At 38.8% G+C, this 60,948-nt stretch overlaps 1 protein-coding gene across 1 annotated transcript; it reads left to right on the top strand.

The window, feature by feature from the left end:
• Positions 1-436: 436 nt before the first annotated feature.
• rai14 (retinoic acid induced 14) lies at positions 437-50,475 on the top strand. Its single transcript, XM_084745991.1, has 21 exons — positions 437-708; positions 3,377-3,454; positions 30,374-30,504; positions 33,040-33,128; positions 33,431-33,495; positions 35,016-35,073; positions 35,769-35,839; positions 40,479-40,585; positions 41,024-41,208; positions 42,322-42,347; positions 42,757-42,843; positions 43,328-43,417; positions 44,024-44,161; positions 44,740-44,841; positions 45,898-46,584; positions 47,375-47,868; positions 47,983-48,151; positions 48,275-48,442; positions 48,632-48,790; positions 48,894-48,959; positions 50,310-50,475. Exons 2-21 carry the CDS (start codon positions 3,419-3,421, stop codon positions 50,394-50,396), a joined length of 3,015 nt encoding a protein of 1,004 aa, XP_084602117.1. The 5' UTR covers positions 437-708; positions 3,377-3,418; the 3' UTR covers positions 50,397-50,475.
• The last annotated feature ends 10,473 nt before the right edge of the window (positions 50,476-60,948 follow it).

The following is a 60,948-nucleotide window of genomic DNA, read 5'->3' as shown; positions in this document are numbered from 1 at the left end:
TGGATATTCTGTATCAGAGCAGCTGAAATAACTCTGTGCCTCCACAACGCTCTCATTTTCAGAAGAGCGCCTGGTGTTTTCAGTGATGAGAAAAAAAAATGCTTTTTTGGACACAGGGCCCAAGTGTCATCACTGTAGCTTGTTTCTGATTGGTGGAACTGAATGAGTTACATTTCCCCCCTGTTACAATCGCCCCTAGTCTCCCCTGATTTGAAATATTGCAATAGTAATAATGGAGCCCCCTCCAAATATAAAACAAACACACTGCGGTGAATTAGCTAAGGTTGTGCGACTAGAAGAGCGAAAATGTTCAGTTATGTTCGCATGTATGCTACTGTAGCCGCGTGAGTGTGTTTTTATTTTACGGGAAATGCCCCTTTAACCAGAACATGAATGGGGCACAATGGAGAACAGAAGAGGGCTCGCTCGGCCGCGGTCACGAGAGCACAGGGGGAGTGACGTCACTTTCCTAAACCGGGCAACAGCCGTTGAGTTGAGTCCTGAGCGGAGACAGACAGTCCGCGAACAACTTCTAATGTATGCGGGCCGAGTCCTCCGCTACATGCATCCTCCTGCTCGACTGAGCTCAACAACGGCTCGTTGTTTCCTCTCCGGCTCGGTACATTATCGGTTTGTGGCTCGAAACGCGGCTGTGTGTCAGTTTGTTTTATGTGTCCAGCCCTCCCGCGACTCCCGACACAGAACCGGGTAAGTGTGTCCACTCATTTCATATCATGTAGCTAAGGTGCTGTTGGTCGAAATGATGCCTGGTCAAATTTTTTCTTTTTCCAAAAGCCTCATAACTAACAGTTTTTAAGTGAATTAAACAGCCTCTCGGTGCACAATGTGATATTCAGCTGTTTGTGTTCAATGATACACGACGCGCGCGTTTGATACTTTTTGTACTAACTAAACGAGTTGCAGCTTTTCTTTGCCATGTTTGTGCATGTATTCATGCTCAGCGTCCATTGTTTGAAGAGCAGTATGCAAATATGCACAGGTAACTGCTTGATAAACTGCTCTGAACTGTTTGTTGGTAGCACTCGACTTTATTTGCGCTCTATTAGAAAGTTTGACTGTGGGTTCACTAGTAAAATTTGATGTCCAACAATGATACAACACATTTGTGTGATATTTTTGTGTTTTTAAGTTAGACCCTCATACCCAAAGAGATGTGCCTCTTAATTGCTGTTTTGATCCTGTTTGACATTGATAGTGTGCTAATATTTTACAGTAAATCTCGTCAGAAGTCCACAGAAAGTTTGTCTTGTGAATGTGGGAGGCGAATATAGACTAATCTGAATGGCTTGAATTAGGGTTTCACAAGTATTCAAAATATTATGAAACTGCAGTATGGCCAAGTGCAATATCTCAATTGTAGCCACTGCAGTTTTTTGTTTTTTTTTTGGTAAGGGAAAATATGTGACAAAACAGCCTTGTAATAAAGCACTGTAGTGCTGCAGAGATGTCCTGGCATACAAATCTCCAGATGTAAGAAAACAAGGGCTGCAACAAATGACTATTTTTGTTGTTGATTAATATGTTGGTTATTTTCTTGATTTATCAATTAGCTGTTTGGTCATTTATGTCAGAAAATAGTGAAAAATATCAATTAGTATTTCCCAAAGCCCACAATGACGTCCTCGAAGATATTCAGCTTACTGCCTTAAAGGAGTCAAGAAACCAGAAAATATTCACACTTAAGAAGCTACTGACACTTTTTTCTTAAAAAAAAATACTCAAACTGATTAGTTGATTATCAAAATACTTGGTAATTGATTTAATAATCAATAAATAGTCAATTATTTGATTTGATTGTTGCAGCTCTACTCTAAACACAACACAAAATGAACCACTGCCACATGAATCCCAAGCATTTTTGAGAATCAATACATTATCACAAAAGATAACAGTACTAAATGTACTGATATTTTTTACACCCCTAGTTGAATGTGTGACAAATCTTGTTCTCCAGATTTAAGAAAACATGTCACATTATAATAAAAAGAACATTGCCATTAATCATGAATAATATTGCAATTGCCATATCTGTAAAAATAATCAAATTTGTTTATTTACCATTTCGTGCTGCCCTAGCTTGAATGTTGCCAGAAGAGCCAGACAGGGCTGTCCTTGATGCATTCACTTACAGTACACCTTCTCTAACACATCAGCATCTGCCCACATAAAACTCAAAACCTAAGTCTATCCAAATAATTTTTTGTGCCTGCAAAACCTTTATGACTGCATACATTTTGAAATATTATTCTCTCAGGACTGAACTGCTCTTAATAATTGCAGTGAGGCTCATATTGCTTATATGGTGCTCTCAGTTGAAATATAAGCAGACACAGAGGACTCTGGAAATAATAATAATGAAGAAATAAGTAGATCAAGTTTGACTGGAATGCTCAGAAGGATTGTGGGAGAAAATCTTTGACAAGGTCATTTAAGGCATGAAAAATTGGAAATTGCTCGAGGCAGTTTAGGCACAAAAATACAGTCACCATGAATCCCCAAGGGCTCTGTGGTGATTGAAAACATCCGTATAGGAAACAATACAAAGCTGGATAGTATTTCCAGCAAAGAGGTTTTAATTAGAATTGCATGTGGGACGAAATCCTTTCTACAAACTAGCCATTAATTGGAGATAAACAGTTAAAGTAAAAGTGATTCACATTTGTTACAGCTCGAGTGTAACTTTACAACCCTATAAAAATGGACCTGCCCCAGGCAACACCTCAACATCTTGTAGTTCGAGAAGTCATTCTTTTTGCTGCAGACAGTTCAGGCTTTTACTTCATCATATTGTGCATCATGCAGGCAAAACATGGCAATAACATGCAGTGACGCCAGCGGATTGTCCTGAGCTGGCCACGGTAGATTGCTTTTTGTATGATATTGCTTAAATCGATCTAAAATAAAAAACATACTAGCTATAAATGTGCTTTATAGCTATAAATGAAATATTTTGTGTGGTTTGCAAAATTTGATGAGAAAACATGACCGCTTTTTGTATTTTTTAATGATTTATTACAATTTAAATACTTTTATCAATTATTAAGGTTTATTGACTTACATAACTTTTTAGCTTAGGTTATACAGATTTTAGGGACAGAAAGCATATTAAGGGTTAATGTAGCGTATTTTAGTTTTTAGAAGGAAAATGTTGATATACTAATGCTTTAGACTTTGTCACCATAAATCCCTGCTGCTGCACTGCACATTTACACTTTATATTTACTGTAACTTGTGTGAATGCATCACAAAACATGATAAGCCATGTTTAGTCTTTTCAGAAACAATAAATCACATTTGAAATGGAAGCAAACTTTGCTGAAGCTGAGTTTAAACATCTGTGCTTTTCTCTTCACAGACCAGTCTGAGTGATTGAGTGACTGCATGGACCGGATTGAACATGAAGAGCCTTAAAGCCAAGTTCAGAAAAACTGATGTAAGTACTCTAACACATGTTCATGACTGCGTATAGTGTGTGTGTATACATGCTAGCATGTGTGCACATGTGTTTGTCTGCATGGTTGAGTCAGTGTCTGTGTATGTACGGCTGGAGCAGTTGATTTATGGCAGATTTACTCAACCTTCGGGTCAGCAGCACCCCACAGCTTATTGATATTTTGCTATTTAAGGGAACATAAATAAGTTTGGAAAATAAAATAAATAGGTTTGAATGATAATCTTAGTGCTCTTGTAAACAGAAAAAGTATGCCATCTGAATTTCACATGACAGCTTCTTTGCTCTAATTGAGGGTGTGATGAGAACTTTGGGACCTAAAAACAGGGTCATGAGGTTAAGAAACCACAATTTATGGTGTTGGCGATGTGACACAGACTTTTCTACAGACATGTTGAGTCACTTTGGAAGGTGACTGCACAATGTAATTTTAATGAATCCTACAAAGACCACAGATACTTAAGATACTCTGACCCTGCACTGATCCAGATGAGGATTTGCTCCTGCTGGCTATGATGTGAATCATTCTTTAGGGAGGAATTTCTTCATGTCGGTTCAGTCATTCATTCGGTCTGTGATACTCCACACTCACAGGAAGTGAGGCGTCTCCACAGCGTCTGACTCATCTGTTGTCACGGTGACCGTAATGACACATTGCCAAATGCCAGACAGGAAAAATCTGGAGGGTTACTGGATGAATGGGATAAGTTTTAGGGGAGTGGTGGGAGTGTCAGAAGTAGAGGCATTGGCCAATGGAGAGAAGAATGCCAACTAAATGAGACACTTGGTATGTTGACAGTTTCCATGAGATTAAGAGCGTGCGGCAGGGCAGGATGCTGTGCTCCGGTTAACTGGCATGCTCTGTTGAGAGAGACAGACTGTCCCGCAGAAGAAGAATTAGGCGGAGTACATCCCTGCTTCTACTCAATTATGGCCACAATATACTGTAAGGCATAAATAGACTGCTGCAGGAATGAGTCTTAAAACCCCCGAAATAAGTTAGCATATCAGCACTTCCACTTCCCTTGTCTCAAAGTTGACATTTTTTTGAATGGTTTCTGGTCAGGTGCCTGAAATAAAATTTGCAGTTAGCACTAGGGGTGGGAATCTTTGGGCACCTGCCGATTCGATTACGATTACGATTCAGGGGCTACGATTCGATTATAAAATGATTATTGATGCATCTTTATATATATTGATGCACTTTTTCACAAACACATTTCTTTTTGTCTCACTGAATAAGCATTCGTCACTTGCAATTTTTAAAAACAGCGCATTTGTAATAAGAATTCATTTCGATTATATTTTATTAAACTATTGGAAATATGTGCAAACTGGAAAGTACCAACAGTAGCCACTAGTAGCCGCAGCAACAGCAGCCTGCCGTCTCCCCGACTCCTCCGTCGGGTGGAATCGAGTTACGGCTTCTCATGTTTATTGTGTTGCCAAAGTATTTTATTTTAGCTCGACACAGCTTACATGTAACGTGGCTCTTGTCCAGTTCGCTTCCGCCGTCGACGTTGTAGAAGCCGAAGTGTTTCCACACGGCTGCTTTTAAATTAGAAGGAGCTGTTCGGACCTCATGGCGAGGTGGCTGCCGGTCGGCCATGTTTGTTTGCCGCTGTGCGCGTGTCGCTCCAGGTGCGCGTCCCAAAGTGTCCCGGCGATGACGCGTACCGCGCTTCTTAGTTCCACATTATTTAGAAGCTTCTGTATCACTTTAATTAACAGATTTAAATAATCGAAATTTGGACGTTTGTGAATCGATTCAGATTCGTCCACGTCCGAATCGCGATGCATCTAAGAATCGGAAATTTCCCCCACCCCTAGTTAGCACAAGCTTAATGTTTTGTTCTGTGACATAAAGTATGTGTCTTTAAAATGTAGAGCTGCTAACAAGTGGCTAAATGAGACTACCGACTTTTTCAGGGACATTAAACATCGAACATCATGTGACCATGGCATGGTTTGTTTATACCTTTACTTTAGCTTTTTACTTCTGATGATTATATTTACGCTTCAGAATTTTGTTTGTGAAGATTATCTCGCTAAGCAAAGCATGTAAGTATCATAAACTTTAGTGGGAAAATTCCCATTGGCTTTTTCTTGTGAGAAGTCAAATGATGCTAACTTCTGGGTTGGTTTACACAAATAAATATCCCTGTTGGTGTTGCCAAAATATTCATATAGCGATAGGTATTGATACTGAATATTTGGAATGCTTTCAATACTCATTATTCTCCGTATCTGCACTCAGGTATCAGCTGTACTTTCTCACTCTCTCTCACACTCACACACACTGCTGCAGTGCCCACATAGTCCCGTCTCTTCTCACTTACTCACAGTGCTGTCTTCTTCTTGTCACCCATGTAATTTGCTTCGGTTGAATATCCGTTGTAATGTTATAGCTTTGTTATACTCGATGTTGACTCAATTTTTCCCTGTGGTATAGAGAGAGACTGGTATTGAATATTGATGTTTTTCAAGGTATTGTGTCATGACAAGACTAATCCCTGCATCATGCTGTAGTGCATGGATGTGTAGAGAGCAGGACTTCTGCTAGTGGAGAACAAAGAGACCATTGCCAGAGAAACCTACCTGTATCATCTTAAACACTCACTTGTACTGTTAAAAACTGCTCATAAGGAATACAGAGGTGAACATCAGTAGAAATTTGGAAAAACAACCGATTATTCCTTGTGTCTGATTTAATCTGTAACAGCTTGCAATTTTACATGAGCCCACAGCCTAATATTAGTAAATTATTGCAAATTCAGTCAGCTATGTGAGGGAGTACAATAGTGTCCATTGTTCTAGAAAATGTGGAGTCCAGCTTTGGGCTGCACGGTCACAATAGTTCCTCCTTAGTGCATAACATGGACTGTGGCTGTCTCACCTTTTACTGGGTGTTTTCCAGTCCAAACCTGAATTGTAATAGTAAGAGTTGTAAATTGTTAGAGATGGATGCTTCTGGAGTGAAATGCTCTTCCTCGCTGAAATAGCCAGTCGTAGGCGGCATGAGAGAAGAAAGGGAAGAGCAGTGGATGTGAATGTTGCTTAGAAACACGACTGAAGCCATTTGCAGTCATGCATGCCTTTGCAGACCTCACACCCACATACACTGTCGCACTTTGATTGCTTGGATGTTAGATAATTTTTTCTATTTGTCTTTCAATTGTAATAAACCCCCTTTTTTCATTATCTGTGCATTGATATGATGCTGTTTGGAAAAAGAAACGACTGCACTGTTTTGCTGTACTAGTCAAAATTTGATAGCTGCAGTTTTGATTAATGTACCAATTCACACACCCATTATATCCTGAAATGACAGTGATGAGGCAGTCTTGTGTTGCTGTAGAGAATATCCTTGTTTAAAAATTGATCTGACAGCAAAGGCATGTTTATTTCAGTGCATTTCCTTTGTCATGCAAAGCCCTGCCCATCGCTCGATTCACTATTATACCCTTGATGTATGTATGTTACACTATGTTGATAATCCGATAACAGTGTATTTCTGTTCTGCTGCATTCTGGAAAAGCATTTCTAACCATCTATATTCTGAAATTAGATATTTAAAGGAGAAGTGTGTGATTTCCAGTGGCATCTAGTGTTCAAACCTTAGATTGCAACTAAGAGGATTTACCCCGACACCGCCCCGCTCTCACCAAGAGTACGGTGCCCGTCAGCGGACAAAATGGCAAGCGAAAGCTATCTCAAAACAAACTACAATTATGTGTGTAGGATGAATTACCTGTCCAGCAGAAAACAGGCAACCTCGGCGTCACTGTGAAAACGTTTGTCCTCCATCAGTGTGTAAACACTATGCTGATGTTGATTCGTGTTTGCCATTTCCTGTCATGCTTGCGTTTACTTTCTTCGCGTCTCCGCTTCTTGGATGACGGGGATTCACTGTCCGCTGCTTTTTGTTCTGGTACAGTGTATGTATGATCCTCCATTTGTCAAAACTGTGCCAGTCAAGGTTCACAACGCTAAATGGTCTGCCAGCAATCACCCGCGTCTATCCTCCCCGTCTACTTCCGTGTTTACGCTGTGGCGTCTACGTAAGGTCACCATGGGCTTCCCAAGACTCACTGTTAGTGCAGTTTGTCCGCTCTGCGCTGCCGTAGACGGCGCAGGATGACGATCTCGGTAAGTCGACCCGACAGTATGTAACTATAAATGGCTATTTCTAAAGTAACGGGAACATATAGATTATGAGTTTATGTTGATTGATAATAATAAATAACATACTTATATATAATAGATCTCATTTATGTACATAAATTCCTGTAATTATAACACACTGGTCCTTTAATTTTCTCTTAAAAGATTATGTGAAATACATTACAATGATGTGCTCTTTTAATTAAAAGAAGAAGAGCGACAGATACACTTTTAAAGGATCGGTGTGTAGGAATTACTGGCATCTAGCAGTAAACTTGCAGATTGCAAATACTTTACCTCACCCTCCCCTCCCAAACATGTAGGAGAACCTACAGTGGCTGTGAAACTCTCAAAAAAATGAAAGCCCCTATCTAGAGTCAGTGTTTAGTTTGTCTGTCCTGGGCTACTGTATAATCATGACTGTCCAACATGGCGGCATCCATGGAAGAAGACGCGCTCCCTCTGTAGATATAAATGACTCATTCTGAGGTAACACTAATGAAAATGTACTTCTGAATATTATGTTCCGTTTCTGCCATATTTTGCCAGTAAATGTGAGTAAATCTTACACCCTGGATCTTTAAACAGAAGTAACTTTCTTTCAGTGAAGTGCACGCCCATATTTTTATGTAGAGGAATCCTGGGTAAAACAGTGCCAGTACTGTAGTGCACACACGGTGATTAAAATTAATGATCATGATTAAGTTATCCACCAAAAAAGTTTCACAGGCCAGCATGTTTATCCTCTGAGCCAATAGTCATTCCACTGCTTTTTATAGAAACCCTGAACGACCGTAATAGAAAGCAAATATCTCCTTGGTCCTATTTTAGGCTGTGTGTCAGTGACAGATTACCCAGGAATGTTTCCCCCCAAAAACCAGCCCTTCATTTTTTAAAACAAAATAACAGAAACTTAATGCCTTCGTAAATAGCTTCTCTATGAAGTCAAGACATTTCCAGATAGCGTGTAATGGAATCTGTGTTTTAGTGTCAAATCTTTGCTGAGTGCTTCACTTTGAGGAATCCTCCTCCAGCCCAGTGAACTGAATGTATCAGTCAGCCAAACCTTTACTCAAACACCTCCTCAACATGAGGCCTAAATAAGGTAGAAATGTTACTGAAGGAGAGAAAAACACGTATTATTACTGTAATATGGTACATACAGTTTAAGAGCCAGTTAATATTGCCTGATAATAAAACTTTGATTTTATGTGTTCCAAATTTATGGATTGTTCACGATTTTAATTTCATTAACTATATAATATATAACAATATATAACAAATAGTCCACAACATAATTCAAACACAACTATGCAACAGACATTACCAACCAGACCTGCCACGTAATAAAAGCTATGCAAGAATAAGAAAACAACAGAATCCATGCACTGGTCTACATCATAATCTAAACCATCTTATGTAGAGTAAATGTCTGTTGTTGTTCATAAGACACTTTTCCACCATTTTGTCCAAAAATCTTCATTATATCAACCAGACACATAATTACTTGTGGGCACACCCACTGAGCTTACTTTGAAATTCTATTAACTGTCATCAGTTTTCAAAATATGAACATATTTTAAGGCTAAACTACAAGAAATGCGTGATTAATCTTGTAGAAGACATATACAACATATAATGTGATGCAGTGGTGCAGCCATAAATGAGATTTTGGGGTGTAAAGATTTAACGCAATAAAATGCACAGTCAGGATGATAGTTCCTAAGAAAGAGAAAAAGAATACAAAATCAGAAAATAATTATGAAATATTGATCAGTGTTTCCTGTAGCTGGAGATGATGTCCTCAAATGTCTTGTTTTACTCACAACCCAAAGATATTCACTGTCCACTGTTATAGAGGAGTAAAGAAACCAGGAAATATTCTCATTTAAAAAGCTGAAATTTGACTTTGGCTCTTTTTCTTGAAAAATTACTTGAACCAATTATTCGATTAATTGATGCACCTCTAAATGATAGATATGCACTATAGTTTGCACTTTGCATCATGTATGGGGCTTAATCCCTGATTTTGGTGATCTCTTTCTTCAGTTAATATATTGATATTTATAGGAATTTTACAGATTGCCATTTTATTTCTTCTTTGAGATTATGTCTATGCGTTTTATTCCCTGTGATGCCCTGGCTGCACACCACTTTCCTCCCGAATAAAAAGTTAAGAGTTTTGTCTAATGTGTTATCTAACTTTATAGCAACTTAAAGTTAGAGAATATTTAAGGGTAGGAGGTTAATATATCACCTTGCTTTATGCTGTACTCTGTGTTGTGAAGTACTCTATTATTGATTAGGCTGCAGAGATATTGTGCCAGCTACAGAACCGATAGGAAATATGTGAGGATCGAGTTGTGTGAAGTTTATCAGTTTGGTCCTCTGAGACCACACACACACTCTTATACAAAGAAAACTGCACACGACACATGCATGGATTTACATTTATATTGTGCAGTACTGGTAATTGTTGCACTGTAAGGGATGATTGATGTATCAGAATATATTGTATTGAAATTAAATGAGCCCTTAAAGCAGTGCTACATTAACACTATAACATTTACTATTCTAGATACTGAGTGCTCAAAATCCACTCCTTTTAAATATGACAAAAACAGATCTTTCTTACCACATTATGTTTGGGGTATGCTTGTAATTATCTTTTACAGCATAATGATTGTTATATGAAACTATGCTTGGCTGTAGAAATACCATGCAAAACAGTTTAAATCTGACTCAGCAGACTGTGTCACCAGGTTAAGTAGATTTACTTTCTCAAATGCTGCACTGTGAATGCACTGTAAGGCTACGTAGTGTGAAAACGCCGCCTACGCTTGAGGTGCACATGCATTTCCAATCTTAATATTAAAAACGCTTTATTGCTGCATAAAAGATTAACTAAGAAAACAACAATGTGTGATTTTTCTCTTAGTTTATGCATCAGTGGCAATAACAGTATTTTTTTTCTGCATTGGGGTCATTGTGGCTGTGTCGTGGTCTGACTTTTTCCTCATTAAAGTTGTCCACCAAAATTCTGTGCATGCGTGTATGTTAAAGGGAGTAACAGAAGTGCTGCTTTATCAGAGTCTGTGACCAGGTGTGTAGTTATGCAAGGTCAAAGTGAATCAGAGGAATTCTTAAGTGTGTGTGTTCTGAAATGTTTTCATGTGTCTCTGCTAGACTAGACTAGACTGCATCAGTGTCCGAATGTTGTTTCTGTTTGTCTGCGTCTGCCTGAATGTGTCTCTGGAATATAATCATTGGCATTTTGGGATTCGTTTGTAGATCATTTTGGCTAAGCCTATTTGGCCTAACAGTCAGTATAACGAGGGAGGTTCTCTCTGTGTGTGTGTGTGAGAGCGTGAGCAGTGTTTAAGACAAGCAGACGGTGTAATCTGGATTCTGGGAATGAGGCTGGAAAACAGCCACAGAGAGACTTACAGGCATTCTGCTTCAGCCATGTCTGAACAATCATCTGTCATAAATGGTTTTACTTCGACCGGCACTGATAATGTCAATAAAAATTGTTCTCTACAGTTTGTTCAGAGTAGACTTAAACTTTATTTTGATGCATAAGAAACTGAAGTGTGCACACAACAAAGTAGGATGATGCAAGAATGCAAATGACACTGTATTGTCTCTTTCGAATGATCAATCAGCAGTTTTTCACCTGTAATTATTCTAATAAACTTTTACTTAGTTAAAGTCCGAGTTAAATTGTACAGCAGCGTTTTGCTGCCACTTTTAAAAAGATGATTTTCATGTTATTATGACATATAAACATGTCACATTATTGTTATAACAAGAAACTGTTCCCATTTTACCCATACACTGTTTATCTTGTAGTGACATGAAAAGTTTCATTTCATAACATGAAAAAATATTGTTATATTCCATGTTCATGTTTTGATAGAATAACTATGATACTTTTTAAAACACCATGTTATCACATAAAACCTTTTATGATGTTTTAAACATTATAACAAGATAAATACTGTCATAACAAGAAAAGGTTTGGTATTTGTCAGTACTTACTTTGACAAAGAGTAAGAAATAATTAAGAAATATGTTCAGTTTACAGTCTCAAGTTGATGAAATTGTAGTTTAAATCTATCTGATCAAAGAATAAGTTACCAAGCAAATGAATTTGAGCAAATACTCAGTTCAAGCTTTTAGTTTATTGAGAACAAGAAGTTACTGAGGTTTTATAACCAGCTGTAAATAGGACTCTGTCTTTACATACAGTAAAACAATGCAAAAACCATTCTTTAATGTAGAAAATCATTCTAGTATAAAATACTTTTTTTAGGTTTTCTTGAAATAACCTTAATGTAGAAAGAACTAAGACATATAATAAGTCATGTGTAATTAGTCTGAGAATTCTTAATTAAATCTTGTAGTGTGTGTCGACCCTTTGAGACCACATTAATGACTCTGTCCCTGCTGTTTGAGCAGAGCTGCTCTAAATTAGTTAATTTGCTTAAACTGTTATCTCACTCTCAGCCCTTTACTACCACCCCCAAGCACATTACTTAGTGGCTTTTGTGCGCACACATGCAAACACATAAACACATACACAATGTCTGTTATTAAGTGCATGCTCTATTGTTGACAGTGGTTCCCATAAACTCTCACCCAGCCCTTCATACTGTCACACTACTTAAACCTGCTCCCCCAGCCGCTAGACTAAGCAGGATTACTCGAGGCTTTCACACAGACACACTCTCTCTGTTTCACACACACGCTTTCACATCCATGTGCGTAGACCAGTATCCACAGCATATGTGCAGACATACACACGCCCCCCCTAATCATCCAGTCTCTCTGTCTAATTGATGTGTGGATTATGTTGTCTCCTCTCACTCCACACAGCTGTTTCATGGCTTCAGTTTATCCAAACACTGGAGACTGAACTGTACATCTACTGTTTGGCACTTTTAATGTATAGAATCTGTTCCTCTCATTTATATAAATATGAGAGGGATGGAGTCCAGATATGAAATGTGGCCGTCTTCTGTGTTAACTGGAGCAGTACTGCAAAGAAAGTTGCATACTGATCATCTAAAAACATTTTTAAATAATGACCTGTATGGTTGAAAACATTAAATTGTAATATTCCCCCTCCTTCTTAGGATGATTTCTTCATTTGAGAAAAATGTTACATCCTACTTTTTTCCATGAGCGGTCAAATATATATGGCAGTAAAATAAAAATCATTATATAGTAACACAATGATGCAGCATTCCTTCAATTATAAGAGTTTTCTTTTATAACTGGAGCACAGCCTGAAGCATCTCCACTCAGCTCTGTTTGATTTGGACCGGTCTGACTTGGTTTGGCATGGAATGGTTTGTTCTGGCTGGGTGTAGTGAAAGGGTATTAGTACTAGGAGTGACAGTAAAACCTCCGGGACGGCCCAGCATTAATCTGGGAGAGGCGGGTGGAGGAAGGGAGCTCTTCTTTGTGTGTGTTGTTGTCGGTTGTCAGCAGGAGATAGAGCAGCAGTCCAAAGGATAACTGTGGCCCTGTTCACACTTACTATAGTGTTTTTATCTCTAGATATACAGAGTATTCCTAATCTATGTACATCCAGCAGAGCGAAATTGCAGAAAGTGTCAAAAAAATATGGAAAAATATTTATGCAGCCATTGCAGAGAGGGAAAAGTAAATGGATAGTTTGGATTATTTGACAAATTGTAGCCTACTTTAAGCAACCACCATTTTAACCAAAAAATGCCCACCCAGTAAAATCAATATCAGTTTAAGTGTATGTTATATTTAGATTATTTTCACCACCTTTCACCTTGCAGTCAGACAGCCTTTTCACAAGGGAATCTGCTGTTATATAAACCAAGTATCGCTCCCTCCAACACAACCTGACTCTTGAAGGAAAAATGGCAAATTTACTGAAAGGACACAGGAGTTACCATATTTCTGCTGTTTCAATCTGTTGTTTTTATTTTATTTTCAATAATCTTTTCTATTATTTTTACTAATATAAGGGTAACACAATGACATTCCCACGCCCCCAAAAAAGGCATTACAATCATTGTGTCCTTTATAATCCCTGCTTCCCCATCCCATCCTTCATTGTGTGACAGTACATAGTGTCCACAAAGGAAAAAAACAAAGGCTTGTAATGTAAGGAAAAAGTAGAAAAATTAATATTAGTGAATTCAACGATTTGTCAAGCGGGTTTTCAAGCAAACATGACAGACGTTCTCTCTGGATCCAGTTTCTCTCACTTGAAGAATTACAGTTTCTGTTTTATAGTATTTTTTAAACTGAACATCTTTTAGTTTTGGACTGTTGTTTGGAGAAGACCAATTTTTTTTCTTTGCTATTTTATGACATTCTATAGTCTGAGCAATTAATCAAGAAAACACCTGGAAAAATAATCAATAATGATAATTAGTTGTAGCTATAAACAGAAATAAACTTTTCTATTTTACATTTTCACTGAAAGAAAACAGGCAGAAGTAAAAAACCTCAGTTTTAAACAGTTCTGACAATTTAGTTTGCAAACTTCTTTTGTCTGTTTTTAAGATGATTTTTTTTTTTTTCCATTTTCCCCTTTATTGGACAGGAAAGCTGAAGATAGGCAGACAGGAAATGTGGGAGACAGACGGGGATGACATGTAACAAAGGGATGCATGTTGGAATTGAACATGTGTCCGCTGCAGTAAGAACATAGCCTTTGTACATGGGACGCATGCTCTACCAAGTGTGCTACCAGGGTGCCCCTTATTAATTTCTTTGAAATGGAAACTCCGATTGACAAGTTTGAAATTCAGCCTTTGGCAGTAACCTGTAATCATTTCAGTAGTGTATGTGACATTACATTATTACTGGTTGAACATACTGTACATTGAAAGGTAATGGAGCATTTCTTGTCATAAGTGCAGTTTGTCAATCTTGTCATTAGGGCGTAAGCAGAAAGTAAATGTCATCTAGCCAATGTTATTTTGCCTCCTTTGTGGGACTGGCTGAATAGTCTTATGATGATTAGTCTTCTATCTATTTATACTGTTCATACTAGTAGCTTATTTAGCACGTAGATTGCCAGCAACTTCAGTTGCTACTGTGCTGGTTACCCTGAAGGTTCACCACTGATTTTGATCCCAAGGGCTTCTGAAATAATGTCACATAATACAGACTTGAACCTGTTAATCCAAGGAAAGGCAGAGGAAAATGGCTTAGAGCATGTTTAAACATGGATCCAATTAAAACAGGAACTGCCCATGGGATCTCTTTATTCCTTATCGCCTGTGTACAACTATAGACAAACAGCCAGGAAACCTGCTCGTCAGCAAGCACATGAAGCTCTGAGCCTGGTAGAAGCGGGCGGGTGTGATCTTTATGCCTATGCATGTGTTTGCATGCTCATTTATGTGTGGGTGTGTGTTTGTGCATGGGCTTGTTTGTTGTCTGGTGTGGGTGTGAGGCCATCAGTGATGATGCAAGGTGCTTGTCTGCTGCTTTATGCATTTGTATGTGTGTGTTTGTGAGAATTTGTGTAAAGGTACATTTATTAGTGGAAGTTTGAAGTTCTATAGAAAACTGGGGTTGTACATCCAGTGGACAATGACTAACTAGGTTAACATGTCTATTGTAAGGCTGCAACCACACTCTTAGATGATGCATGATATAAAGTTAACAGCAGTGGTGCAGACATCATTTTTAACACATCATTTTAACATCTAGAAAACCTATCTCAAGTGATTTCCACTAACAAAAAACAATAATCTTAATATATTGTGTTTGGGTGCTGACAGAAAGTAAACAGGACAATGCTGTTGCTATAGTTGCAGGAGGAGGACAGGTCACTCAGTGCTTTGCTTCCAGCACTCGTGCAGAGCAGCTGTCAAGAGTGTTGCATCTCTGTCAAAAATACAACAACACTTTAGATGATCACGGCGAAGCTCGCTTTCTGCAGCTTGTTTTCCATTTGAATCCATGCTCTGACTGGGGACAGCAGTTCATAGCGACATATCAACGTATTTTGATCAGTGATGTTGATTATGTCGACACATCGCCCCGGCTCCAATTAATCATTGCTGCTCTAGACTGTTGACATGGCTTGGACTACGCGTAGACATGGCTGGGAAGTAATGAAGTACAAATACTTTGATTAAAAGGTCGAGGAAATGGTTGTAAAGAATAATTAGAGAAGAGAGACAAAGATGAAGGAATAAATGAGGAACAAGAGCAGGATACAGGAGGAGAGACTGGGGGGTGATGGGGGAAGACTATGAGCAGCAGAGAAACCCTATTTGGGCGAGAAGGGCAGTCAGGCTCCCCCACCCCCAGTTTTGTCCAGACGGGTTGTTTTGTTTGGCCTAGGCTGAACAACTGCAACAATATTCATGCTAGGAGATGGATGGAGGGAGGGTTAGACTCAGTTCACCTGAAAAAACTTTGAGAACTGGCCTTCATGAGAGACTTTTGGCATTGCTTGATTTGCAGTGCACTTCCGAGAACTGTTTTTACTTGCAAACGCTTGTGAGATTTGTTTTTAGTTTTAATGATTTCAAATGATGGAAGTCTAAGACAGTTTTATGGCTACAACTTTAAAGTAAAGTATCCAAGTAAAGTATCCAGACAAACACTGTTTCACGTTTCAGATTTGTTGCCCAAAATTTTGTCCTTGGAGTGCAACAGAATGGTCATGGAGGCTGTGTAACATTTTTATTTGACTCTACTTTGACTCTTTGACAATTCTGAGTCTGTGTGCATTTATGTATTAGTGTGTATGTACTACTTTCCTGACTGGACTGAAGGATATATTTTTGCCCTACTCCACTGACTTTATGAGCAGCCCTCAAGCATAATGAGGCTGGTTGCTATCCAAGTCCAGTAGTGTTTATTTATAGGGCAGGAAAGGCTATTTGTGTCAAGAGGAAGTGTTGCACGAGGGCTATTTTTTTACTGGAGGTCTTCTTGCACCCATAAATGTCCTATGCTGGACTTCTGCATCAAGCCCTCAGCTTTTAAGTAAGTGCATTCAGTGAGAACCGTGTAGTAACTTGTGTATCTGCATTTTCTTTTTCTTTCTGCATCTTCTAACAAGGTAGCAGCCTTTAATGCACTAAGCAAAAAACAATATGTACCGCATATTGCTTCAATTCCTTGGCTTGGCTGTAATTGTACACATCCTAACATGTGAATGAGCACATGGGTACAATGGTTTTCACATTGGAGGGTCTTGGTCGCCTCATAGTGTTCCTGTAACTACACGACTTGTTTATGAGAGGTGCACTAGAAAAGCAGTAAAATAAGAGGTAATTAGGAAGGTCAAAGGGAAATGTCAACTAATGTGAGTTTTTCAAGCTCTGATTCAGGGCAAAGTGGGGTTGATGGATGATGTGATGACAACTTTGTTTTTTTTTTGTATTACTCTCTGTAAAGTCTTAGTGCTGACACCCCGTCAACAATGGAAAAGCTGCAAGAGAGAGACTTTTAAAACAACAATAAAATCTCATGTCTTTACTTTATCTGTTAAAAAGTAGTTTTGCCTCCTTTAGGGTGGAAAAATCTTCAAGCCTTTATTTTCTGAAATACTGTAAGTGTGAAGCAAGTGCTTGTTTGGCACACATCTGAGAGGCATGTCTCTGCTACACTGCATGTAGTATTCCAAGAAAAATTCAAATAGATACTGAATGACTCTCTGTATTAATAAACACAAATCAAAGGAAGCTAAAAATAACTGAAATACAGACTTAGAGGCACTACAATAATCATAACATTTCCTTCTTTGCATATTGTTTGCAAACATATTCATGTCTGACAGATTTTGCCAATCATGTAAAAGCATTTCTAAGATAAATTAACATTGTGGCTACTTGATTTGTTTGAAAATGGGTTATCATCGATGAAACTCGGCCACAGACATTCTCCTTGGCATTCTCTGACACTGGCAAAATTGGTCCAAAGAAGCACTCTTGGCAGACATTGAGTGTTAACAGGGGTGCTGTTCAACTTGGCTTTCACTGGCGTTTGTAAAGGGAAACTCCATCGATTTTACATAAAGTATGTTTACAGGTCAGAGGGAGCAGCGTGAGGTCTGATACATTGCCTCCACTGATGTCACTTGTATCAGCTTTGGCTACAGCGGAAGACTGCAAGTTTGAAAATGAAAAAAAAAAAATTGTTTGTGTGGCGATAGAAAGAAATGAGCTTGCCATACTATCACTAAATAAACTTTTTTCACAATGTTAGAAAGGCTTTTTGGCAATCACAAGGATGCATCATTGAGGCAATGAGTACTAGCCAATCACAGCACAGTAGTAGTAGCCAATCACAGCCCAGTAGGGCGGGACTACGTGGGACAATCTCGGAGAAAAATATGAATGCATCTCTTGTGTTGGTTGAATTGTAATGTGAGTAATGTAGACACAGGATTGTGGGAGTGCAATCCTAAATCAATGGACTACTCTTTATCTACACCATTGGCTGAAGTTCACATATGGACAATATATTAACTGTATCAACAGTCACTTGTTTCAGAGGCGAAGCACATTTATTGGGGGCAATAAAATGCAGTTCCTCTGATACAAAGTTGCCAATGAGAAAAATGTTCATTCAAAATGTGCGGCTCAGATTGGGTAGGATTGTGAAATAGATGGCAGCATGTTTCTTTATGAGAGCAACCATCTGGTCTTTGTTTAACAGTTCTGTCTACTAACTCTCTTACTCTGGGTTTGAGTTTCAGAGTCTAGTAAACTATTGTGGTGTGTGTGTGTGTGCGTGCGTGTGTTGATGTGTGTTTGTAGTCAGAGGGCAGTAAGCGGTTTCAGCTGTGGCCTGAGAGAAAGGATGTATTGTTTGAGGACATTTGAGCATCTGCTTTGTTGCAGATAAGGGTTTTGATGTTAACAGCCTACTAGTGATCAAAGGGCAGCGATACTGCCGATGTGTCAATCTCTGTCTTTCCTTCACTGTTTCTTTTCCTTTTTGTTCTGCACATAGTTCACTTTTCCATCCTTTCCTCTACTTCCTGTCTGTCCTGCCCTCCTCTGTCTCTCAGCCACTCTCTCAGACAAAGAATATTCTTGTAACCTGTATAGAGGTTATTCCCCTCTGGAGCTGAGTCTGTGTTGCCTGTGTGTGTTACTGTACCTCCCATTTAACCTACTTTTCTTTCTGCGTTATGTAGATTTATCTTTCATCTCTGCATGTAATCCCACAGACAACATAACTCTCATTTACATAAAAGACAAAACTGGTTTAGTGGTTGAACTGCAACAGTGGATGGTGTTGTGTCTTCATGTTGTGTTCAGTCATTTTTCTGAAAACCTCTTGGGGGGGGGGGGCTTTAAACGGATAGTTTGGATTATTTGAAGTGGGATTGTATTTATATATATCTATATCAGTGTATTTGTATTAGTCAGTGTATTTCCCACAGTAGATACCAGTGCAGACAGTAAGCAATGTACTGCTGTGGACAGGGTTAGCAGCAAAAGATATCTAGCTATAAAATATCTTCTAAAAAAAAAACTCAGTATCAGTTTAAATGTACGCTTTATTTAGAATATCTTCACCACCTTCACCTTGTTGTTAGACAGTCAAATATTGCTCTCTCCAAACTAAACAAACTGCATGTCTACTGCTATATTGATCTCATAATTTTGTTTTTGTTATTCCTCGACTTTGCTGAATCAGTTCCAAGTTACATAATAACAAAAACAAACTAACCAATCAAGGCAGCAGTAGTCTAGCAATTCCCATGTTCTGCGACTGTGTTTGTTCATGGAGTTTGGTTGGTTTAGAAAGAGTGATACTTGGTTTTTATAAGGGCGAGGAGAAGGCTTTCGGATGGCAAAGGAAAGCAGTAAAAATATTCTAAATATAGTGTACACTTAAACTGATATAGATTTTTTTTTTCTTTATGGTTGGAGCTTTTTCTAGGTGGCTAAATACTTTTTGTGGTGACCCTGTCCACAGCAGTACATGGCTTAGCTTCCATGCTGGTACTCTCTCTCTTGACTGCCATCTACTGTAATACGCTGACTAATATAGATAAGTACTTCATACAGCCCTACTTCAAATAATCCAAAATACCCCTTTCTGTATTTTCATCCCTAATAATCCACTGCTTTGGTTGTTTTTTCCTTTTCTAGTTGATTGACATGACCTGATTGGCCTGTTTGATTTGTTTTTAATGTTTTAGCCTTCTTGTAAGTCACTCTACTGTGTTTTTCCCCATCTGTATTCCCGCTGTTCTGTCTTTATGTCAAAAGTTTTTGTTTTTCTTGCTCTAAGTAACTAGCAGGTTAATCTGTCAGTCTCTCTGTTCATCTCTTCAGTCCAGAGCAAGATTTCCTGACAATTACTGGCCAGATCACCATGAAATTTGCTGAGGATACTTTTCACCCCCAGAGTATGATTACCAGTGATTGAGGTGCCAGTGTTGGTCAGATTTCCCTTGAACAACACCTCACTCCATCACACGGCATCTGGAAAAGTAATTCTTATGTTTCTATGGAATTTGCTGTGGATATGACATAGTCCTGGTTTTGTCTTTAACAGATTGTTCTAATCTTTAGATTTCCTGGGAAAGGATTTACTTAACATTAGTTTCATTTTTCAGTGTCACAGAGTGCACAGATGCAGATCATTGACAAACAAACGAACCAAAGGCTTTTTGCTTATCAAACAAAGCTTAATGTAGTTTTAGATTAGTTTAATAAGCTTTTACCACTTTATATTTGGGGTTAAAACTTCTGCATGGAAATAAACACCTTTGTTTTTGTTTTGTTTTTATTTTCGGGGTTGTGGCATTTGCCTTTGCTACGCTCTAAATCACTACCAAACAAATCACCTTTTTATCTGTAGATCAACAAAAATGCCTGTTTTGTGGGGAAGTACTAAAGCTTTTTCTAAAGTAAACGTTTTTCTGTTAAACTTCACTCGCTCTTAGTGGCTGAACTCTATAAACATACAGAATGTGATGTAGGAATTACTTTCCCGATCCTGGCTTGTTTTTCCTTCAGAGAACTGAGGAAGTTCAGGGAAGCAAAAAGAACACTGTGAGCAGACGTGTTTATGCAAAAACTATTAGGTTAACAAACAGTCAGTCAGACTTGATGAGCATCTATTTTCTTTGCACTTTGTTCTAAAACTATAGTAATGACTGGATGTTTGATGTTTTGATGCAATAAATTGTTTCCTCCTTTCGAGGAGAGGAGGGAAGTAGGGATGCCATGGTGAGGAAATTTTCCTACCAGTTACAGATTACACTGGACCATTGACAAGAAAATATATTGGTTGATGATGCTCAGTAGCTGAACAATTTTGAAAAAATATCCAATTGCGATTATGTTGAATGATACTGCAACTACAATATGCTTTGCAATATTTGAGGGAATGATTATTTTTACATCATATTTGTCACATTCAAGTTATTATGGTGTGATTTTTGTGGAGATTTGTATCAAACAGTTGTTTTCTTAAGTCTGTAGAGGATGATGTGTAGGCCAGGAATCTCCGCAGCACAACAGTATGTGCAACCTCATATGTTGGGCTGTGATTACTCCCTTTTTTAATTTCTCTTTAATGTAACTGTAAAGAAACACGGTGAAACAGTGAAAGTTCTGGTTAATACAAATCAAATATCTTTTGTTTCTTTTTGTGTCTAACCATGTCTCTACCAGTTCTTCTCTTCTGTAGCTTTCTCTTTTTGTTACCCGTTACCTCTCTTGCTCTTTGGTCTCTTGCCCTTGTCCTTGCAGCCAGCCTCAGGCTTGGACAAACAGGAAACACTTAGTGTTATCAGCCCACTCTTTGTGTGTCTTAATGAGCGTCAGGCTAAAGACAGAGAGGGAACAAACACTACCGTCCGTCCACACCCTGATCCCACTGTAAACACACTTATCACAGCACAAGAACCAGAGAGAGAGGGAGAGCCTGAAGGAGAGGACGGGGGACAGCTGGGGAAACACAACTGAAAGCAAGAGAGGAAGTGAGATCCTTTTCACTTCCTGTCCTGGTGGGACACACATAACATAACGGCAGTAGTTTATAATCTCAGGATTAGTGACCCATGACTTATTGCCGGTGCAAACCTATGTGGGCTAAACCCATGCTGTCCAGTGCAAGCCAATGTAGGCTAAGCCTATAGTATAGTAGATATTATTGGGAGTCATTCAGAGTTCATGTGTCGTGCACTGGATTAGCTGTTTGGACAGTGTTTGATATGCTCCTTGATGTGCTGTGTCCACACTAATGAAAACATTCATTAGTTGCAGCCCTACTCCTCATGATGTTTAAAGCTGAAAAGGAAAATGATTGATTATCAAAATAGGTGCTGGTTCATTTTCTGTCAACTAATCGTTTCAACTCTAATGAGGAGTTCTGATTACAGTGGCTATGGCTGACCTGGTATTATTTTTTGCCACTGATATTAGGACATTAAAAATAAATCAACATCATTCCCTGCAGCTTGTTATACATAAAAAGCACACAGTAACATACAAACAAATCAAAGGATACCAAGGAATATAATAAATAAATGTGGAATACAATAGCATTGCAGTTGATGATTATTTTCACTGTCAGTTAGTCTGTTGATTATTTTCTTGATTAATTGATTAGTTGTTTGGTCTATGAAATGTCATAAAATGGTGAAAAATGTCAGTCAGTATTTCCCAAAGCCCACAATCATGTTTACTGTCACAGAGGACTACAGAAACCCACAAAATATTCACTTTTGAGAGGGTTGATCTTTTTTTCTTAAACATTTACTCAGATTAAATGGTTATCAAAATAGAGGATAATTCATTTGATAGTCAGCAACTAATTAGAGAATTTGATTAACTATTGCTGCTCTAGAATAGAATATAAATAATACTGATAAGGAACCTTGCTAAAGCACAATAAAATGATCATCTAAAACAGATACCAATGATGGCAGTGGTTTAAAAAAAACCTACAGTGCATTCAATAGTTGCATTCCAGGAAGAATGAGAAGTTTGCAATAGCTGTGAAACCAACCAATAAAATAAAAACTCAAGTGAATCTCAACAAACAATTGATAAAAATGACAGAGGATGGCGGGACTGACAGAAAAAAGGATTTAGTTTGCACAGAAGGCAAATTTGTTGTTGCCTCGAGAAAAGTAACCTCAGTGTTCACAAATTTACGGTGATCAATAAAAAAGCACCCAAATATTTAACCTGTAAGATGTAACCATTCCCACATTTTTATTATGTGTGATCCACTCCTTGGCTGCATCCCTGTTACATCTAAAATTAGTGATCAGTTGCATGGTTTTAGGTACATTTAAATCCAAGACGTTGTTAACACACCATGAGACAAAATCAGTGACAGTATGCTCGTGTTGATTTTCAAGTTTTAGTTCACTGGTCCTTGAAATCTAACCCTATCAGCTACTTGTCTCCACACCGGTTTTCCCATCACCAAAAAAACATTTTCCCATGGGAATCACATATTTAGTTTCTGACAACCTTCCGTTACTGATATAGTCTACCTTAATAGTCTTCAGCTACCCTATATGCAGCAATATCATTTTGCAGGGACTCAGGAAACCATGTCAGAGATATCTAATAATATTAAACAAGAAAAGTTATTTCTCCACAGTGTGTACCCGATTAAATCTCTTGTTGTGGAGTGTTCAGATGCCGATGAGGAAGAATCACAACGTGTCATTTACTTTAAGGTCATGAAGATATTTACTCTCTTGGTGCACTGCGTACGTGCACTCTACCCCTTTATGATTTAGAAAACTTTTAAATACACTTTGTTTGAGCCGAGCCTGCACTGATTTTGCACCAACTCTACTGGTGCATGATTATTTCATCAGCCTCCCTGCGATGACACTATTTGTGTATGTGGCCGAATCTGGAGCAGTGCATTCCGCTCCACTTAAACCTGTCCATTACAATGTAGTCTGATGCTATCGGTGTCATGCTGCTCTGTGGTGATGGTCCTTCTCCTTTTTTTTTTTCTTTTGTTCAGCCTATTAAAATCACAGAGGCATTAGGCAGGATCATGCTATACAGAACATCAGTGTTACCCCTGTCATTTTTTATATTACTGCTGGTAGGGGTTCCAAGCACAATCTAGTTTTTCTCCCTCATGCAGCTCCTGTTAATGAGCACCACGATAGGAGCATGTCAAGTCTAAGTGTCAACTGAATAATTCGGTCACATTCCTTTTACAGTAATGTAAATAATCAAGCTAGGAGAGACCCACAAACTGTTCAGTTTGACAAAAGAAGTCATTCACCGAATTTTTGACTACAGTATGGATGTTTGTAGAGCTGCAACAAGCCGATTAGTTGATCGACAGAAAAGCTTCCAGGTTCCCCAGTGAGACATTTTTCTGCTTTTTCTTTGTCTTACATTATAGTAATTTGAAAGTGTTTGGGTTTTGGACTGTTGATCGGTCAAAACAAAACATTTGATGACGTCCCTAAATTGTTATTTGCAGTCCTAGATACATGTTTCTGCTTTTGTTCCTTGCTGCAGTGGAGCGTGACCACTGTGATGCTTCAGCATGCAAAGAAGAAGCCCTGCTCAATATAAAACAAATTCAAAGTAACATGAACACTGGAAAAAGTGCACTTCTGAGACACAGATGCGTGAAACATTTTAATTACACAAAGATGTGCAGATGTTGGAAGACATGTTGGTTTCTTTATCATATAAATCCCTTTGGGTAAAAATAAAAGGCACAGTAATAATTAATAACACCACATGTTTCTGTCTGATAGAGAAAGGGAGTGTTGACTCTACTCTGTGGACACAGTGGAGGTTCAGATAAGGTTAAATCTTTGGTTAAGACTTTTAGAGGGAATCTTTTGCCTGTAAGGCACAGATTATTTGGCCTTCCTATCCTTTTCATTGACCTAAATGTTCTGTAGTTTCTTGATTCAAACAAACTGACAACTAGTGACAGCATGAATAAATCTTTACTGAAGCACAGAGAACTGGTTGTCTAGTGTTACTGGTTGTGTTTTGAATGATTGTGCAAAGCTCTGACCCGAGAAAATACACAGTACCCAAAAGTGCTGCAATCGCTCATACCTTGTTTCTGGTTTTCCACCTTCATAACTGCACTCTAAGTTTCTAATTGCCAGGTTACCTCTCTTACGGCCCTCTTAGGTTGGACAGGTTTGTGTGGTTGACCATCGTTCATTGCATTTCTGCTTTGACTCTGACCTGGGTTGGTACATCTTAGTAGTTTCATTCTATGGTGCATTTAAGTGCCTTTTCTGAGCAAATTTCTGTAGCTTAAACAGACATTGAGACATGGTACCAGTATTTTTTCTTTTCAGTATTATTCTGTGACCTTTGTGACACGCTCTTCTGATTGAGCAACTCTGAAAATAATTTAATACCAGGAGTCAGATATTTGCCGTTTGTGTGGAAAGCAGGAACTAAGATGTATACCTGTCCTGCTGTGTAATAGAGTCTGGGAAAAACATACTCACTTATTCGAACATATATCAGAAATTGGTACCATTTTTAGTACCACCAAATGGTTTTAAAAAAAAATCCCCTTAAAAGTACTGTGACAGTTATTGTGATTGCAATTCGATTCACGATTAGTGGGAATTATAATTTTTGCATCACAGTTTGAATTTGCTCTGGGAAAAAAAAATTAAAATCATGATAATGTGACATGTTGGGGTCTGTACCCAACAAACATGTTTTCTTACATCTGGAGAACAAGATTTGTAGGCCAGGGGATCTTTGCAGCATTACAGTACTCCATTATAAGATTGTTTTGTCACAAACCTTACCTTGCAGCTTGTGGAATTTAGATATTACACTTGTCTGCATTGTGATTTCAGTAACATTTTGATTTAATTGTGCAGCCCTAGAAAATATATACTTACATTTATAAAGGCCTTTCAACCCGCAGTAGGTAATACACTAGAGAAAAAAGCTGTCAAGTGCTGAATTAGCTGTAGGAAATAAGATTTCATAACATCCGTTGGAATGAGCTCAGACCTTGGCAGACCTTTCGTGCTAACATCAAGAGATAGAATTCAGTAAAGAATCAGATGCAACATCTCAGTGAGTCTGTTATGTGTTTTTTCCTCTAGCTGTTAATGAAGTCACATTAAGTGACACGTCACCATCTGCAAGATGTGACTGCTCCTGTTATTCAATCTGTCATGTATAGGAGTAGGTTTGTTTTGCTTCTGTGTCTGGATCACAAAGACTCTCAATTACAGCAGCAAGTTCCGCCCTTCCTGATGTCCACAAAACAAGATAAGAGGATTACAGGGTGCAGAGTTGAATTATATACACAAACCACTCTCTACATTCTCTTTGAAGATTTCTATAAAACTTAAGCAACATAGAGGCTGCATTCATATATATGTGCGCATTTATTTCCATTTTCTTTAGTTAAGCCTCAGTTAATTCATCTTTTTTTCTTTTTAGTTCCTCTACTGTCTCTTGAGCTTACCTATTTTTAGTATATGATTGCCTCAGTGCCTTGCACACTGACTGAACAACACATGACTGTCTGTGTGAAAATCATGAGACTTCTCATACCAGCATACTGGGAGGCAAACCCAGTCCACGTTAATGAAAACAAGCAGTCCTTACCACCACACCATATGGGATATGTCCTTATGGCTTCAGCTATCTCCTGCTGTGTCATGTTTCACTGCACACCAATCATAGTGACGGACAGATGCACGTTCTCTGACTTCTCTGTTCCACTTTCACTTACCTCCTACAACCCCCACAGTACCTATGTGAAGCCCTTGCTCCAGATCAAGCAGAGGTGGTACGCTACCCAGGTCCTCATTCATTCCTTCTAAAGATCAAGTCTGTTAATAGATGACAGTCGAAACATTTGCCACCCTCATTAAAAATATGGAATTTGCAGTGGGAAATAGCTCCTCAGTGTTTAATTTAATAGAAGTATTTTGATTTTTTTATGATGTTTGCAGAGATGCTCAAGTTTCAGACAAGGTGTCCCACCAGTGCTATATAATGTAAAACCCAGTCATCTGATGGAAATCTCCAACAATGCATGACCACATTTGTGTTGTTTTCAGACATGTCTATATACACAATTTTGTCAGGTTTTTTAAGGATAAAAGAACTGTAAAAACAATAAGACAGATGGGGCTGCACAGTTAATCGAAATTTCATCGACATCACAATATGGATTTCTGCAATTTACAAATCGCAGGAGCTGCAATATTTGATAAAAGTAAAAGCTTAAATAAAAACTTAAATTGTCGAATGTTGTGAGGCAGATGTGCTGTCCTACACATCAGATTCTGACTTAAAAAGAGCTTCATTTGGTACAGATTCCTGCAAAAAAATCACACCATAGTCATTTTATCATGTTTTTCAATCAAAATAAGAATGATGATGTAAAAATTATCATTACCTCTAATATCACAAATCATATCACAATTGCAACATTAGTCAAAATAATTGCAATTAAATATTTTTTCAAAATTGTTCAGCCCTGACAGATGGGCTGATGATGCTGCTGTACAGTTGCATGCAAGAATGATTCATACATCTTTGAATTAATTTGCCCAGTCTTCGCATGTCTTTAGACCATGGTGGAAACGCATACAACAGTGGGCTGAAGGAACCTTTTAGGTCCTTGAAAAGTAGTTCCTGGGTACTTTGGTTGAAACACAACTTTAGTTGCATGTTACCACCATCAACTGTCAATCAGTGGAATAGCTTGAAGCTGGCTGCATGAATGTGTATTATGTTGCATGCATGCTAAAATATATGTACACTACATGCGTCTTTGTGCGTGTGCATGATACAAACAAAGCTGGGACTAGGTAGTTACCATTGCTCTGTAGCACTACTAGGGGTCAGAAACTTCACAAGGTACCTTTGAGGAACCACAAGCAAAAAGACAAAGCACAAGGAAATTAAGAGAATATCGTTTTGACATCAGGGAGAAAGATTTTTTTTATCGATTTACTGATATTCTTGCCACGATACATGTGTTGTAAAGAAAGACTTTCTCTGATCCTGCATTGATTTTGTAGTACCTCTGAACTGCTCTTATTTTTGGAAAAGGGTGCTGATCACTGCTCCTAATAGACTTTATGGGGCACCTGGTAGATTCATATATCTCTTTCACATGTCTCTGTCAGAGCTCAGCTGTGCGTCTTTTATATCCAATCTGTTATTTCCAGTCTGTGGGAGAACTTTCTCATCTTACACTGCTTCCTAAATAGTATCTCACCTCTTGCTACAGTGCTTTGAAGCCTGCAACAAGCTGGAGTGGAGAGAGTGTGTGTGTGGGTATTCTCTTACAACAATTTTCCAGAGCTGCTTGCTTGAAAACCAAAAATATTTCTCCTCTTTTGGTCATCTTAGACTTTATTTTAAATCTTCAAAACACCAACAATTTAGTATTTTTCATCTCCTCACTGGTCCACATTAATGACTGTGTGGGTTGGGCTGCTGAGCTCAGTGGTCATCCTAGCTGTTTCAATGACAGAAGGGATTTTTATAGCCCTGCATTTTTCCACCAGCTGTGCAAAATGTATTGCAGTGATTGCATCTGGGTGTTTGCCACGGAGCCTATTTACACCGTGTAGTACAGCGGGTACAGTTTGCCACCAAGTATTTATGGAGTCAGGGAGTTCACCCTGTTATCACGTGTAGGTCAGTAGGCTATCAGGTCAAATCTAATACTGTACTGCAGCCTAATATGCACAGGAGACTCATGCTGATACTCATGTATTCATGCTGCCAACTTGTTTTGGGTGGACAGGTTCAGTTCTCCATCTTACTCTGTTAAGATTAAGGAAACCAGTTCACTTAAGATCTGCTCCTTGAACAACATTCTTAGTTTCTAATCTGTCTTTAATTATACTGGTTATTATTGTGCCTGGTGGAGATCATGCTCTGGGATGTGTGTTTTTGCAAAACCTTTAAAGAAATTTAGATTTTATTGACTGCTTTGTTTTATACAGACAGCTGACTCATCATTCCTCTTTACCAGCTGGTTGTGACCACAAGTCATCAACAGTCTATGCTAGGCTCACAACAGAGCTTACCGAGTCTGCTGCGGGCACATTCGGCCTTTGTCATGGCTGAAAACTTAAATCCATAGAAAAGCTTATTTTTGTCTTAAACCGAGCATCTGCAGATTAATTCCATACCTGATATGTTATGATCCACAAAAGTTAAGGGCAACACACTTTGCTGCCAAACAAGAGCTGGACAATTTTGGAAATATTAATGGCAATAATAATGCAATTGGATATGATTTGTGATATTACTGGGGATGATCATTTTTCCATCATTATTCTCATTTTCATTGAAGAACAGTAAAATTATTATGGTGTGATTTTCTGTAACAAACAAAGATATTTTCTTAATGGTAGAATCTGATGTAAGCACACCAGAAAGTTGATTTTTGAGTCTTCACTGCACAACATTTAATTTAAAATGAGATTTTTGACACCCATTTCACCTGACATTTATTGTGCCCCCTGCAGTTTGAAAATTGAAGTAGACCATTATGGTTTCAATAAAATTTCAATTAATATTTCGGCTCTTTTATAAACCTGAAAAATTTGTTGGTGTTGTCTTGTTGGCATTACATTTGGTTACTGGGGATGATTTAGATCTATGCTAAACCATTAACTTTCTGAATTGCCACAACTTCCACTGGAATATGCAGGCTTTGAACAATGTAAAGGTAACATCAAGTGTAAATTATTTAAACTTCTCCAAAAAAGTAGATTTCTGTATCTATTGTTATAAAGTGGCCTGGTTGCTTTTAATGTTATAAATCAAAAACAAAATCTTCTAAATAAATAACAATGTTTAAACTGAGAAGTTTGGGCGTCCTGTTTATCGTTTCCTTATTATGTTAACACAGTCAGGTGAACCCAAGACGTGCAGTTTCAATACCATTACACTATTCTATGCATCTTAAAGAAAACTGAGACATAACTATAAGAAAGCACTTTCTTCAAAACTCTGCAAATCTCTGCTGTCGCACCTGGCAGTTGTGGTAGCATTGCAGTAGGTACTTCACCACATGTCTGCACTCTTCTCGTTGATATTTGTGGACAGATGTAGTTATTACAGATGTATTTTAATAATAGAATTTTGTTTTTGTCCAGAGGTAAATGCTGTAGTGGACACCTCTTGAAGCTTACTGTGCTGCTGTGTTTTCAGACTGCTGTGTAGCAATACTGTCTCTGAATGAGATCATGCTTGAAGCTTTCCATTAGCTGACTTCTCTCTATCTGAACAGCCTGTCAGTGATACAAATGTGGTTTGGTTTGTGTATTTGTGTGTCAGTGCGCATGCTCACACGGATGTTTTGTGTGTGTGTGTGTGCGCGTGCGTTCCCACATATGGACACGAATGGTTTGTGTGGGCCATAGCAGAGCCAGAAAAACATTCTCTCCCTCTGAGAAACATTACTCACATTCAGGGCATCTCGGTCTTTTTGGCTGCCAAGGGAGATTCATTAAAGTGGGTGTCAGTGTCTAATGATGTACGTCATTGTTAGGAATTATTAGAAATGAGGTACTTTCTTCGACTTAAACCCATACATGTATCATGAAGATAACAAAATAAATACCTTAAAGAGAAAATATTTACATTGTATTGTCTTCCACCTCTTGGTTGTCCATTGACTCTATTTGATATCAGCTTTATCTCTTACCTCATCTGTCTTATTTTCTCCTTCTCTTCGTCCTTCATTCGCCCTCTTTCATCGACTTTTTCTTTTCTCCTACAGGTCAATGAGTGGAACAAAAATGACGAGCGCCTGCTCGCTGCGGTGGAGCACGGCGAGGTGGAGAAGGTGGCATCGCTTCTTGCCAAGAAAGGTGCCAGCGCTGTAAAGCTGGACAGCGAGGGCAAATCAGCGTGAGTATCCTTACAATTACCTACAGAAGAAAAATGACTTTGATACAGAGCAATCAAGGAAATTTAGTTTTTAGCACGTTTGAGATGTGTATTGATTAGTGTCTCGTTTATCAGTGTATGAATCCCAGTGGACCCCAGTTTCTTCATGGGGATTGTAAAGTACATTAGAAGCACAGCATGTCTCCAGCTAAAAATGAGACTAATTAATTGACAGAAATAATAGTCTGCAGTTGTGTCTGTAGCAGCTTCAATCCAAGAAGAAAGACACTTGGATTAAAATTTGCTGCATACAAAAAATCTGAATAGAATTAGATGTGCAAATCTCCACTTTGCATTATCGAATAATCTGTCAGTCATTTACTTCCCAAAGTCCAAGGTGACATCTTCAAATGTCTTGTTTTGTCCACAACGTAAAGATTTTCAGTTTACTGTCACAGAGGAGTAAAGAAACCAGAAAATATTCACATTTGTGAAGTTCATGCCTTAGAATTTTGCATTTTTTTCTTTAAAAAAAAGCACCAAAACAATAAATTATAAAAAATACTTGACAATTAATTAAATAGTTTGCAACTAATTGATTAATTGACTTTATGTTGCAGTTTGATGGTTTAGTGAGATCAGTTGCAGCTATTTAGGTGCTATCTGGGACTTATTCTCACTTGAACAAAATTATGTGATAAGAAATGGTTTGATTGTGGTAAAAATGTGGGTGTATTGAGTTTCAGGGAAACATTACCCATTTTTTTGTTTCTTTTCATATCTCTCCAGCATATGCTCACATTCTTGAGCTTATGAAACTGCTTTCACGCTCCACAGCACAGTGTTAAAAATGAATGGCCAATCTAAAAATACTGCTGTTTTCTTAGTTCCTGAAAGGGTGACATTTTCAACCATTCATTCAGCCTCCCTGACATTCACTGCATCAAGAGCCAGTTCATTTCTGCAGAGGCAGTGTGTTCATTGCCTCACCGATTGAGATTGCTGATAACACAGAGGCTCAGTGTTAATATTTGACCTCTTTCTTTTTCTGAAACACAACACCCGCTGACCTCAATGTGTTAAGCAGCTCATGCCGAGCGAGGAACATCAAAACACAGGAACGATTGCAGGACAGAAACAAACGCGCAGATTCTCACATGCTGAAACAAACACACAGGCTTTTTTGTTCCACCAGTAGTTCACATCCTTGACCTTCTGTGTGTGTGAGACAGGAACACAGAAACACACATACAGATGCATACTCACAGCCTTTGTAAATCACCATGAATGTGGTGGTTTGGGATCTCAACGCTCCAATCTTTTCAGGACGCACAAAGGAGGAGTCTACAGTATCTCTATGGTGATAAAACCTGATTGAAAGGCATGTGGGCATAGTTGTGAGTGTGTAAGAGTGTGTGAGTGAGTACCATACACACAAACACACACACCGAGGGAAGGCTGGGCATGTGTAGTGTTTTTTTCACTCTGCTCGCTGAGCTGGAAAGCTGTTGTATTGATTGCTTACTGCACACATACACACAAGTAGACAATGTAAAACTACAAGTTTTGGTTTTACCGTGTGTTATACTATTACTATTTCTTCTTAAAATCTCTGGCAAGTCACTACGCCTTGCTAAGAAGATTGGGAAGATTTTTAAAAAGAATGTGATACAACTTGTTAATTAGAGGTTTTGTTACCTTTGGACAGAGTCGGGCTGTTTCCAGGGTTAATGCTAAACGGCTGCTGACTGAAGCTTGAAAATGTTGAACTGCTCTTTTGATGTAATGTATTTTATTTGGACAGGGAGGGATCAATCATGTAGTGTAAAACAAAGAGGCAGCTTCATTTTGTTTGTGTTAATACCCATGTTTGAATTGAATATTTCCCCTTAAAATATGTCAAAAATGTGCCCGGGGCAAGTAACATGCCATTTTGTGCAAGTAAATCTAGCAACTTACTTGCCCAGCTGAGCAAAACGCTATTCACAGCCTCTTGAATATTGGGATTTTCAACTTATCTGTTTATTACCATATTAAACTGAATATCTTTGGGTTTTATAATGACAAAACAACATTTAAAGACATCACCTTGGAGTTTGTGAAACTAGGATAGACATTTTCTGACATTTTTACAGATGTTCCAGACCTAGATTAAACATGACAATTAACATTAAGCTTAGTTGTTAATGATATCCACTGATTAATAAAACCATTTGTACAGGGGCAAATACGTTTCTTAAAAAAAACGTTAAACTCTGGTTATGACAGAGCAACAGTGGTGCGAAAATTGAAAATGTCTTACAGTTGCAGGCCTGGCTTTCTTTGCCTTGAGATGCAGGTATTTTTGGCATAGTGCAGATTTTCTTGTTGTTTGCACACTGCATACTAAAACCTACATTTGGGCCAAATTAGTACACACTGCTAGTATAGAAGGCGATTTTGAATACAATCACCAATTAGCAAAGAGAGTTGTAAAATAACAGTCTCTGTTGTTGTGACTTTATAACTATCAGTTACTGTAATTCAAATTAGTTTTTTTCTTTGCTTTATGCGTAGGCTTCATGTGGCAGCTGCACGCGGTCTGACAGAATGTCTTGCTGTTATCCTGGCTCATGGAGCTGACCTGTCAATCACTGATGCTGCAGGTATGTACTGTAGTTATACTTAGTAGTAGTAGTGACAGAAAATGTGGGAATTATATCGATTCATCTGTATTCTGCATAAATGTGATTTTCTCAATAAATTCTGTAAAAAGAGAAGTATAATGCTGTTGTTTCTTATTTAACTGAGGGATTGTTTTTTGGTTTTGGAACTTCCTATACTTTCTAGTGCCACTTTTACTTCTAATAGACTTTCTTGTGATTGTTGTCTTTTTCATTTTACCCAAATGTCACTAAATTCTTTGGCCTTATGATCCTAACTAAGATATTTCTTGATTTATGTTCAGGTTTCAATCCGTTGCATCTGGCTGCCAAAAACAATCACATCGAGTGCTGCAAGAAACTCATTCAGGTAAAGTGGATCTGTGCACTTCACACACAATATGGGTCCACAGTGGAAAAGATACTTAATGGTACTTGATGTAATATAATGGCTGTACTGTATTTTAGGTTCAGTTAAATGTTTTCAAGGTGTGTTTTACAACAAAAAGTGCAAGAAATATGGAAGTCAAAGTATATTAATAGCAGAGCGTCCAGTCTTGCAGCAGGACTTCTTCTTGGATGCATTAACTTGGTGCAGCACATAAGGAATGTGTGGAAGCAGGAGCATGAACCGTATGAAAACTACACTCTGAATAGTCTCACTATTCTGCTAAGACGTCTGAAATCAGACAGTTTCACCGATTCATTTCTTCAGTCTGCTGATTGTGTTTGTGTGCCCACTGATCAGCAGATCTCAGCAGGACATACACACGCACACACACAGACGCAAGCAAACATGCACGCCACCGTCCTGCTTTAATCTGCTGACCTCACTGTCCCATGACAGTCTGCAGCATCTCAGCAACACACACCTGCCTGGTCAAACATCTGCACAAATCTACTTACTGGGAATGCAGTCTATATATGTATATATACCACCAATATATATATATATATATATATATATATATATATGTATATGTGTGTGTGTGTGTGTGTGTGTGTGTGTGTATGTATGTATATATATATATATATATGTATATATGTATATATAAAATATATCTCAAAGTGCAACTCCTAATGCACCTTTTTCACAGCAGCCATTTTGACATGAGGTAAACACAGGTGTTACCCATGATACTAATTAAGATTCTGTTCCATTCAGGTCAAACAGAGTCAGGCTGCTGCTATTGTGCATGTGAGCTCACTGGAAAGACTCTTTAAATGTAATGGAACCTCAGTTAGTAACATTGCTAAAACCTTTGTTTACCCTATTATTGTTGTTTTTGTAGGGACAACCCTGCTGTTTTTTCTGGCATCATGTTAGTTTAACTTTTGGCGACATTTTTATGTAAACAAAAACTCATGAAAACACAACAGGCAATGTTGTGCATAATATCAGCGTTGTGGTCAAGACTAGCTAAACTTAGACCAAGTCATGACCAAGACCAAGGCAGGGCGACTCTCACACTGCATGACACACTTATGATAAAATGTGGAACATGCAAACTGTAGGCACTCCTCAAAGAGATTCATTCATTCATATGTAACACCCAGTGTGTGAAGGATTGAGACATGATAGAATAAATGTGATCAATTTGAAGACCAAGACCTTCAAAAAGGGGTCCCAAGACCAATCCCAATCTCATAGCATGACAACATTAATATTCAGCAGCATTCTCTGAAAGGTTTTTGGTAAGGTTAATTTACTAAATTAGCAGAAGACACAGCAAATTAAGACTAAATGTAATCATAGCAAGCACAGAAACATATTGTATGTCACAGACTTTTGACAAGAGTATTTATAATGGAACTTTCTTGCCATAATCTTTTTGTAATTTATGTGTAACATTGATTTTCACCTCTAATATGTTTCTGTTTCCCCTCCAGAGTAAATGTCCCATTGATGCCACAGACAGCTCAGGAAAGGCTGCTCTGCATCACGCTGGTAAGTGTCTCAGAGCCCTGAGAATTAATTAAACAGAAGTGCTTTTATTGAAGATTAGCTGGCTTCGATAGGAACGTGGGAAAGTATCTTGTGAGATTAAGTTTAAGCTCTAATTTTACTTGGATGAAATCAGCTACCATATTTGGAATTGAGTGATTAAATTTGATTTCAGCTCAGTTTGTTTCAATCAAGAGTTTCCATGATACTCTTACGGGTTTTCATTCAAACTAAACACTGCTCGCTCTCTGAGTCATGAGAAGATTCTCACAGACTTCATCGTTGTTTATTTTTCCAAAGGCTGCAACTTTCTGTCTCTAAAATAATGATTTTCAACAACTACTTACACTGAATATGACAAATCTCTTTTGAGCCTCTTTTCAGTTTGTGTTACAGAGCTGATGTTAGTTAAAACAAATGTTGATGTGAATTATTGGCAGCTTTTAACAATATTCCACTTTTAAAAAAGAGGGAACGGCTCAGTAGTGGCATGTTAACATAAGCCAGCCTATGGTTCTTGATGAAAAGGAAAGAAGACAGTTCAGACATGTTTGACTCATCTTATTTTTGATTAACATGGAAATCAGAGACGGAAACAAGGATGAGATATGTCTTACTGATTTCAATCCTAGACTGCGAGCTCCGGACACCTGTGTTCTTCTTTTCCTCGTCTGATTGTTGTTTTATATCATCCTCAGCTGCCAGTGGGAACATCCAGACCGTTCAGCTACTGTGTGAACTCAAAAGTCCCATCAACCTGAAAGATGCAGTACGTACAGTACTTTTGTTATTACTTCCACTCTTTCTTTCCCAGACTTATTTTTCCTGGCAGGACAGTAAAAGTCTCTGAAACAGAATGAAGACCACAGAAATGCTCCATTCAGTTCTCATTCATATCGCTTTCTACTGTGGTATTTCCAGAGGGGAATTTGTTCCAGGAAGGTTCATCACTGTTTGTGTGTTTTGGATTGTCTTTAAAGGGACAATTAGGATTATTTAATGTGGTTTTGAATGAGATACTTATCAGTGTCGGCGTATTAACTACAGTAGATGTTGATCGGTGTCCCCAGTTTGGAGGAGCAGACAGGAGTACCAGCACTGAAGTTAAGCAATGAACTGCTGAGGACAGAGTCAGAAAACAAAAGGTATTTTAGCCCCTTAAAAAAGTCCATCTAAAAAAACCCATCAATTTAAGTGTACACTATATTAATTTTCACCATTTTATGTTGCCATCAGACAGTGTTTTCTGATGGGAAACAGTTGTTATATAAGCCAAATGTGGTTCTCTCCAAACCAACCAAACCAGTATCAGTCATTTTACTTTGTAGACACACAGGAGTTGCTGGTCTAGTGCTGTAACGATCTGTTAGTTTGTTTGACTCATTGTACAACTGTGGGCAATCAAAAATATCCTTCTGGACTACCTATGTCACACAATAACACAAATAAATCCAGGCAGTGGTAGACCAGTGACTCCCATATTATGTGAGGTAAAATTGCTGAGAGCAATATTTGGCTTATATAACAGTGGTTTCCTTTTGGAAAACGCTGTCTGACAGCAAGGAAAAGTAGTAAAATTATTTTAAATATAATGAACAGTTAAACTGATATTGATTTTAGAAGGCGGAACTTTTTTAAGTGGCTAAAATGCATTTTCGTTGATGACCCTGTCCACAGCAGTATATTGCTTTGCTTCAGTGCTGGTTCTCCTCTCTGCTTCTCCACTCTTGGGGAATGATGACCAGCATCTACTGCAGGTAAAACACTGACCATGGTTAAGTACCTCCCCACTTCAAGTAATCCAAACTTCCCCTTTAAGTTTTACCTGACTATTGTTTGTGTGTTTGCAACAGGATACTGTCTATATCTATCTTATTTTCCCAAGTACAATTTTGTCTGTGCTCCTTTATGTGCTTTTAAGTTTATTAAGAGAACATAAATTAACTGCAGATGTCTCTCACAGCTGCAACCCTACAATATGAAGGATCCTCATTAACTGATAGTTACTCTTGTTCGTCCTTCTCTGTTTAAGGACAGATTTATATTGTACGTATTGTACATGTGTATGTGTGAATGTGTGTGAGGTAGAGGGTCAGTGAACTGTGGGAATTCTGCTCTCAAGCCGCAGACATGTGGTCTCCATTGGAGAGACGCTCCATGCCTGTGGTTTTTACCCAACTGGGGTGTATGAGCATGATATTCTGTGTGTGAGAGAAGAGAAGAGAATGTGTTGCCCATTTATTTCCTTTTTTATTATCATGCCACAGCTGGCCTGTTGGAGATAAACACTCAAAGTGGTCTCATAGCCTACATGTACATGTTATTGTTAATTAAAATTTATTGCCGCCTCATGCTTGTTTAAGCCTGCAACAAGTTGTATGTTGTGGCTTTAGAAACTGGTTCGTATCACTTTGTACCACAGTATGTAAGGATTGTAAAGCGAAAGTATAGGGTTTCTGAAATCCTTACAATTGGAGCTAGCCCAACCAGACTTGGTGCTTTTTCTTTTCTGTGACATTTTTCTGTGGTCTTCAAGTATTTCTTCCTAATCTGTCCAATTGTTAAGCAAAACAATGCTTTTAGGACACTGATACCAGCATGAACAAGTGATGTACTGCGCTCAAAATGTCTCCACAATATTCAGATTTACATGCTCTCCACACTTTTTTTGTTTTTATGCATGTGAAATGAGAAAGCCATAATCATCTGCAAAAGTGTGTGTGAGATTTGAGCAGCTCTCTGTGCTGTTAGTGGACACAGACCACAAAGTCGTCTGGAACATATTTCTGTTTCTGTGCTGAGCAGAACATGCCAGCTTGTTAGCCTCAGGCATACGTCATGGCTGTAACAAATATCTATACCTGATCTATATTTGACTTGAATAAACACAGCAAGATGTTGAAAGGAACATCTGCCAGATGTTACATGTGTCGGACAAATACTGTTTCTAGAAAATCAAGTAAATGTAAGCTTATATTCCGCCCAGAGACAGTGGTACTATGTGGAAAAAAAGCTTCCTCATGTTTTCAGTTAGAAAAAGATATATTTCTAAAACAGACAGGGTTGCATGCTAAAAAGGTTGGGGACCGCTGGTTTCTATTATCCCTCACTCTACTCCTCATTCAGCAGCACATAAAGTGATACAGCTAGCACACTTGTTTGGGTACAACGACCACTTCAGTAATTTCTGCTGTCATGTTTCATGAGTAAGAGGTGGTATGAAAAAAATACCTTTTCTAAAGTAGTCTGTCACATGTTGTACTTCACATGAAGGCTGTTACACATGCACAGACCTGTATGTACACTATCTGTGTCTACATCAGTCTGCCACCACCACAGCTGAGAGTTACTGAGAAATTATGATCCGGTTTTATCAGGTTATAATCGTCTGATTGTCATCCAGCTTTAACACTTAAAGGTCCAGTGTGTAAATTTTACAAGGATCTATTGGCAGAATATGGCAGAAGTGTAATATAAGAATCTACTGGTTCTAGATATGTCCGTTTGAGTTTTTTGGAAGTTTTGTAGCCACTGTTCAGTAGGTTGTCCTACATGCTTGGAAGGGGAGGGTGCGGTGATGGGTTTGCACTCTGCAAGCTCATGTAGATCCAGTTGTTCATTTCCATTGACCTGACTCACTTTTTTTTTAACTTTAGTATAATTATTGTTATTATTATTATTATTTTTGCTCCATTACAGACAGTGCCTTGTACTTTTCTTGTATCACCGTGCCAGTTTCAAATCCTCCAGTGTGTGTTTTGGCGCTATATATAATAGGACAATAATTAAGATAATTATTGTCCCATTAGGAGTGTTTTAAGCTTTAAACAAGGACCTGTCTGACAACTTTGGAAGCTTGTCAATCAAGGAAAACACGCACACACTTAGCTGTGATGGTTGCTGCTCACTTGATCAGGCTTTACTTTGTTGCCCAAATGTGGTGTTCTGGCTTTCAACTGACAAGATGGCAGCATGTTGTAAACAATAACAAGTGCAGACAAGCACATATTTGAACACCTGTACTCTAACAGACATTGCATCTGTGAGTCTGAGGGGAAAAAAAGTTCTGTCTTTTAGACTCCAGAGGAGAAACAGTTCAGTAGAAACACAGATTGAGCAGAGCAGACACAGGCCTGTTAAAGTCTTTAACAGAGCTCAGAGGAACCCACAACATAGTTTTGTTCTCTGTGGCATGTGGAAGCAGCAGCCTTGTAATATAAAACACAAAGCTATGCTGACACACTTTAATGCTTCTTAACATTTTTATGCTTTTTTCCAGTTGGACATGACTACAGATTTTTTGCTTCACTTTTAACAATATAAATGACCTGTGGAAATCTCCGTTCATACAGTTTAATATTACGCTCCTCATCTGTTGTCCTAATATAATCTTAAAGTGAAGATGTTGTACCAGGCAGCAGCTCCTCCCAGTCTGTATACCGCCCTCCACAAGCCCAGCCAATCAAACGTTCATGCTGGATTTAGGTCATGGATGGTTAAGGTTAGGTTAAAAGTCATGCTTGGGGTTAGGATCTGTCAATCCTGGTGAAAAATGTGGGATGTCCACGTTGCATGAAATACTGCCCCAGTCGCTGAACTCGGGGCAGTAAACTGCTGAACCAGCCTATTCATTTAGAACCGTAAATATATCATTTTGGGGATTTTCCCAAAAGCTAAAGCACTCCAGAAAAGTTTTGGCTTCTCTGTTTATCGGCTGGGAAAATCATTTAGGAGGCGATCACTCCTTTTTCACATGCATCTGAGATTTCTCTCACCGCACAGACACTCACCAACACTTCATGTCTTGGCTCACGTCCGCATGTCACAGAAGATAAGTTATGCAGGTGTGTGTCAGGTTGGTTTGAGGTCCCTCCAGAGAGAAGTGGTTCTCAAACCTTTTTCAATAATCTACTCCATTTGAGATATTTTTTCAGCCATGTATCTCCTGACCAGAGCAAAACATTTTTGGTAGAAATAATACTGACAGTGTTTTAGTGGTTCTGTTTTCACTTTCCTTTTCACTTCTTTCTCTGTGTTTTCAGCTGTATTACTGCTGTGTTTTAACCACAAATCTATTTTCTTGATTTTTGTCTGTCATTCAACATAGAAACTGGCCTCCCACTCACAGTGAACATGATTGTATTTGTTGCTTTCTTCTCCTCTGAGGTTTTACAGCAGTTAACAGTTTGCAACAGTTAACAAATGCATCAAAAATAGGACTACTGAACAGTGGTTTCATTACGTTTACATTTTTTATTGAACTTATTACAGTATAATTATTTTACAAGATATGCATGACTGATATTTTTTTTAATTAAACAAATCCCATGTACCCCCATTTGAGAAACACTGCTCCATAGGATGATTTCATGCATATCTAATGTTTCGAATGTCTGTTACTTCTAAAGGACGGGCTCACCCCTCTGCTGCTGGCAGCCAAACACGGTCATGCTGAGGTGTGCAGCACTTTGCTGGACTGCGGTGCTGAAATCAATGCTTCTGACAACAGTGGCAGGTACAAACACAGTCACACAAGTTAAACTCAGAAATGACACGTATAAAGGTCCAGTGTGTAACATTTATGGGAATTTGTTGGGAGAAATGGAATGCAGCGTATGGGAGAAATGGAATACAGTATTCAGAAGTATGTTTTCATTAATGTATAATCATTGGAAATAAGCATTGTTGTGTTTTTGTTACCTTAGAATTAGGTGTTTATATCTACAGAGGGCATGGGTCCTCTTCAACAGAGACCATCATGTTGCACTATCACGTTTCTGCAGTAGCCTAGAATGGACAAATCAAACATGATGGGAGGTGTTTGCAATCTGATGCCACTAAGTCCTACACATTCATCCTTTAACAGTAGTGATGACTGATTTAAGACGCTCGTATTCTTGAATGATGGACAGATGTTGCACTGGTGAACAATATGCGTATTTCTGTGTTGCAGGACAGCCCTGATGCTGGTTAGTGAGCCCAACGCCGTTTCCGTCGTTGAAGTGTTGGTTCAGCGAGGAGCAGATCTGTCAGCTGTAGATTCACACGGCCATGATGTCACTCATTACGCCAAACTGTCGGGCAACTCTGAGGTCAAAACGGCCCTTGCTGCTGCCTTGAACAGACAACAGATCTCTGGTAAGAGTGCAGTGAGGAAGTATTAAAGCAACAGGAAGCGACATTATCTGGTTTACTGTTTTTATGACACTATGTCTGCCTTATCATACATAAACACTTGTTTTGTGACTGAGGATTAGGAGAGGATATAAAAAATTACGATACCAGTAGCCTTAAAGTGATACTGATACCAATAGAGACCTTAATACAATAACTGTTTTTAAAGGTTGGGATACCAAGAGGATTGAATGCAGGTATTGTTTGACTGGAAAAGTTTCAATACTACTTGGTACTGGGTTATTTCAGTCGATACCTTAAAGGTACTGCATACTGATACCCAGCCCTACTGAGGATGTTGCATTGACTCACTTCCCCTAATCTAAGTTTAACCATAACCATTCAATCATCAGTCAATCTTAATATTTAAATGTTGATCTGGTGAGAACTGACTTTATGCCCCTATAATGGTCCTATTTTCATATCTTTATCCCCACAATATGATCAATACACACACACACACACACACACACACACACACACACAGATGTATGCCTTTGTGTGGTTGAGAATTACTGCTCCAGTTTCAAAACAAAATCAACACTGCCATCTGGAGGAATTCTCTCGTTAGTATTACTGGTCTTAAACACGTTTGGTGTAAACTCTCAGCTCAGATGTAGAAAATGTAAAATATTTCAAAAGAAAGCTATTATGATTTGATTTGATTTTTTTTAAACATGCTGACCATTTTTGATGTTCTTCCTGGGTTTTGTTGGGTTTTATAAATACAACAAGTGTCTTTTTTGACGTTGTCTCTGTACAAGAAGTTAACATTTCTTCTTTTTTTCCTAATATTTAATAAAACATTTTTTTTAATTTAGGTCACGTGGCTTGTGACATATGGCAACCTACCTTGTCAACCTACTGAAGTGCATGATGTATAAATATAGGTGTGGTTTCCATTTTTCAAACATTCTGACCTGACGAAGATCCAAGTGGGATCGAAATGTTGTGATTATCAAACTTTTGTTGTATGGCGTAAGCGTGCAGACGTTACCTTTTTTCTTTCTTGTTTTCTGATAGTCTTGCACTACTTAATGTGCTAATAACTCCTCCACTTCCTCTCTCCCATGACAGATGCAAAGTCTCCTAGAAGTCCTCAGGTAAGACACCAGTCTCAATTTTCAAAATCTTCTCCTCACAAACAGGCAATCAGAGTTACTAAAACCTGAACGTACAACAACCAATCAACTACCAGTGAAAGAGTCTAGATTTGTTTTTATTTCTAAAATAAGATTCATAGTAAAGAAGAGCTAAACATGATGAATAAAAGCAAAATTTTGTCTAAATTTCTGTTCTGTAGCTACACTTCATGGATAATAGTGTCAGTATCAAATTTCTCAGCTTGTGAAAAATCTTTTAGTTGCTATTTTTGGAAAACAAAACTTAGGTCCTACTGTAGCACTCATTGATTGACTCCCCTTTTACTAACCAGCACTGAATCCCACCTTTCTTTTCTCTCTCTCTTTCCGTTGCCTTTCTTCCCCCCCATCTCTTTTGCTGGCTCCTCAGCATGATCAAGTAGCTAAGCTAAGTGATGAACGGATCACAACTCCCAAAAAACGAAAAGCACCTCCACCTCCTATTAGCCCACTGCAGGTAAATGCATGTGTCTGTGTGTCTGTCTGCTTGTATCAATATGCCACTCCTGATATTAATGCATGTCTGCAGTATGTTCATAAAGTGAGTTGTCAGATCTGTATTTGTCTGTCTTTTTACGTATTGTCTTTTATTTTTGTTCCGTCAGTTTTCTCTTGCCAGTATATCAAAGTATGGCAAAGTATTCCACTTTAGTATGTTCATTTATGTACTAATCTGTATTTTGTTTTCCAGCATTGTTTAAATTTGAAAATGTACTCAATGAAAATCATCTCAGGCAGTAACAGCAAATTGTGTTACAATTGTTGTAACAGGACACTAACATTTTGCATATTACTGTATTTCTGCACCAACAGATGATGAACATAAAGCACTTAATTGTTTTTTTTATCTTGATTTTCACCCAAATCATTGAAAGTCTTTGTAAGGAAAACAAATCTAAAAACTAATCAGACTTTAACTACTTAACTTAATCCTTCTGCAGAGCTCTGGACCCTCGTCTCCTTCAGTTCTTACCTCTGCGGGGACCCCTGTATCCAACAAAAGTGACACTCCCAGGAGATTCAACTACAAGGTAAAATAAAACCCACATTTAACATAACAAATATAAAAACAGGAGCATTTCAGACTTCATTCCATAAGTTGATGTTTTACCAACAACTGGTTTTCTTCAGAGCCTTATTTTCTGCTGCAGGGGCATCCAAATGTTCTCAGTTACCAAAGAAAGTCAAATATTTAATAAATGTTGAGGATCAACCAATTACTGGCCTGGTCAGTTATGTTTCCAATATTCAAAGCCATTTCTACAAAGTTTTGTGTTTGACGTTCTGTTATTTTATTTCCTTGATTACTAATAATCATTAGCAGCACTTAAAAATCATCGGCCATAAATATCCAATTATTTTATATATTTGTTCAAAAGATTCAATAAACTCCAAACCTGCTGTAAATTAAATACACAACATTATTAAATTTCAGTCCCAGTGGGAGACAATTTGTATATAATTAACTTAGATTTATAATACAGTAAAATCTCATGTACTCATTTGCAAAATGTTTGCCTTAAACTTTCTCTTGTCTTTTCCCTCTGTCTCTCACCTTTTACTTGCTTTTTCCATCTTCTGCACTTATCCCCTCCCATTCCTTCGTTCCCGCCACTCCTCCCTTTCTCTTTTCAAAGGAGGATGAGGTTCGAGGAACGGCACTGAGAGAGGAGGTTGAGAAGCTCCACGAGGAGAGAAACATGTTGCTGGAGACGATCGAAGACCTGAAGCAGACAGTCGAGCAGACGGTGACTGTTTCTGAACCAGATACAAAGGTGAGTAACCACTGAGCAACGCAACAGTGACGTGTTTCTATTACATATGAGCAGATTAGAAAACAGATGTGGTGACTCGAACAGAAGACTAACTGAATGACATCAGAGTTTTACTTTGAAAAGTAGAACATTAAAACACATTATAGAGCAGCAGATGCACTGAATTTAATTATTTGTGTATAAAAATGTTGCTATTGAATCATTTGCTCAAACTAACTCAAATGTTTTTTCTACTTACATAAAGAAAATTCCAAAACCTTTGGGCTAGACATTTTTACATAGTGGCTATTTTGACTTTTGATTCAATTTTTTACTTTTCTCCTGTGTATCAAGAGTTTACTAAACGTCACTAAGGTTGTTTTTATCTCAACATTGTTTTTCTGAGTTAAATACGATACTGTGACAACAAACAGCTGTGTACTGCTGAACTTTTTCACCTTGGGCATTCTTGAAGGAGGTCTAAGCTGAGTTTCGGACGTGTCACAACTCGTTTTGTTTTTCAGCAGGTAGCTAGTGGTCCTTAACGTTGCTCTGTGTGTGTCTCTTCGTGTGAATATATGTGTGTTGTGTGTTGACAGGTCGACCAAACTTTAACAGCGTCTGCAGCTCTGGTTTCCGCTCTGCAAGCCAAGATTACTGCTCTTACTTTGGAGAACCAGCAACTCGCAGGCAAACTCAAGGTTTGTAACCCATTCATTCATGATCAGGAGTTAAAGCATAAAACAATGAATGAACATCAGGACAGTACACTGTATGAGCCAAGCAACCTCTGCACAGTGTTCATGTCAGAGGAAGAACTAACAGTTAATTTATAGTTAACTTGTAGTTAATTAAACTTAAGTGAACAGTTATTTTACTATTAACAAAGATTAAAATAATGTATATGCTTTATAAGCCATTTATTAAGTGATTATAAAGTTTTACAGTAACATCCAGATGAAGCTCACAGACAACACATTCTTACTCACAACTCATCAAAAATGGCAGCTTGGTCAGTGGCCCCACACTTCTGTAGGTATCCCTCTAGTGTCTGTTTCGTACGTGCAGGGCTCCGTCATCAAGATAGCAATAATAAATAACAGTGTGTATTGTACAATCTGCCATTTTAAAATATGTAGGGCGGCAGCTATTATTTCAGTATTTGTTGTCTTGATTAATTTTCTATACAATCTCAGTGAATTATGAAAAAGTCAAAATTTCCCACAGACCTTATTTTACCAATGGACCGAAATCCAAAGATATTCACTTTACTGTCATATAAGACCAGACTCGTCTGCTTTAAAAATAAATTAATCAATTCATCTTCACAGCTCTAGAGATGGAAAAAAGGACCAGAAATAATTAATGATGAAAGATGTTTAAGTGTAATTGTCAAATGAACCTACCTATTATAAAAATACTGGAAATTGTATCAATCCAATCAAAAGAAGCTACTGTGTATTCAGATTGCTCCCTTTCCAATTTCTGTTTCAGATGCAGTAAATTACTTTTTATTACGGCTGTGAGGAGTCATTAATTATTTGGCAACTATTTTGGTAATTGATTAATAGATTAAGTCTTTTTATTTAAGCAAAAGTGTCAAACATTTTTTTGTTTAAATGTGAGAATTTGCTGCTTCTGTGGTCTTAGCTCCTTGTAAAGACAAACTTTAACCACAAGCATGTGGTCTTTACTTTGTCAGTAAGATTTCCTAACATCACTCAAAACTCTTAATCTAAACCCTCACCTCCTCACAGAAACATCCATCCATCCAAGGAGGCGAGGACCTGAAAGAGACCAGTCGTCCAAACAGCATGGCCTCCAACTCCTCCTTCCACTCCACCCAGGATGAGTTTGAGTCACTGCCACAGACCCCCACCGCTACCCAAGTGGAAAGGGAAGAAGATGGTGAAGGACGGAGCAAAGAGGAGATCAGACTGTTGAGACAGGCGCTAGAGAGTGTTCAGGTGAAACTGCTTGAAACGAGGAAGGAGAACCGCTCGCTTCAGGCGCAGCTGAAGCCTGAGCGAGGCAGAGAAAGAGAGGAGGAGTACGAAGGCGTGAGGGAGAAAGGAAGAGAAGAAGAACTAATGGAGAGTCTAGCAGAGCTTCAGGCGAAGCTGACAGACACTCAGGAGAGATACCACCAGGCTGTGGAGGAGGTGGAAGAGCTCAGAGCGCAGGTGGGAGGAGGTGAGCTGATGGACAAACAGGAGGTCCAGAGACAAACAGCGTCCACAGTTGAACATGAAGTAAAACAGCTGAAGGCCCAGCTCATCCAATCAGGATCTGAACAGGAGAAGGCGGCTCATCGAGTAAGACAGCTGGAGGAGGCGCTGCAGAGGACAGAGGAGGAGAGACGGAGTGTGATGGAGAAAGAACAGAGGGCTGTACGGACTGAGGAGCTCTACAAGGAGGCACAGGAGGAGATCAGGATGCTCCAGGTAGACATAAGCTGCTGCTTCTTCTCTCTGATGTTTCCCTTTTCAGTCCTACAGAAGTTTAAAGTCTGTTTAAAGGTTTTGTGGAGTATTACTGAATACATGAAAGAAGATATAGAAAGACTTCTAAGGATCCAGATGGAGCAGCGCAGAATCTGATAATTTGCCTTAGGTGATGTCACTTGAGTCATCACTAATTGAATCTAAAGACTACAAATTTGAAAATGAAAACAAAGTGTTTATTTATACCCAGGTGAGAACAGACACAGCAGCTATTGTGAGTCTGAGAGTGTTATAAGAGTGCAGAGCTAAACACTTCTTAAATCTATAGAAGAGCACAGATGAAATTGTTTCAACATTTCACTAATGTCTTTATTTTTCACTATTTTGAAGCAATTTGAGTTTGAAAATACACATAAATTACACTTCATAATTATGTTGACATTATCCTGTTTGATTCTGCATTTCAAATTATAATATAATTCTAAATTTCTTACAGTCTAATATTATCAGTATTAATTTAAATTGGTGATTACCTTCTGTCAGGTTGTATCTTCACATGCAGGTTTAAGCAAGTTGCTGTCCAGGGGAAAATTCTCTGTTACCTGAGAAGAGAAGAATATGAAAATGTTTTTGCATGAGGCCCAGTTATTCTTTCCTTCCTGCTGTCTGTTTATTATACATCACTTACTTTAGTTCATTTACATATTTCCTTTTTTTTTCTTTAATTTGTTACATAGTGTCTCTTTATGAAATTAAATAATTATTTCATTGATTCCTTGTTGTTGTTCAGGAGGCTCTGAGGGGCACAGTGCCAGTTGAAGCTGCAGCCAAAGACTTTGAAGAAATGAAGGCTGAGCTAAACGAGGTGATTGCTGGGCTGCAGCGCCGCCTGCTGGAACTCTCACACTCCTACAGTGATACTAAAAGTCAGCTCAGCGCTGCGCAGAAACAGCTGGCTGAGGCCAAAGCTGAGAGCAGTGCGACCTCGTCTCCCTCCGCAGAACAACAGCAGCAGCAGCAGCAAATCCAAGTGCTGAACACCAAGGTGGAGGAGCTGCAGGCGCTGCTAGTTGAGACAGAGAAGAAGTTCTCAGCTGCTCAAGAGCAGATTTCACTGCTCAGGCAGGAGGCAGAGGCTCAGGCACAGAGCTCCGTCGCCCTCGCTGATCACACACAGGTGATGTCATCTCTGGGAAACGCCATTAAAGAGTTGGAAAGCCAGACAGAGGCCCTGAAAGAGCAGCTACAACAGAAGACCCTGCAGTTGGAGGCTCTTCAGAACAGGTGAGGAAGAAAATTTGTCACGTGTGGTTGATAGATTCATCTATTTCTGCTTGTACTTCTGTGTACTTGTACTCCAGTACGAGTTGTCACCGTGTGGTTCTTTTTCACTAAAAGGCTGACTGCAGAGAAGGACGCCACAACAGATGATTCAGTCTCCCGTGTGGAGCACGAGACCATGCGAGAGCAGCTGGAGGCCGAGGTGAACCATGTGACGCAGCTCCTCCAGGGCGCCCTCAGAAAGCAGGATGAGATGGCTCTGGAGGCTGCTGATGCATGGCAGAAGGTGGGTAAAAAGAGGAGCTGAAACAAGACAAGATGTCCACAGAGGAGGATGAAAACAACTTTCAAATGTTGACTATAAATCATCTTGCCTTGTACAATCTATAACCCTACATCCACCTTTCAGGCACGGGAGAATCGTGCAGAGCGGGAGGCCCTGCAGGAGCTGGTGATGTCAAGGGAGAAGGAGAACCAAACACTGACCTCCAGGCTGGCCGAATCCCAGGATGCCGTGAGTCAGCTCAAACAGCTGGTGGAGAATCACGTCGCCTCAGAGAGGGAGAAGAACAAGAGGGTGAGTGACTGACATGGCAGCCGCAGCAGAAGCACCAACACTGTTGTTGTACTGAACACTTAACCAGTTAACCTAAACTTGAGACATTAATTCTGTCAATCTAATCACGGCTCTGCTGGACAATAACTGACAGTAACACTGGACAGTAACTGTTTCATTAACTGTATTTTTTCTGTTCATCCCTCTCAGATAGATGACCTGTCACGGGAGGTAGGGAAGCTGAAGGACGCCTTAAACAGCCTATCACAGCTCTCCTACACCTCGGGTTCTCCCTCCAAAAGACTGCAACAGAACCAGCAGCTGGAGGCAATGCAGCAACAGATCAAACAACTACAGTACCAGCTAGCTGTAAGATTTGTACTGTACAACACATTCTTAGAACAAATAATTCCTATTTTGGAGTGTATTGTACTTTGAAATACCTTGTATTGACCTCATGTTTTCTGTGTAGGAGTCAAAGAAGCAGCACCATGAGATAGTGTCAGTCTACAGGATGCACCTCCTCTATGCTGTCCAGGTAAATCCATCCATCAGTTTGCCTAAAGCTTGCAATTAAGCTTCAATTTTAAAAGGAATGATTATACAGATTTTGAAAAAACACAAAGGTGTGGAAATACCCAACTTTGTTTGGTGAATTTGTTCGGTAGAAAGTAGTTCCACTGAAACCTGTTAATAGTGAGGTCTTAATTATTCAGAGATGAAATCTACTGTTGTATCTGATGTCTTAAGTGTAATATTTCAATGCTCTGAGAACCACAAACAATTCTGTTCCATTGTATTGGGGTGGCAGCAGAGATCTTAGATGGACATCTGGACATATCAACTTAGAAGTTTTCATTTGCATGATCCTTGAAAGCAACATTATGTAAGATTTGGTATATTTTGCGATGTGATGCCCTCGATGTCAAAGTGACATTCACTTACACACTGCTATTGTAAATATGGACAGCTGTACATGTGCATTTATCACGAATATTTATGATCAGAAGTCAAACACTTTGTGAACACAGCCAAACATCAAGTATCATTTCATTTGCCATGAAAGTTGGTAAAATAGATCAGATTTTCTGTTATTCATCTCTTGCTGATTGTAACAGCATGGCTAATCCACTCTTGATGCTAACTTAAGTCCACTTGCTATCATGATGACAGATTACAAACATGACTCAGTTTTGTTGCATCTAATATAATAAAGATGATTTCCACCATTTGCCCTTTGAACTACAGTTAAGACTACTTGTTCTTCGCCACGGCTGCTAACCTTAGGATTGCTAATTTGCCATTTCATCTGTGCTGTCTGTGACAAGTTTGACCTCTGCTGTCTGACCCTTCACTTCCTGAGCAGGCGTAGTGGATTGTGCAGGTTATTTGGCCCCACCTTGTGGCCAAAGATGCACTTTACAGTTTGCTTGCAGGTGCTGAATGTGGCAGGTTACAATACACACAAACAGCACTTCGTCATAGTGCTATCTGATCACAGCTGGGTCGTCTTGGATCCACTTGAGTATTACAGATAATGTTAAAAAAAATTCTGTAGAAGGTGAACAACTCCAGAGCAATTTGACCACATAAAACATGGATCCTGGGTGGACCTGTGAAGACCTCTAGCTAGTGGACATAAGAGGAAAAACCAGAAAACATAATTTCCATAAAATACTGTCCAGTTTCTCTAAAATCTATCACTCTAATACACTTTTCCTGCACCAACATACATAGTGTAAGAAGAGGTGTTTAGGGAGCAGAGTGGGAATGACAGAGGCAGCGTTCACCTTATAAGCCAGTGTAGCACCAATTCATTTTGACACTGTTATTTTAAGGTAGAATGGTTAAATAATGTTATTTACTGACCTGTGCTCTGTGCCTTCAGGGTCAGATGGACGAGGACGTGCAGAAAGCCTTGAAACAGATCCTGATGATGTGCAAGATGCCAAGTCAAGCCAAGGAGGCCTGCTGAGAGTCGCTGGGCCCGGTTTCCTAAAAGCACATTGTGAAAGAAGCTGAAGTGAACTGCTGCTGTCAGCTGCATCTGTTGCCACATCCTCCCATCTGAATTCACACAGTAGTTGTGCTGCAAGGAACCAACACACGGTGCCTCTGGATAAACCTTGAGTATTTGTTAATGAGGAACAAGTTTACAATCACATGTTCATTGCCTTTGCTAATGTCAGTTTGACTAAGATCATCAATGTTTTATGATGGAAGATGATTTTGGGAAACCCACCCAGTAAACAGATACTGTGTACCAGCCAAATCTCAGTATGTGCACGTGTCTGTGTGCAGTAAATCACATGCAGTTGGACGGGTATGATAATGCAAACGTACATGTATGTGTGCACTTATCAGTCCAATGTAAACAGTGAGTTTGATGTGGTTTGTTTCTGTTACAATATGCGCTTAGAGAAATAAAAGCCTCAGTTAGCGCTGCTGTTAATAGTATCTATTTTATGATACATCAGTGTTTTTACTTGTTAAATGTGTCACGGTTGTCAACATTTTCTTGATACGATCTAAATTATTTGTGCCCTCTTAACAATGCATGTTAAGGCCAGCCCAAAAATCACACAGAAATTGTTTTTGGCTGCACTTCTATAAAGAAAATGCATGATACTGTTTGTATTGCTATTTTCCTATTAGCACAAAAATATAAAAATGTATTTTACTGAAATGTATCATCATGTTTTCTAAGTTACTGTACTTTAATGAAGAGGTTTGATAGCTGTATTTTTGAAGGCTTGTTTATGTCCATTTTTTGTGTCCATGAGACACTTTTTCCTCAATTATAACACTATTTGGTCTAGTGACACCTGAATTTGTTAATTTCCCATTATTATTCATATTTTACTTATAAGGGGAACAGTATAAATGTTTACTGTAATAAAAAAAACAACATTTCAGTTGTAACAAATGCCTGACAGTATAGGCTCAATATTTTTGTTGTCTTGACTCAGAGGACAGTTAGTGCTTAGATTTGCTCTCCTCTTTGTCTACTCTTTCTTACTTGAAAAGCATGCAAAATGTGTTGGCTAAAAGCAAATGTTTTAGTTTTGTGTAAAACTAGAGTTCTGTCTGCTGTCACGTGCCTGTAATAAGACAGTATTTTTCTGGCTCTGTAGTACTTACAACTGAGATTTACAGTCACTACCAGCAATGTCATAAACACCAATTTCACCGGGCTTCATTGTACCATCTTATTAATTTATTTTAATTACCAGGAATGTTTTTTTTCTGTTTGTGATGCCCCAGTCTTCATTGTTTTCTTGTAGGTACAGATATACAATTTACAGTTTTTCTTTGAAAGTGTATTCTAGAGACTTCTGAACTGTTTTCACATCACACTCCTTTGCCTTAGTACTGTACTTAGAGCCATATGCCCTCAGATATCATCTTTCTTCTGAAAAGTGTTTAACATTATTGAGAAAACACACAACACTAACGCTGTTTAACTGTTGTCAGGTTCAATTAATTTGTCTCTGACTGACTGAAGCTCGTTTCTCACTCAGGAACTTTTTTACTCAACGTGATTTTACACCAGACTGAGATTTGTTTGATCCTGAGTGGAGCTTTTCTAGAATAAAAAAAGAGTCTCTTTTTCTCTGAAGGCCTTGACTGAAACGTTTTGTATCAAGAAAGGGAAAAGCAAGACACAAATTTCCTGTTGGTTGTTTCTTCACTAACAGTTTTGTAGTGACATGAAAAAAAAAATGCTTGTTTGCCAACTGCTTTTTTGCCCACACTAATAAATTTTCAAGATACTGTACCATCATGTGTCTGGTTATTTTCAAACATTTTGATATGAAGGAGATGTGAGATATAAAACAATTATAACTAAGATAAAGATAATATAAATTTAAAACATCACAGGGATAGTTCAGATTATTTGAAGTGCTGTTGTATGACGGATTTACCCATCACTTTGTAATACACTACAAACATGTGCATCATGGTTACGTTGATCAGAACTTGAGTTTTTGGTCAGGATGACCGTCTGTGGACAACTGCAGACCAACAAGCACCCCAGGCTAAGAAGGTCAATATTTTGATGCATCACGATGCATCTATAATTGCTTTATAAATGCATTGCAGCCAAGCTGTGATGGTAGTTGGCACACCCCGGTTCGGAGAAACAGCAGGAGCAATGAACTGCTGTGGACAGGGTCAGCAGCACAACTTATTTTAACCACCAAAACAAAGCCCACAAAAAAGTGCACGCCATATTTAGAACATTTTCACTGCTTTACCTTGTCTCCACACTGAGGACATACCAACTGCTATCTACTGTAGGTAATACACTGACTATAAATGAAGTACCTCATACAAGCCCGCTACAAAAAATCCAAACTACTCCTTTAATAGCATTTAAACAGAAAATAGGGAGTGATTGACTAAGTCAGCTACAGTCTGCCCAGCCTGCGTGGGTTTACAAGCCACCACAGTTTAATACAAGCCAGATTCAGGATGCCACATATATATATTTTCAAACAACACAACAACAGTGACTTCTTTTCCAGGCTGTTGAGACAAAGTTGGCAAATGTCAAAACACATCAAAACTCAAATATTTCAGTGTTTCAGCACTCTTAAATCATCAACGTATGTCCAGTACAAGAGAAAATGGCACACACTTTCCACTTCTCCACAGTCAGACAGCTCACGCAATCTTTTTTCCCTCGGAACTAATAATTTTTGGCTACTCAATAAACGACATTTAACATATGATTCAAGGTTTTTATGTCACATGGAGATTGTTATGGGCTGGTTAAGTGTTCAATTTCATTAAATCTTTGCTAGCAAAGACAAGCTGTTCCTCTAGAAGCTCAAATGGACCACAAGATGTCTTGTTCATTCAAGATTCACTACAAAATTTGTTTAAACATACTTGTGGAAAGTGACTGGTGATGTGCAAGAGCGGGATCAAACTGAACAGGTGATACATGATCACTAGATGGCAGCATTTGCCAAAATTGGATCTCCTTTCTCTTTTAGGTACATCCTCGCTCACACACATTAAAGATGGGCAACAAATTAAAGGAAAGCGCTGTGTAAATTAAATGTAAAGTATTAATGTACGCATGAAAACATTTTTGGGAGCAACTGAGAACCTCAAGGAACCTGAAGGAATAGCTTTTTTTGTTTTTTATGACATTCAGTTACAGAGACGTAGAATTTATGCAAAGGAGCACTGAAGCTGTTCTGGTGGATGGTCACTATGTCACTTTATGTTGCTTTTTTCCTTTAATTTGTCACACATATTCATGCATATGTGATATAGAATATGTAATAATAAAATTCTGTTTATCATCTTCCAGAAGCAGAGTAAGAAGTACAAACTTTTTGTAGTACTGGGTGAATAAAAATAATGATTGATTGTTTATTTTCCTGTTGGGTTAGGCACACCATCCTCCCTGTCAACACTCTGTCCTCCCTCAATGTCCACTCAGCTTCAGCCCTTAGAAGTCCTGCCAGCCCAACTCTGAGTAATTTATCTGCCGTTCTGTTTCCTCTAACCGGTGGCACAACCACTTCGTTTCCTGCCCTGGCCCTGTGTTCTGCCCGCTGGTCAAACACACACACACATACACACACGCCTATGCACGCAAGAAAAGCACACACACACCTCTGCCTTTACACGACAACTTCCTGTCAATCTTGCTTTCCCACACGTTCTGCCCTCAGGCGTTGGGGGTTAGTGGAGAGAGATCTAGCGCTGTGATCCTAATCCAGCTAGGGCCCATATTTGTCAAGCATCGCAGGCTGCAGTGAAACCTCAAACTCTGGAGGCTGTGGACGGGAGGATGAACTCTGCTTGGCTGAAATATTCAAGTTGATGTTATTTAACAAAAATGTTCAGATACGTAACTTATAGTCATTATATATAGTCATTCCTCTATTTTTGTTGTTTATTTACCTGAGATTACATTGACCTTCCTTTAATGTCTAAGGTTTTTATATCATTCTGTAGCTTCTTAGTAGTGTTCCATATTCAAATCTGAAAAGCAATGCGAGAAAGACACGCACATCCCTGAGCCCAGTGGGTTGGGTGCTGAATCACAAAGTGTCACACATAAAAGGAAAGGCAAAAATCTGCACACCAAAAGAGCTCCCCTTTGAACAATTTATTGGCGTGACATTTCGAGCTATCGGCTCTTCCTGCAGTCTGAGGAAGAGCCGATAGCTCGAAACGTCACGCCAATCAATAGTTCAAAGGGGAGCTCTTTTGGTGTGTGTATTTTTTTCTTTCCATATTCACATCTGAACAATCAAATTTTGGTCAGAGTGCGTAGTTTTAACATCAAGCACCTCTGAAAACTTTTTTTTCCCATGTGATCTGATGTAGGATTCTGCATGACATTTCAACATGAAAACCCCCTCGTCTGAGGGAGGGGAAGGCATTAGCACGCTAACCTACGTCACTGCTTTTTGCTAACGGCTGAGGGGGAGTTTCTGTTTGAAAAACCCAGAAAAAAACTAAGACCACTCCTTCAAGTGGCTTTAAATTGAAGAGGTTAAGTTCGAAGATAAGTTCTATCACATACGTCTATATTTTCTTTATCTGCTTGTTCCATTGCAAAAAGAGCTTAAAAAATGACCGAAGGACAGAAAGTTACTTGTCAAAAAATCCCTAGTTGCAGCTACAGTTAGCAGCTTTTCTTTATCTTATATGATTTAATATCTTTGGATTTTGGACTGTTAGTCGAATGAAACATATTTGAAGATGTCACCTTTGGATTTTGGAAAAAGTCATAAATCTATTTTCTTTTACAGAAAAAAACCCCCAATAATTTACTGAGGAAACACTGTGGAGATTCAACTTTAATTAAAAATTAGTTGCTGCAGTACTTTGAAACAACATTTTGATTTAAATATTCAAAATCATACAGTATTTGTATGCTTGCACTATTACATCAACTGTAATAATTGTAAATATCTTGCATGTAAGTTGACATTTCTCTGTAATCCAGCATGACTTCCCTTATCTTGGGAGACTTGCTGATCTAGACTACAATTTAAAATAGAGCTTTTCAAATAATGAGTCACCATGGAAATAGTGAACTTTATGGGTTTAATGGATGAAATCCAGAGATATGAAAAATGAGGGGACCCAGAACTGAACTCTGAGGAACGCCAGATAAATATTTTGTAACTGAGACGCTTTCCACTAACAGGACAGACAAAGATGTGACTTGATTGTTCCTTTTGAATTATGTAGATAAAGGATAGTGCACTAATTCCCAACCTGGAGGTCTTGACTTCCACTAGGGGTCACCAAAGCTGCCCGTGGGGTGGCAAGGCCTTCTTGACTTTAACTGATATAAAACTTTTTTTTTTATACAGTAGGCCTATATCTCAACATGTCATTCAAGTAAATGAAATTATCTTTACAGTTTAGATTATTGTTTTGTTTTATTTATTTTTCTGTTTATTATGTAAACTTTAAAAGGATGAGGACAAGACAAAGACATGAACACTAAGCTACATTGACAGAATCACCACTCTTTGTTAAGCTGCCTCATCATTTCACAGAAGTTTCCTGGAGTTCTCATGCTTACTATTTAGATTAGATTTAGACTGTGTGATTAATTAGTTGTTCTGTACTGTTATACACATCAAATATAATATGAGATATCAATAAAGTATGTCATTAGTCAGGGGTCAGCAGTTTACTCCCACTGAATTGTGTATAAAGAAAAAGAGCTCATAAATGAAGCATGGAGACAGTTTAGACGATGTGAAGAAGTCATAACAGAAGGTCAAAGCCCAGGAGAGGAAGACTGTGGCTGAAGGAGCCCATTCGAAGAGGAAATGAGAAGAGGTTGTGGCCAAGAGAAAAAACATGGAGAAGCAGGAATAGCAGATCAGGAGAGAGGGACAAGTGTATATGTTGAAGCACAGGAGGGATGACTAATCTGCGACTGAGAGACTCCTCTGAAGTAGCGTATAAACCTGCATCAGCTGCCAGAAGGCTGAAGAGGAGCTGATGAGGAGGTTACTTTTCTTAGTCCTCTTCACAAGAACAGCTCACTAGGCAGCGATAAAGTAGTGCAGTTCCAGCTGCCAGCTTGCCACTTTTAGAACGTTTTTCAAATTTTTGATCCGTGTCTTTGCTAACTATTTGTTTAGACCGAGTATTTCCTAGTAATCAAGGTTTGTGTGCTTAGTAAATATTGTTTTACGGCTTCTCACTAACGTGCGTCAGAGGCCGTGTGCTCAGTCTCAGGGAGCAGGACTGCGTTATCTGCTCAAGTGTCGGCACTTGTGTCTTCAAGTACCACATATGTGTTGTTATTGAAGTAATTTCCTATTATTTTTGGTGCCTGTTAAAGACATCTGGATGGGAAATCTTTCAGCTAACTATAGCACATTCGCAGAAATATTTATTAACATACATTGTTGTGTTACAAATCGTGTGACTAGTAACCAGCTGCTTTAACCTACATCTAAAGCCTTCAAAGTGTGGAGCTTCTTCTGCCTGGTGACAGCCTTTGACATATCTGGGCTGCAGCTGAACTCTGCCCTGTGACTGTGGTTAAATGTGCCCACAATAAAATACAGTATCATAAAGACTCTCACACCCACTGTGGTTTGCATTTTCTACCCACCATGGGAAATATACAGATTGGCATCTGTGTAGAAAAAGATGCGCACGCACCAACACGTGTTACTTTACTATGCTGTGTGTCTGATTTTAGAACGTTCAAAAGAGTTTCTTCTTGTGGGAAGGTGGATTAATACATATCACATACAATATCCCTATTATAACGTTTTAGATGTCACAATGCATAACATATAAAAATTCTAAATTACATGCATGCTCATTTTCCTGTGTTGTTGTGTCTGACCAGGGTTCGACATCAACCATGGCTCAACAGCCCGTGGCTGTGAGCCTTCACCAACTCAACATTACAGTTCCACAAACTCTTCAACCAACCGCTTCAGTTCAACATTCTTTGAAAACTGCGAACTGTGCTCTGCACCAGCTAGCAACTGTTGTGTCGTGGCAACTGAAGTCTGGGTTTCCCGAGCCTACTCAAACTGCTAATGTGATTACAGAAGAACCAGAAACACAAAACACGGACTATGAAAAAACAAAACACGTCATCTATCATACATACATGTATGACACTAAGGATGTAATGCAGTGAGGTGTGTGCCACCAGTTTCCTTCAGTAGCTGAGAAGCCTTCAGGAAACAACACATAACCATTCATGGGAAAAAGAAAAAAAAAACAAGCGGTCCAGTATTGAGAGGCAGAGCAGCAGAAGTGAAACTGAGCTGAAGGGTAATAAATAGTAAGATACATTTTGTTTAACCAGAAATGTCAGTTTCATTGCTTTCTTTCAATAACCCAGATTCACTTTGCAGAAACGGTCATTTTGTCATCATCATCTGTATTCAGACAAGACAGAAACAAAATACAATTCACCAAAAACATCTTGGCTCATCTGTCCACTGGTTCAACTATCACCAACTCTGATTTGAAATAAACTCTTTTGGGAAAGAATGAAGACAGAGGTTGAACATCAGAGAAGCAGCATGTAAAGCCAGAATATTTTCCATATCTAACAGTGAATTGACAGTTTATTTTGACCTAACACACATGGTGATGGTGACTGAAGATGAACCAAGGTCTATTTTGTTTCTGTTTGAATGAAGAAGGTTTTATGATGAAAAAACTACTGTTTCATTACAGGGAGTTTCATCATCACAGCAACCTCCTCAAAAGGAACCAGCGGGAATCAGAAAAATGAGGCAGGCAGAGAGACGGTTAGCAAAGCAGTTGGAGACCATCGTCTACTGTTGCTCCTCTGGTGCTGAGTGAGGAAGGTACCCTGGTGCCAAGCCTTTAAAAATGTTACCCCCACAGAAAACCCACACTTAGCAAAGGAGGTTAATTCAGAGCAGGTAGAAGCAGGACTCCCGGCTGTGGCCACTAAAGATGCAACTTTTTGGAGGCATTTCTGCGGTCCTTGTCTTTGTTACTTATTTGCTGTGTAGTTTCTCTGTTATTCTTTCCTGCAGTTTTCCAAAGTTGACTCTGTCAACACTTGGGTCCATCTATTAGAGTGCTGGGTATTACGATTATTATTATTAAGTTTTGTAGTGGGCTTTTGAAACTTGAAACTGACTTTCAAATACCTTACGTTTGCACCAGGCCTCATCTATTTACGAACCAGCAAGAAAAAAATGAATGTCTTAAATTCAATTAAACACGGCAGTTTATCAAACATTGGGAATATATAATAAGTTGATCTCTTGCAGCTACCTTCATGGGGCAGTGTACAACTAACTACATACTAATTTCCACTACACAGCCAACTAGAGCTAACCCCGGCCTTTTCATTATTCTCATTATCCTCATAACCAATACTTACAAGAGACTACATTTAAGGGATTATTGGTTTGTTGATTATCTGTTGAACTGCAGTTAAAAATAATTATATTGTGACATTCAGCTGTGCTAAGTGCCTCTAAACAATGCTGGGGACGATTGGCTTTTGGCATCCAGGCTCCTGTAAACAGAGTAATGGGTCGGTATGTCAGTAATCTCTGCCATGATAACAGTCGTGTTGTCATTGGGGAACTCGATGGCAGAAAAAGAGAGTGATTGTCACTGAGCCGCGGTTGTCTGCTTGGCAGAACATTGAGACCACAGTGGTGTTTACATACGTATTTTGATGGGAGGTCTGACGGTAATGAACGCTGCGAAAGTGGAGCAATGAAACCGAGAAATAAAACAGGTTTGACACGTTTCCAGATCTTCTTTTCATTCCTGGTAACCGTTTTTCAGCAACTGTCATCACAATACAGCCTTCACCTCATCTTTCATTTCAACTATCTCACTATCCTCTTCTGCTTTTCTTCCTCCTCCTCCTCCTCCTCTCCCTTTTTCTTTTCATCTCCTCCTCCTTCTGCTGCATGTCTCTATGGTTTGTCAACACTGTTAACATGCTTACGTTCCATCTAATACGACCGCATTTTATTGTAAAGTAATTAACTGATGTGTGCAACATGTTGTTGCTGTGTTCACCCATCCAGCCTCAGCCGCCAAGCCGTCAAATGTTCTCAGTTTGTCAAACGCAGGCTGGCCTTGAAACAAGACCCTGCAGTAGACGAATGGAGGGGCGTAAGAGACGCATGCAGCTTAATTGCTGCAAGATGTAACCTCGCCTGCAGCCTACTGTGGCCCACAAACACACTCACACAAACTCATGCACATGAAAGCACATACACATAAAAAAAGCATGCAAACACACTATCAAACGTGTACAAATTGTATCTGCAGTTAAGACAACACAAACTTTTTTAAGAGCATTAATACAGCTGGATTTTACTCTGCCTCACTGCATCAAACTTCTTAGACACATTTTTTGTTTGTTTGTTGCTGAAAAACAAGGTTTTAATTCTACTACAGGGCGGCCCTTTGATGGAGAACATTCAAAAGTCCTTTACTCTGAAACAAACCAAATGGAAATAAAATGATTCAAAATCTATGGGTCTTGTTTCCTGAAGGCATCTTAAGATGGTCTTTGAAACAAAGTCTAATGGATTAAAGATGATATTAATGCAAAGATGCTTTTGGGTAATTTACATTTGGCTCTTTGCAGAACCCCATGAAGCATTACTGAGTAGAAATGATGAGAGGGATCAGAGAGCTGAGAGACAGGAGGGAGTCTCCGGTTTGATTTGATCTTATGACAAGCGTTCCTGAAGGGAGCTTCTCTGAATTACACCATTACAATATAATATTTCAATGACAGTTGAATCCATATACTGTACGTGAACATTTAACACAGTCACTCACAGTCAGAAACAACAGAGAATCTGTGACCGGTGCACAAGTCCATAGAGAATCAATTGGAAAAGCTGGAGAAGGTGATTGTAACATTACGCTGGAACATTTCCTCCGGGAAAACGTACATTTTATGACTCAAATCTAACATCAACCAAAGATCACAAAAAAATTCACAAAATTCAACCTCATCTTGATTGTCGCTCTGGGCGGCACACCCGGATGACTTCACAGACTACAGCCTCGGCTCTCTAGTTTCGTGCTCTGGGAGAAAAACTATACGGGAGAGAGATTTGACGGTGCTACGCCGCTGTGATGATAGCAGATGTGATTTCTTCAATTGAGTGGTGTTCCCCTTACAACCGCCACACCATCTCTGGGCACGCTGATGCTTTTCCCTGACATCACTGAGCTGACTGCAGCTCTGCTGGCGGCACTCACCCGGGTCACTGAGATACAGTTACACGACTCACGACTGTGGAAGACCACAACACAGCAGACCACAGAGAAGTTCACCGGCACAGACACACTGCTTGTGGTGTATTGTGAACAGTTGTAATGGTTCTGACTGGGAATGTGTTTATCTTTGTTTAGAGACAAGTGTATGGGAAGTGATTTTAGATTGCAATATTACTCTCAATGATTCTGATGATTCAGGGCAACAGTTTCCGCATCCATTCACATTACTGATCTTGGATCTTTTTCATTTTTGGAAAGCT

The sequence above is a fragment of the Lutjanus erythropterus genome, chromosome 20, assembly GCF_056507025.1.
Source record: "Lutjanus erythropterus isolate fLutEry1 chromosome 20, fLutEry1.hap2, whole genome shotgun sequence".
NCBI classification, from domain to species: domain Eukaryota; kingdom Metazoa; phylum Chordata; class Actinopteri; order Lutjaniformes; family Lutjanidae; genus Lutjanus; species Lutjanus erythropterus.
Note: the sequence above shows the minus strand (reverse complement) of the source record. Positions and strands in the feature narration are given on the sequence as shown.

Excerpts from the sequence above, each read along its gene's own strand:
- rai14 (XM_084745991.1), top strand. The coding sequence starts at position 3,419 with ATGAAGAGCCTTAAAGCCAAGTTCAGAAAAACTGAT. Across the intron at positions 33,129-33,430 it reads GTCAATCACTGATGCTGCAG|GTTTCAATCCGTTGCATCTG; the intron begins GTATGTACTGTA and ends ATTTATGTTCAG. Across the intron at positions 48,152-48,274 it reads CTGCTGATGCATGGCAGAAG|GCACGGGAGAATCGTGCAGA; the intron begins GTGGGTAAAAAG and ends TCCACCTTTCAG.